Here is a 72,089-nt window from a genome sequence, read left to right as displayed (position 1 = left end):
AATAGATTTTTACTTCTTTTTTTTTTTTTTTCCTCCTGGTGTCACCAAAATACTGGTTTGGACAAAGACAACTGCCTTAGGACAAAAGCAAATATATTCAAAACTATCTACATGCTTTCTCCAACCCCACAACCCAAGGATAGCTCCATCACTACCTGCAAGAAGATGGCCACATTTTGGTGTTCAGCAGTTCTTTTCAGTGCAAATAAGCACCAAGGCAGTGTTTCCCTTTATAGCAGCTCAATTTAAAACAAGAAACTGCTGCAATAAGCTACCTTTTTGATCCATGCAGCACAGCTGTAATTTACATTTTGTTCTGTTTTTCCTCCTTATCACCAGCGCTGTCAGAAGTTTCTTGATTCATTATTGTGGCAATGGAAACGCTGGAACCCCGAGGCAGCGGCGTGGGTAAATGTGGAAGAGGCAGCGTTAGGGAGTGACCCGCTATTCCAGGACACCGCGGCTGTCCCAGGAGTGCACGGCTGCAGGGAAACACAGCCCTGCTGATGGGCAGCTTGAGGCCCACAGAAGTTTGTGACCAGGCCCCAGGAATTATTTAATAGGGAGTGAGTGAAGAGAGCAGCGCACAGGGGAGCCTGTTTTGTGGGAAAGCAAGCAGATGCAACTTTTTTAGCAATCTGATTTTTGAAACAACCTCAGATTACCCCGTGCAAGCAGGTCCTAACCAGTGCTGGTGAATCTGTACATGTAACTCAACAGATTTTAGGGAAGTTCAAAGTTGCCTCTAAACATTTATCCCCTTCTTAGGAAGGCAGATTCTGAAAACGTCCTCTCTACGTAACCCTGGGAATGACAGAGCAGCAGTGAGACCCAGGGTCAAAGCCTGTGACAAAGCCAGCTGCGTGCCATGGCTAAGCAGTGGAGATCCAGTGGGATTAGAGATCTGTGTCAGATACTTGTCCACAGCCTCAACCCTAACCCACTCAGCTTGCTACCATGCAAATCTGACTCTGAAACTCAAAATGCAAACGAGTCCAGAGGCTCGATAAGCAACACGAGTTTCCATGGCAGTTTTGCCAGCCTCTCCAGTGCCTCCCCAGCTCCTCAGGTCCTTGCAGAAGGCTGTCCCTGTGGCCCTGCTTGCCACACACTCATGCCCTGAGCGTGCTGCCCAACAGCCAGCAGGGACCAAAGGTGGATTTGGAGCACCTGGCTCAGCCCTGCAGCCAGCCCACAACGCTGCAGTCCTGCAAAGCTCAAGGAATCACTTCAAAAAGAGGCTGAGAAGAGGATCCTGCAGGAACTGTGCCCTGTCTCGTTACTGGAAATCTATTTGATGTAGTGAGCAAACATGGAGACTTTTCCAGGAAAAGTGTTTCTTTATTTAAATAAAATTAGTGTCGGTAGAAACAATAAACTTTAAATACATGAGACAATTATATACAACTCGATGTTAGGAATTATATACATCAGTTTTTTACAGATACAAATACACTTATACCAAAAGTAAAGGACGAAGGAGAAAGCAATGGAAAATGTGACAACTTGCACATGTCAGTCTCATTTGGAAAGTTTCAGGATTCAAGTGATTCCAGGCAAAGTGCCAAACTTAATTTGGCTCCTTTCAAACTTAAAACACCCCCTTTTAGAGTAAATCTACCAAAAAGCTTTATATGGTCTGATCCAATGTTCAGTGAAGTCGATGGAAAAACTCCCGCTGCCTTCAGTCTGCCCCAGTCAGGCCCTTTTGGAGCACAATGGAGCCCTTGTTCTGCCGTGCTTCCAGAGACAGCCATGCCTCATCCCTGCATCACATTAACCCTCTGAGCCCTTCCCAGCAGCACAGCACACTCTGCTCTTCAGCATTCATGTTTTTCGAGCTGTCTCTCAAGCTCTAATGCCAGTGGATAAGTCACAGAGCTATTTTAGTGCAGGAAATACGTGGAGACATTTTGCTGTGCAATGCTTTAGATTCAGGCTCTTCAGCCCTCATCAAAACACTGTAATAAGTTATTATAAAATATAAGGTATGACTGAAATATTAATTTTCTTCTTTGTATTAAATTTTACTTCTTTTAAAAGTACAATAATTTAGCAAAAAAAAATTAATGATCATTTGAAAAATGTCACAGTACCATTAAATTAAGGGAGGGGGAAGTCTGTGGTGGTTTTAAAAACTAGTTACTAATAGCTTTATAGAAATGCATGTGTCACATGCAAGCTGTTTAAATAAATGATGTAACATAATGCTTACCTACACTGGCTTAAATGGAGCAGAAAGTCTAGATTCTTTAATGATGTAAAATGGGTACAATTTTACTGACTTCAAACAGAGAATGTAACTCCAACAGAGAAGCACAAAATCTTGTGCTGGGCCCTGACTCAGCTGATGATTTCAGTGGGGCCAGGAATTCACCCTTGCTAGGTGAAATTCCATTCAGAATTCCACCTACTTTTCAAGGGGGTGTAACAGAGCAGCATCTCTTTGAGCCTTTCTACGTCTTACAGCCTGTAACAAAGATCTTTTAACATCTCCTTTAACTTACAGATCTTTGCCTTTAGTGACCAAATGTACACAACTTTACAAAATACTAAAGCAAAACACTAGACCACCTTTCCTGTCAGTAACTCAGTCACAGGCTGGATTGCAGCAGAAGGTGGTGAACCTGACCCAGGCAGTACAGGTATAACTTAAGCAAAGACACAGCTAAGTGTCATGGGTCTGGACCCAGGCTTTACAAACTGCACAGAAACTCAGTGCCTCTTTTTTCTGCCTTGTCTTTCGTCCTTTCTGTACCTAAAGTCAGTCTCCAGCCATGCTGCAATCTCCCTTCAAGTACAGAATCAACAAATTTTCAGCTTTCAGAGCCTCATTGAGCAAATGTGCTGTTGGCTGTGGTTTGTCATAAGAAAAACACGGTAAGAGTATTTCTAGTCTATCACAGCTTTGTGTGTATGAGCACTACCCATCATCTTTAAGAACCAGGCACTTGCATGAGGGTAATTTCCCCAGACATTTCCCAGATATTTACAGATTTCTGAAATATGCAGAGACATGCCAACAATAATTACCTCGTTACAAAATACATATATATTCACTGTGTTCATAGCTTTCATAGTAAGAAATAATAATGGAAAAATTAAAATTAAGCAACCCAATTGTGTGCAAGTTACATTTCCAAGTTGGGTACCACTGCTTCCTTGTCCTGCCAGCTCTCAGGAACACCTTGGGCCCAGGAGCACAGATACCTGTTCAGAGTTCATTGGAGAGCAGAAAAGCAGAGCCACAAGTTCTCAGTGGGAGCTCCACTCACGCTTTGGCAGCTGATCAGGGGAGCCCTGCAAGTGCTAGGTGTTCTTGTGGATGTTTTCCACAGAACCCTCGCTGCTCTCGTTGAGGGGCGTTCCTGACACTTCCCCGAGTTCAGTATCCAGCACTTCCTCCTGGATGGTGAAATGCACATCTGGGGAGGAGGAGTCGGAGCTCACGCTGCTGCCTTCCATGGAGCAGATGGCGCAGGACAGGGACGGCACCATGCTCTCCTGCAGCATGTTCAGCATCATGGGGATCTGCACGGATTTCAGCCCTGCTACGGTCGGTAGAGGTTTTTCAGCTTCCCCCCATTCTCTCTCCTCATCTTTGTAGAGCAGAAGCAAATGGGATGACTTCTCTTTTCTTTTGGATTTCATGTAGCCAAGCATTATTCCTATCAGGAAGATCCCGTAGAAAGACATGACAATCAGAATGTAAAAATACTCATTGCTGTTCTTTTCTGTGCCGGGGGATTCAGCATCAAGCATAGCTTGGGTCACATTTTCATGGTCCATCTTCAGCATGGAAAGTGCTTTACCACAGCTAAAGCCTAGAGGAGAATGTAAATGGATATGTAAGACTGTGTAAAGTGCAGAGCAAAGGTGTAAAAGAAACACCTGGAAAAAGGCTACCCCAAACTCTTCCTAATTCCTTGCAATTGTAAGCTTGCAAACCCCACACTGATTGAAGCTCCCAGCCTGTTATACCTCTGCATTACTATTGTAAATGAATGAACTCTTATTCAGATACATAAAACGTTAAAGGAAAGAAACACATAATATTAAATTATCTTGGGTTCAGTGCTGAATTATAAAACCCCCAATCCATATGATTAAAGTAAGAAAACTATATACAAATTCTCTGCTAGGCACTTAAACATACTTTTGCACTACTTGATCATGTTTCCATGGTGGGGGAAACTTAGAAGTATTATTTTGTTCAGTGATGCAGGAAAAAAAATAATCAAAAAGCAACTTACTCTGGTATGCAAATAATTCCTCCTTTTGCAAAGCTCAAGAGACCTTTCCTCTACCAAATGCCGGGTGTTCTGAAAACTTTCCTCTGCTGCAGTTGGAATAAATAGCTCTCAAGAAATGTTTCATCACGTGTTTTAGAGGCACAGTTTATAATAGTTTTGTGTTGGAGTCAACAGATGAACTTGAAGGATTGCAGTTCAACCCACTGAACTCTTAACAGCTGTGAAAAGAAAAAGAGTTGGGAATTCAGATTTTACTCTTTCCTAACCAGTTCCACACTGGCTCTTTCAGCTTGTGAATTTGCTCTTTTAACATCCCAGTTGCTAAATCTGACCTCTTTCCCTGAGAGCTGCTACACAAAATGGAAAACCTGCAGATCATTATTCTGTGTCTGTCATAACATATAGAAAAAGGTACACGTGAATTTTATATTCAACACTACCAAGATATGTACATGCCTGCTACACACAGCCTTCCCTAGAGAGACAGAGGAGGAAACAAGTCCTTTCTTTGGTCAGGACTAGTGACAAAGCTTTAGAAAGTGTGTGCAGAACAAAGTGGTGACTTTCAACTCATGCTGCAGCTCCACCTTGCCACAAGGTGAGGGGCTGGGCTCTTGAGTGAGTTTTGGATGGATGGATGCTGGTGCTGCCTAACTTTGGGCATCAAGGCAGCAACTGTGGGATCCAGGTTCTTCACATAATCAGTGGAAGGGTGCAGACTCCTCCAGGGAGCAATTTGGAGCTCCTGAAGTTTGCAGCCACCTTCTGCCTCCACAGAAGAGGCTAAGAGCTAATGCTGTGTACATGATATTATGCCTAAATAGAGGCCAGGGCCACCGAGTTAATGAGGATTTAAGTACACAGGGACATTACCAGATGCTGGGCAGAGGGATGGTCTCTGAGACACTGCTGCAGCCAAGCAGAACACCCTGCAGCCCACCAGGGAGGGCAGCTCGGATGCAGCCTGGGTTGCAGGGCCCACAGAATTCCCAGTCATCAGCTCAGAGGTACAGGCGGCTCTGAGACCCCTTTCCAACACGTAAGCAACAGTCCAGGCCATGGGAAAAAGGAGGCCCAGCTTGCACCTTAGGGATTTCATTTCCTTATCCTCTCCATCCCCATTCTTCACACACAAAGCCCAATTAGTCAGGGCCCACATGTGAATGTCACCCCTTCTGCAAAGCTTCAAGGATGTTTATGTAACAGAACACTCCACTTCCAGAAAGCAGTAGACTGGTGCTGGAGTTTCCCAACGGTAGGTCTGGGGTTTTTTTCCCTGCAATCACTTGTGGATTCTTTGCATAGACAGCAAATTCTTTTCCAAACTCTGCCCTTACAATCCCTCTGAGGTAAAGGCAGATAGGATTAACTTCTCTTCACGTAGGAAAAGGCAAGAGAGAGAAGTTAGGCAACTTTAGATGTAGTAGAGCATTCGAGAAAAGACAGAATTATATCTGTGTTTGGAACCAGCATTTTCCATCACTTCTCTGAACGATTACAGGAAGAAAGGAAAAAATTACATTAGCCAGATTGCCCTCTCTGCACCTTAAAATAGAGAATCCTCCCTTTAGGATGTTGGTTTTATCTCCCTGTGCATTCCCATGTGATAGCTCAGGAGCTGTTGATGTTGGGCTAACGTCTACTGGGATTTCATCTGACAAAATCTGTCTGCAGCACCGGCTTGCCAAGTCTGAATTCTTCTTCCCTGCTCCCGACAAATTACCGAGCAGGCAACAAGAGCATATCAACTGTAGGCAAAAGCAGAGCCCAGAGCAAGCCTTTGGATTTTCTAGTTAACTTCAGGGAATATTTACTTCACAACTTTCTCAGCTCCATGTGATATCTGCCCTCCCCATTCAGCTCTGGAAGTCTGGGGGTTGAAAAATTAAAGACGACATGTCAGATTTTAGCACCACCTCACGCAAGAGTTTCACAGACTCGTGAGGAAGTGCCTTGCATTGTCGGGTCAATGAAAATTGGCTCAGCACAAGGAAAAATCCTTTCTCTCTGCCCATGAAACGCTCTTAGAAGTTGCTTGATCCTGGGAATGAGACCAGCTAAAGCCTGTCATCAGTGTCACCACTCACCTGGACACAAAGGTGCATCCAGAGGCTCGGACACCCCAAGGCTCCCTGCAGGGAGCCAGCAGAGCAGGGCCAGACCTGCTCTTCTCTAGGCACCTGCAGATGCAAATAGAATCCTTTATTTGCTCCCAACCCTCGTTTTCTTCATGTGATGAAGCTCCATACAAAATTATCAAGAACTGGAGCACCCAACAGGAGCAGAGGAAGACTGCTCAGGTACATCCATAGATTTATGCAATTCCCCAAAAGTTTAACTGAAAGATGACTGGATTGCATAATTCTGCAGAGTTATTGATGAAAACTCTTTGCAACTGTGTTTACTTTGGCTAGCTGATGACATCTCTTCTCCATCTGTTAGCCCATGGTTCTTAAAAATGGTTTAGTTTTAAAAAGGCCTGCAAGGAATTCCTGAACCTTCTATAGACATCCAGAGGAGGGATAGCAAGACACTGAGGAATAACCACCTGAAAATCATATGCCACTTGCTTACTGGTGCCATCAGTTAGCTTTCTCAAGATGTACTCCATAGAAACTATATTTTTGTCTGAAAACAAGACATAAAAAAATTTAAAATGGGAGTTTTAGATTTCTGTTTCAAAACTATAATTGCAGCAGTTATATTGTAAAGCCATTGATCACAGCAAAGAGCTTGCCTAATTTGAAATAACTTATTTTTTAAGTTAAGCTTACTAGCTACTTCTTTTTTGATGTCTCTTTCTTCCTTTCAGATCAATTCTTTTCCCCAAACTTCAGAGAATTTTCCCTGAAATTTCACTCACACATCTATGCTTTCAGCAATTGCCTCTCACGTGCTCTTCCTCACCTTCTTTGCACCCATGCCAAACAAGGCTATAATGTTTAAGAATAATCCTCATGCTGTTGCTACCACCTTCCATATTCCCCCTCTGGAAAACATTCAGGCCAATAAAACAGACCAACAGCCAGGGACTCCAACAATGAAAAGGTCACAACATAGTCATTGATGCCAGATTTCTTTTCTCAAGGTCCCTGTCTCTTAGAGAGCCCTTTGTGGCAGCAACCTCCGTCACCAAAGGACGCAAACGTTGAGGCTTGAGCCGTCCCACGGGGCAGGAATTCACAACATGGCTTAAGGGATCATATAATGTGAGCCCTTTCTCCAAATAAAAATTAGAGGACAGTCACAAAACTGAACAAAGACAGAATCTATTATGAAGACAACATGAAACCTCCTTAGAGACCCAGATGACTCTGCAGGCTGCCATGGAAAATATATGCCTAACCCTTCATTACGGGCATAATCCATGGTCTGATGCTGCATTTATCCTTCTTGCCCCAGTTAGTGAGTTAATAAGACTAAAGACACCAAACAATTGTTAAAGGGGCAGCTCCTATGGGAAGCTGAGGCTGTTTGATGAGAGTTTGCTGACAGAACCACTCTGAAGAGTACCCGAGTATGCACTTTTTTAGAGTTATCATCTGAAAAAAAAAAAGAAAAGAGAAACAGAAAGGACAGAGGAATTGGTTTTTTTTCTTCCTGCAAATGCACATTTAATGGTAGTAATGTTTGGTAATTTACAAGAAAGGGAGGGAGAGTTTTGCCATGCAAGTATGAACTTATTTTTGATTTAGACTTTCCAGACACTACAACTAGCAAAGGACAATCAAGGTATTTCACTCACATATATTATTTCAATTAAAATAAAGCTGGAGCTGCTTTTGACACCATAAAGGAAGACATGTTAAAATAGATGTTTGTGGTCCTGATCTGGTCTTGCATTTAAGCACCTGCCACACTGAGAGGTACACACTGACTTTCAGTCCTGCTGCAAATCACACACCTCACTGAGGAGCCCCTAAAGTTACTGGCAATGCCTCTCATAAAACAAACATCAGCACCTGCTCCTTTCAAGTTCTGTGCAACTCAGTGAAGCCTGTGAGTGTGTTGGAATAAAAGCTAGTTCAAAAGCAGCAATACACTCATTCCCAGAGTAGACAATGAGGTGCAGAAGTAGCAGAAGCCACATTCTTCCTCACAATGAAGTGTACCAACAGTATGAAATTTATGAGCTTTACTATGTGCTCTTAATGCTTCTACACCTCATCAGTTCAGCCACTTAAGTGAAATTAATCTAATAATACCTACAAATTTCTTGTGCTGGGAGGCACAGCATGGTAACAGGCTGGCAGATCACCACCCTAAAAGGCAACAACCACTGTGCCCATAAGCACAAGGCCTGAGTTGGCATTTGAGCCACTCGCACATGGCTCTAGGTTCAGTGTCATTCTCCATCACTCTCCCTTATTTTTCATGCTGCAGAAATAGATGACATTCTTCATAAAATTGACACAAGCAATTTCCAGAGGAAGATGGCAATTTCCTCAGTGTCATCCATAATATACTGTGTTGCCATCTGGATGCCAAATGGGAGTGATGGTCTGATCTGTTATTAACTGTAAAAAACTTAGTAAAATTCTACAGGTCTGCCTTGGTACCTTGCACCCTTCCCTGGGGAAAACATGCAAATATAACTCCAGAAGAGGCATGCTTCAGCCTTCTCTCCAACTTCAGAGTTTAGTTTGCTTTAATTCAAATTTTATTTAACCTTCATAGCAGATCCATATTCATGATATTTGAAATTTCTCAGGCCTTCTCTGCACACAGAGCAGCAAAAAAAAATATTTTAATGAATAGAAGCAAATACAGAGTTTAGCAGCATCTCACAGCCAAGGTGACCATCTGCACTCAGAGTCTCAGCTCTAGCAGAGGCAAGAGATTTCTCAGAAGCCACGTCTGGAGTGTGCAATTGCTCTCCAAGCACACAACAAAGATCTGTAAAGGCAAATTGGTTTCAGATCCTGAGAGATGACAAGCAACAGAAAACCTCAATGATATCTATAACAACAGTTCAGACTAAATTTGGCATTTACTGTAAGGCATGCGCTGTGAGAGTCTTGGAGTTTTGCAGACATTCCTTTTCAACCTCTAAAGTGAATTTGAGAAAGCGAGGAGTGACAGGAAACAGAGTGGGAACAGGTAACTCTCATGATAGCAATAAAAAGAAATTACATTAAAAAAATACAAACTTTTCAGTGGTTAATATGAGAGTCTGAGTTCAAAGTCATCACATCCTCAATTCTGTTTTCTGTAGCTAAGACAGGTTACAAAGTTATTTTATTAACATACATTTCCATGCAATAAAATGAAACCTATACTTCACATTACCTGACCCTTTTCCTTTAATGTGACACAGTGAATGTAGTGATGCTTGATTTGAAAATACTTTTTTTTCTTTTTCCTTAACTTTTTCTTCCCCAGATATAATTATCTGTTGGATGCACTACCTTTAAACACAAAATAAACTCAAAGCTTACATTGCTTTTAGAGTCAAATAGTAGATTCAGCTGCTCTGTACTAAGGTGTACTTCATATCAAGTTCTAACACTGCTCTTGAAAACACAGCATTCAAAAGAGGTTGGAAACAGAGAGGGAGATCATCATGGCATTTACTACAAAAACAATTCTACCCCTTTAGGAGCTCACAGCATACAGTAAAGACTACAACCTGAGTGTCACAGTGATCTTCCATCCTCCTGAGGACAGAAAACATGTGCAGGGGGAGATTCGCTCTCCTCTCCCAGAAACAGGTGTAGGGCAGAGATGAGAGGAACAGAGAGTGCTATAACAGTAGTACACATCCAGCCCAGCCAAAGTGAAAGCACTTGGAAGGCCTTAGAGGAACAACCCATGTTTTTTTCATTGGTATTTCTTCCAATCCCACAAAATCAGTTCACAAAGAAAGAAGCAGCCCATGGTTGTTTCACAGCCATGTCAGTATAACATCCCAGGTCACTGTGACCTTCAGTGCTTGTGAGATTTCCATTTTCACATGAATACCAGATGGTGAGCCCTCTCCCTCTGATACTCACTCTTCTGCAGCATCAGGCACTCCGCATGTGTGCGTTTGTAGCACTCCCTCTGAGTTTTGGTTGTGAAACCTCCACATTTAACTGTAGCTGTTACAGCAAATATCCATTAATTTTGGCTCTCAACCCCATTGACCTGAATCTTCATGGGATTTCAAACACAGCTTAGATTACATCACTGCTGTTCTCTGCAGCAATCCCCTTTCAAGCTGAAGCAACTAAGATAACACTTCAGTTTGATCTATTACATCTTGGCATCTGTTGACTGTATTCACTTTTTAGAGCATTCACTTTTTAGAATACTCAGAAGAGCTGTTTGCATTCTTATTCCAAAAGTCTGGTTTGGAAACACAACAAAAGGCACAAAATAGCAGTCTGGGGTGTAAAGAGCATCAATAGGATGAACCCCAGGTGTACAGCAAAGAGGACAGAAAGTATACAAAGAGGCAGCAACAGCACGTGCTTCCTCTCCAAAGGGAGGGATTCTGCAAGGCAGAGGAGGGAGAGCAGTAAGCTGTGATTTCTGAAACCTGAGGCTAAGATTTGTTCCTGTGTTTCAGTATTTTGGTATCAGTTCTCATAGCCACAGCTGTGAGTGTGCAGGGAAAGGGTCCCTAAACACATAATGTAGAGAATGCAGGATCATGCCAGCTCTAATAGGACAGGATTTCTTTCTTCTTAACTGTTAGGAAAACTTTATTTCCTTCAGCTAACACAAGCACTCCTGATCCAGCCTTGTGTGGACAACTGATGGAGTTTGAGTAATCTAATCCTCCACTACCAGGACCTTGGCTAATGTAACAGCCCCCTGAACCCTCCCATAGCTCCTGTGTGAAAACATTTGGAAAGAGCTCCAAGAGACCTGGAAAAGCCCAAGGAGAAGCCCTCATGACATCTCCCTCATCACTGGTGTGAGTGGCCACCCTTCAGATCAGGTACATCCAACTGGACACAGAGTGCAGCCCTGGGAATCACTGCCACGTTCCATGCTGGGTCTGTGCCCACTCCACCCATGGCAAACTGCCCCTGGGCCATGTGGGGAGCAGGAACAGGGGAGAGAGCACACATCAGCAGGGCAACAAGGCTGATTGAAGGAGTCCAAACTAAATTCCCAAATGGATTATTAAAAAAGAATACCAAAGAAAAGAAATTTAGCAACATAAAAATGCCTACTCTAGGCAGGGGTGGTTTACTTGCAAATGATAAAAAAAAACCAGAGGAGATGTATTTTTCAAATGGAATCCTTTATATCTCAGTGGGTAGACATGAAAAAATTTTGTTAAAGCAAAGATAACCACTGTTTTGATGGAATTGTGCTTTTAGAACTTAGGGGAAAACACTGTCTTCCTCTCTTGGCTGCTTGTAACATGTGAATAATCAGCCCAAAGTAAACAACATGGGGTCTTGTGTGGTCTTTTCTCTTCATATGATGTTGGTATTTCACTTGAAACTAGGAAGTGACAGGAAGTGGAGAGTTCTGTGTAGATACAGGAGACCTTGTGCTTTCCCAATGAGCTCTGGAAATGCAGTGTTTGAAGAAAAAAATCATTCCTGTTGCAGACAGGAAATGAAAAAAAAAAAGCATCTAAACACATAGAATGAATAAATATTCCTTTGAGTCATATAACTAAAGAATTTTGTGTAGCCTTATTTACAACATTTCCTGACTCTCCCACGAGCATTTCAATGCTCCAACGTCACTGAGTACCAATCAATTCTTAAACTGAAATGTTAAAGGAGTTCCTGAAAGCAACATAACTGCTGCATTATTTGCAATATGATACTATTATAATATCATGCAATATGTTATTAATATAATACCTTGATCTGTGGTGGTTGCTCACATAAATCATCCACTTAGGGAAGAGAAAGAATGCTCTGGCAGAGAGAAAGGCTCAGCACAGCAGGCTCTGAGCTCCCCTTGCTGTTGCACTGCTGGCAAGGAGTCCATTAGCTGCTTTCTTCAGCAAGGCTCCTGAAAGAATGATGAGTGTTTAACATGCTGCTACCTATTTTCACATCACTGTGGGGTGTGGAACGTTTGTGCTGGTTTTTCTGAACCGCTGCTTGCTCACCCAGCCCCAGCGTGCCCCGGCTCCTCCTGCCATGGGAGGGGATGCGCACAAAGCAGCAGCTCAGAGAGTTCTCCAACTGCCCCACTCCCTTTCCCTGCCCCAAAACCTCTCTCCCACATGACCTATCCATATCCCAATCAGTCCAGCTCTCCCTCTGGATGGCTGTGTCCCTCACACTGCCCAGCCATTCAATCCAGCTCAGCCAAAGCCCAGCAGAGGTTTGCTTCCTCCAGGCACCTCACAGGACTTGGGTCCCTGTGTCCCACGGGCTCAGCTTTGTGCTCTGTGGAGTTCTAAGGCCAGAGGACACAGCCTACTCTCATATACAAAATCCTTCCACTGTGAACTGAAAACACAAAGTGGAATCCATTGCTTTCAATACTGGAACTCATGGTCCTTGCCTTCATTTCTGGGCTTACCACATCCTGAGTTGAACATCCCACCACTTTCTTCCTCTGTTACTCTTGTCCCTCACCTTTGATTTCTCCCAAGTTATTTCATTTTCACCATTTTCACCTTAAAAAAACAGGTTGCCAAAGCATCTCCTTAAAACCCCTCCAAAATCAACCTACTATCTTATAGTAGTAGGGTGGGAAGTGAGATAGAAAAAAGATTTTAAATAACACTAAAATACTATCAAAAATACTGATGTGCACTCAGTACCACATCTTTATACTTGTCCATAACTTCTGTGTCTTTTGTCTGAGATTACTGGTTATAAACACAATGTGTCATATCAAACCAAATTGTTGTGTTTGTGGTGGAGCAAGATACCTTGCATTTTTCTGAGCCCTGCAATAGCAATCACAGCCCATAGGTTTGTGAAGCACTCTCAGCTGGGACAGCTCTGCAGGGTTTCAAGTGCTTTCCCAATACCTTCCTTCAAGAAAGAGCTGCCCAAACCAGTTCCTTCCTTCTCCTCAAAGATAAACTCTCTTTGCCAGGTTTCCCTGGGGGTGCAGCTCTGCATCTTGCTCCTCACACCACCAGAGCTGGGGCTGGTGCAAGGCAGACTCCAGGAGTGCTTCCAGTTCCTAACTCTCCTCCTTTTCCCCAAAGTTCAGCCATGCTTTAGTCAGACTCTTTTATTTTAAACAGTTGCTCATTGGAAAGCAGAGAGGGGTGCCTCTATTCTGGAAGGTTCCCTGCCCAGGTCCTCATTGCCTGGTATGTCCTATTGGGATAGGAGCACAGGCCAAGAAAATATTAATCTGAATTCATTTGCATTTGTAAATAACAGATTTAAATGAAAGAGTGAATGCAGATTGAACAGCATTAGGATTAGCTAGCAGCATAAGCAAAAAAAGAACTGTGGCAAAAAAATTCACAAAAAATAATTTGGAAAGTCAGTTCTTTGGGATTGAGGAGTTTTGACAATTAAGCATTATGATTTCCTGCTGAACCAACCAACAAGTCAAAATATATCATTATTTTTTCCTAAACCCAAGAACTAACAAGAAAAACAAAATAAACTCCAATCGATAAAGACTTTTTGGTTGTTTTTTTTTTTAATATCAAGGTCTGAAAATTACTCCAGGACATAACTAAAATGTAAACAACACAAGATTGCCAGTGATGAGCTGTTCCAGGGTGCAAGATTGAGATGACAGGGGCAGAACCAACTTGTTCTGGACTCCTTCATGATGTGAGGGTGAATAAAACAAAATTAATCTCTTCCAGTTATGTGAAGGACAAAAAGCAGCTGCAGTCACTCAAACAGGCACAGGTCAGAAATCCCTAAGGATAGCACACCACTCACCTCCAGGATCAGCAGGCTCTGCCTGCCTCTGCTGCAGCCCCACTGGCTCCTGCAGCTCTCTCAGAAGGCAGGGCTGAGCTGACAGGAATTACAGGATCTCAAAAGTTCCCCAGAGGAAGCTCACAGCCCCTTGTGCAGCCAGAGGGCTGCCCCTTCACAGACACCCACTACACTTCATTTTAAGGAAAGAATCTCTTTTATTCCAGGCACTGAACCAGCACAGGGCACAGCAAACCCACACAGAGATCATTCCCTGCTGAAGTTGCTGGGTTAGTTTGTTTTTTCTGAAAGGTGAATCATATTCTGCCCTTTGGGTTTAATACCTAAATCATTTTCTAGAAAAGATTCCTACCAACTCAGCTCTATAAATTGGCTCATAACCTCGTACCCCACTGATGCCAATAGCAACAAGGGCTGGTCACCCCTTCACTGTGCCCCAGAGCACCACGTTTGTGCTGCTACAAATCTGCTCCTTTGCAGCCACCTCTGGCTGTCAGGGTTTGATGTTTGCTGCTCTCTGGTACATGCCTGCCATTGGCTCCCTCTCAAACACAACTCACATCACCTCTCTTTGGTATTCAACAAACCACCAGGTTTCCTAAGGGTGGGAATTGTGATAGATCCACCTCATGGCTGGAAATCTCAGCATGGGGAAGTTCAGGTCATCACTAAAACACCAAGCTGTCTTTTTAGGTTTTTTGGTGTTTGGCTCTTGTCTTTTTACCCAGCCCCACCATGACTGGTTTCAGGGTCTGATTAAACTCAAAAGGGAAATAAAAGAAGATAAAACACAGACATTAATTTGGGTACCCAGTGCTCAGATACTTCCAATAAATTGCCCCGTGCCTTGCTGTAATTTAGCTTAGGAAAGCAGCCATTTTGCTAAATTAAAGATATTAGAAGTCTTATGAGTAAAGTGAGCCTAGGCTCTGCCTCCTAATTTATTAGCATTTTCTTTTAATTTCTCTTATTTTACTCGACCCTTCATTTCAGAAGTGGTCAAGTTACAACCACATAGGTTCATTATCACATGGAAAATCCACGAGCCAGGCCAGCGCCACTGCAGCAGCACCTAAAGAGCAGTGACTCCAGCAGAGTGAGCTGCACATCCCCAGCACAGCCTTCCCCTCAGCCCGAGTTGCCATGGCTACAAGCGATGCTCAGGAGATGAGATTGCCATGGCACCGAGGCAGGAGAGGCTACTCGGGGCAGGGGACACACCCCCGATTCTATGTGCCATCGTTTTAATTAATAAGGAAACAAAGTAGCCAGTTATACACAGGGAATGCAGATTTCTGGAGCCATTTCTATCGGACTAAACTTAGGAGAGGTTCAAATACAGCTTTAGAAACAAGTGGCAAAACCAAACGAGCTTGTTAACAAAATAAACCACAGACAAAGCATATTTGATTTCTATTGTTATAACAATAAAGTGGGGGCAATTAATATGGACTAAACATAAGTAAAAACCAAGTGAGGATCCCTCACACCTACATGAACTCCATACCACTTTCTCAAGATGAAAGGTGGAGGCTTCCTTCTCAGGAGTGTGAGGAAAACTGATCAAGCAGCAATCTCCTCTATACCTATACAGGATTTTTAATACTGGAAATTTGTCCACACTGGAGGTGTTCAAAACTCAGTCTGTGATACTCACAGGCAGGCTTAAGCAGGACCTTGTTATCAACTCCCCCCATTTAATCAGATACCTTGCAGCACTGAGATACTCATCTCACACTATTGAGCTGTTGCCAAGACACCATTCACGCTTCTGACTCCCCATTAACATCAGCTAATAATCTTCTGCCCTTGGCTTTCAAAGCACTTCTGAAGGATCTAAGGCTGCTGTAAGAAAACAGGGTGAGAGAAAAAGCTTCTTGCTCTTGCAAGCAGTCAAATTAAGTTTAGCCCTTGGCTTTTGCCTGCCTCAGATAACCAGGAAACCAGAAAATCTTAAATCCATTACTTTAATCATTTGGGGATCTGAGTTGTGAATTTTGAATTACAACTTGCTAGGAGTTGGCAGGAGCAATTAAACTTTAAAAAGCAGACATGACCACGGGTTCCCCTGCTCCTACCCATTTCTCCCTCGAGTGCTATCAGGCTCTCTCTGCTTACATCCACTGGGTTCCTCTTCCTTCCCTGGAAGGCCACAGCACAACCCCTACACTTCTCAGCTGCTTTCCCATTTTGTTCAAACACAGATGACTTGAGCAGAGGTCCAGACAGGGGCACAGAAACTGTTCATCCTGAACAAAGCTTTTGGGATCAGCATCCCAGGGCTGGAGCTGGGAAAGCCCTGCTGCAGAGGCTGGCCAGCACTGCTGCTCTTCAGCATGGACAAGGTCAGGGAAAGGGAAAAATTCCAGCCAGCCTCATCTCAGCCCATTATTTTACTGTGACTGAAACAAACTGACTTTGAGCCTACTCTCCTAGGATGCAATCACAGCACTTGTGAAATGCTGCTGCTTCTGCAACACTAAATCCACAGTGGGGAAATCAGGCCGGGAGATGTGAGTCTGAGCAAGAGCTGGAGGTGTTCAGTAACCACCAGGTTCCCAGGGCTGTGTGTCCTGGGCTTGCATCGGTAACAATCCGTGTCTTTAGCCCTCACAGGAGGGAACAGTGGCACAGGAACATGAATGCCAAGGCAGAGTAACAAATGTCCAACCTCCACTGCAGCAACCAGGCTATTCTTACCCTCAGGTAGGTTTGTGTCAGGTCTTTTTTCAGCTGAACTTGATGTTAGTCCTCAAAACAGGTAAAATAAAGAAATCCTTACATCTATGAAAAAAATACTGCAGGCAAATAAAAGAGGGATAAGAACCCCAAAGCAACACATTCTGTTTGGGTTGGTGTGACGAATGCTGGGTGTGAGAAGTGGAGATTTCTGACTTGTGCCCTTCATTCTGTCGCTGCACACGTCACTTGCTCCAGGACTGAGAGGAAAACACGGCTGGGTCACTGCCCAGAAGGAAGATGACCTCCAGAGAGGTCAGAGGCTCTCCCCTACAGCAGGAAAACTACAAAGGATGAGTTCAGAAGAGATAAAGACTTTTTTTATTTTGCTTTGCTATTGTGAAACAGACAGTCAAAATCTTTTCAAAATAAATAAACTAGTACTGGGAAGATAATTTCTTACAATAATCAAAGGTATTGCTTTTTTCTTGATCCAAAATGTGAGAGAATCAGGTCAGAACTGTGGGTCTTCGCTCTTGTGGGAGATTCCCAAATTTACAGGAAAACAAATGTCACTGCTGCTCACCAAGTCATCTATTGCACGCAACTGCTACTGTAACCGAGTCACTGAAAAGCTACAAACATTTCTCACAATTTCCCTGTAATTCCTGTAAGGTTGTGGCTTTTTTTTTCGTTTAGTGACTGAAAGCAAAAAACCAAGTCAGCTCCAGTAGAAAAATCCTGAGTTAAATTTTAAATATTACTTAAATTGTATTTAAATAGTATAAATGTCTATTGCCATCCTTCACACCTACTGTCAGCTGAGTTTTCTTACACTGCAGTTTCAGGGAATGAACACACTCAGTCTATGCCCCAGGATATTCACACAGCTGCCTTTTAAGACTATCACATGGACCAGCAGAGAAACACCAGTAGAGATTTTTTTTTCGCTTTGAAACTACCAATACCAACATTTCAGTTCATTAGCCGAGGAAATAAAAAAAAAGTTCAAAGTCAATTATCCAGCCTCACACGGTCTGATTCCCTCAGTGCTGCAGGGGCATTCACCCCCAGAGTGGCTGCAGTGACAAGGGGCTCTGTGACACTTGCTGATGTCCCCAGCTCCCCACGCTGGCTGGGGACCCATGGCTAAGGTGGGTGCCCTGTGCAGTCGCAGAGGAGCCAGGCTGCTCCAGCTCCCACCTCTGTAAACACCTCCAGAAGTGATGCCTGCTCACACCAAAAAGCTCCTTGAGGCAGAGACAGCTTGAAGGATAAACTCCAGAATAAAACAAATTAAGAGAAGGGATAATGAAGAGGATTAAAGTTTCAATATATTTTAGAAAAAAAATTGACAAGACTTCTGTCAACTCAGTTAATACAGAAAGTCTTTTGCTGCAGCTGACACACGCTTCTGACTTTAAAAATTATTTATAAATTAGGAGTAAGATACCAGATGTGGAAATGATGCAAGCATTTGAGATGCATCAATCTTTAAAGCTATTTCTCTCTGAAAACTATGAGAAAGGTCTTGGCAGCAAAATCAAAAAGTTTAAAAAAGGGAAAAAACTTAAAGGGAGCTGGGGAGAAAACCAAAGCAGGACTGTGGAACAGCGGCAGCTGGGTATCATTTTCTGCAGCCCCTGCTACGGGTTACCACAGCAGTGTCCTTTGCTGTCTGCAGTCAGTGTTTACGAGGAGTGAGCTCAATTCTGAGGCTGCTGTCAGGAGGAAAAGCTCCCTTAGCCCGGCTGGGTTTGTGCGAGCGCAGACTCAGCACAGGAAGTGATGCTGATGGGTGCAGCCCTGTCTTGGGGGGGCACAGCCTGGCCCCCCACACCAGCTGCTCCCACAGGGGACAGACTCCCGGAAAACACTGGAGCAGAGCTGTGCTCCCCATGGCACTGCTGTGCTCAGATACAGGGAGAAGAGAGCATGGAAGAGAAAGAACCAAACAGCTCCTAAAAGAGGTCTTAAAAAGTTGAAAGAAGCCAGGGAGCTGGCTGTAATCTCAGCCCTAAGAGGGAAAGAAAATGTGAAATGGTGTCAGCAAGTGTTCCTAAAGAGACTTTCTAAGGCTCTGTTGCACTCAATCAACACAGGACTCTTCAAGTCACAATGGGCTAGAAATTTCTATCACAATAAAGCTGTTCTGAGTACTACTGGAGCTTTCTTGAAAAAGTAAATAAACAAAGACAAACAGATGGAAATAATTGTAATTCAAATACTTGGAATTGTTGGAGTGCAGTTTTCAACTATCCCAGATTGGTCTGGGCCCTAAAACCCTTCCAATCTTTTTCTAGCCAGCAACACTGGCTTTTCACAAATCCTCAAGCCAGTGACTGAAGACAGCAAATCTTTGCTTTCATGGCAGGCATTTCTCAAATGGAGTTCTTTCACTCCACCAAACTAGCTCACCCTTCCACAAGGACCACAAAGACAGGGTGACTACACACCTGCTCAGTGCCCTGAGCACAGGCTGCTGCAGGTGACACTTGGCAGCCACAGCCTCACTGTTCCAGCATTTCAGAAAAAAAAAATCCTGTCTAGAAATCTCTGCCAGTCAAGACCTACAGAGAGCATCATGCCTCCTGTGGAAGCAATCCATTTTATCTACATCTGTTTGTAAATTCTATAAAACAATTTAAAAAGACAAAACATCAGTTGTGGAAAAAAAGCACACCAGAAAGTTCTGATCAGCCCATGGTGTAATGAAAAGTTACTGGTAGAAAATAAAACTGATGGAAGGAAATGGAAAAATGGTTTTAAAACAAGTACCCCTTATTAGCACTGGAAAAAATTCCAGGGAAAGTCCCAAATCTCATCTATTTATGAAAACTTTAGGAAAATTACTGCAAAACACAAGGTGGCATGGTCCCCATCAGCAACACACCTCCCCCAACCAGATCTGTCACCTTCCTGAGAGGCAGATCATCAGATAATGTCATGAGGTAAAATCTCAGATAATCCATTACAAAGCCCATGGAGGAATAACTATATGGGAGATACTTTCAAAGAAATATTTCAGAACTTTATCAAGACTGCAAATAAAAATGGAAGAAATTTCTGAGAGAAACTTTAGCACATTTTATTTATAACATCCTTGGAGAGACATCAAACAATTCAGCAGGAACCACCACCCCCTGAAGCTCCATGGTGGTCTGCACCAGGAAGGGACAACCTAAACCCTTCTGGCCCTGAATTTGCCCTGTTGTAGGTCCTCTCCACAATGTTTGCCTGTTCCTGTCAGCCCCCCCAGGGAGTGCAGAGGCACGGGCAGATATCCCACTGGAGCTGCACTCAATCAGTAACTTATCAACCTATTCTGATACAGAAATTACTCTTGAAAAGTCTCCCTTTTTTTTATTCTCCTGTTGTTTTACAGCTCTTACACAGCTTTGGCAAGAAGGGGAGGAAAGAGGATGTGATGTTGTATGGGCCAGACTGCTCATTGGCATTCTCAGCCTTCCTGCTCATTATGTTATGCTGCTTTAGCTGGAACAGACCAGGACCTGAATTGCAACAAAATTAAGCAAAATCCCTTCATTTCCAAGAAACCTGGCAGAAATACCCAGTAAATGTGTGTGAGTTCCAGAGAACTGATGAAACATAAAATGCTTAATGAGCTTCAGTAAATAGCTTCCTTACAGCTTGTTAAACATCCACAATCTATCTTCCAACTATGCTACATAACAGGAACAACGCTTTCCAAAGCATTCTTCAGTCTTGTAAGCCATATGCTTAAGATTTAAAAACAACTATACAAGTATGGTACTAGGAAATGTACCAAAACCAGAGAGGTTGCTGAAAAATTTCTCATATAAGTGGTGTTTCAAAAAAACTGAACTGTATCTGACCAGCATTATTAAGAAAAAGCTCTAACTCAAAGCCTGTATTAATAATTAAGCATCCAGGATGTCTTGCCAGGTTGGGATACAATGAATTTTATGGGAATTAGATAGACAGTTTCTTTAGTTATTAATAATTTAGTATTTCAAAATTATGCTTCTTTCTCCCTTAACCTCTCTAGGAGCCTAACGTGGCAGAAACTCAATGGAAATTTACTTGATGTAAGGAAATTTACTCAACGTAAGGATTTACGTCAAAATCTCACCATTTCAGAATAAAGGCCAGCAGCCACTAGGCTCGTTGCCAAACACTACTGTGATTGCACATCAGTGGGAAGCCATATAAACTTTTCCATTAGAGTTTAACTCTTACATTCATAAAGTTGTCTCTCAATTATCTGCAAATAATTAACAAAACAAAAACCAAACAACCTACCCAACCTTGCTACCAACAGAAGGCATTACAGCTCCTGGGAAAGAAATAAACACACACTTGTAATAAAGTGGGAAAGGGTACAGTGAAATACATGGAAATTCAGGGGCTAGGGATTCAAATATGATACGTGCTTTTTCCTGCTGTTACTTGGCAATGCTGAGTTCCCCTGAAGTCTGATATAAAATATCTTTTTGACATTTCACGGCTGCACTATCCTTTTGGGTTCGTGCGCTCCAGGGAACTGAACCCACCCAACTCCCAGCAGGAAAAGTGCTTGCTTTCCTACCAACCTTGTCCTGGGGACCAGGGAGCAGTTTGGGGATGCCCATCCAGGACCACGTGGAGATGGAAGTGCCCTGATGGCCAGCCCTGTGCCAGGTCTCTGCTGGGCAGGGAGGCAGCTAAAGCCAAGCGCTGGTTTGACGTAAAGCAGGAACGAAACGCTGAAGCCAGTCTATATCATGAAATGTGGGATTTAAATCATAGAGACATTACTTGCTAAAAGCCACAGGTATCTATTTTAATCATAGCTAGAGTAGAGAAAATACTTGCCAACACTCTGAAACTTTCAGCCACCCACAGCTGCTGTCCCACCCTCCAGCCACGGGCAGACACAGACCCACTGCAACAGCTCTGCCCGCAGCTCCAGCTGCCCTGCCTGGGAACATTCCCTAATTCCCATTTATCACTGGCACCTTACATCCCAAGTAGAAACTTTTCTCCCACTGGCTGTCCAGCAGAAAGAAAAGGCACAACTGTCATCTGTTCCCTGGCTTGCTGAGGGCAAACAAACCATTTTTATATCAATTCTAAGGAAAGGCAGAGTTACCTTTGCACACCACTCGCCTTTGATCTGCAGGACATTGAGAGGGGAGGGCAGGTGCCAGCCCCATGATCAGCACAGCCATCCCCAGCACTTCCTTTAACCTCCAGTGCCAAGACAGAACTTACACACACACAGGAATAACAACAGGTTTTTAAAAATACTATTCCCAAGTATTACAACTGTTTTAAAAAATATTACTCACCTTTTCAAATCCAACTGTTTGGGCGCTCCCTCTCCCTGCTGCCACTCCTGGATGCTTTTGTAGACAATAATAGCAACTCAGGTCTACAATGTTTTTATTTGTATTTTTACTTTATCTATTTTGGATCCCATGACTAATCACTACATTACCATTTTCTGATACATTTATCCTTCCTGAAATCAGTTGCTATAATAAAATCCTATTTTAATAGTTCCAAACTTGTTTATTTCTCTTTACTAAAGAGACCCCTAACAGTATTTTATTAGCTACAAATGTCTAACAAAAAAAAAGAACAAAAAAACAGTTAAAGTGAATCATTTTAAATTATTTGAATTAAGTTTTAAGTCTTAAAAAACCCCAGTATTTCTGAAAGAAAAAATTAACAACTACTTTGAATATAACTGAATCTAGAGGAAACTGGAGCCTTCTCATGGCTGGTTAAAGGGATAAACAAAAATATCAGCTATACAGCAAGGAAGGTTTGACATTTTGTCAGCCCTACGACCCTGGGCAGTTGGGGAACCTGTAAATAGAGACAAAAAGTGTTGAGATGCCTCCAGGCTGGACTGTTACCAGCAATGGCTTGTGAGCTCGTAATTAAAACTTGAAATTTAAGTGCTTAAGATCTCTTAAGAAGTCCAATTGCAAGCACCTAATATCTGACCCTTCAACACACAAACTTAAGGAAAATTACACACTAAATACAAGCCCTAGCACACTTGGATAGGAAAAAAAAGTGTCATAAGCCTACAGCTTTACAAGAGGTATTACCCAAAGCCAGTGCTTTTAAAACCAGGTAAATGGCAGATCATATGCAAATAAAAATTAACCAAACATCATTAATTTTCCCTGCAGTGAAAATCCAGGCTAACCTGGTAATTCCTGCTCATGCATTCGGTTCAAAATGGTCACACATATTTGAAACATCTGACAATAATAAACATATTTCTATATTATCAACTCTGTACCACGGAAAACACTGGATGTACAGGTCCCAAATTGTGAAATTAATTTTATTTTTGAAACATGATATCCAATTACAAATAAATAATTCATACAATATAACTCAATTAGGATATACAATGTTCAGGCAGTTCATAGTAACAACCAAGATCACATTGAAAATGAGTTTACATTAAATAACCCATTACAACAATATACAGTTGGTCATTCAATTAATGTTTCAGCCTGGTCCAAGGTGTAGGCAAGTTGAAAATCGTTCCTCTTGCCAGTAAAGAAACAGATGTACACAATTTTATACCCAGTCCAAAGTAGTTAATACACCATAGTAATAAAAATTACAAATGCTGCATTGCGTCACCTAAACGTAGGTTTAGCAGAGAATAAAAAGTTTGTGAACTTTAGCAGGACAAAGGTTATTGCAAAGGAGTTTTGTCCTATAGCAATTTCTGCATAAACTTACAAGCTTTACAGGGTGTTCCTAATGTAGGGTTTTGATTCCACACCCTTCTCTGCATCCTGCCTGTAAAGCAGTGGGATGCTGGTACCTGTTATGTCCTTAGCTCCAGTCACACATTGCTTTTCACTCCCTTTTCAGCAGAACCTTTCCCTGCTCAGCTACAGCTCCCCTCTGAGGTGTGCTCCTGCCTCTGTGAGACCTGCAGCAGCAGCAAACTCACACAGCCTTTTGACACGCAACTTTTGAATTTGTCATCTACCCCAGAAATGCTATGCTCTGTAAAGAACACTTACATCTAGATTGAATGATAGCCTAAAGTCCTGGAATATTTTTAAAGAGTTGTGAAACTTAAAGGATATTCACAGCATCCCTGGAATTTCTTAGTCATCCATTTTAATAATGAAATGCATAAGATTTTCACAAGAGAGTAAGTAGTTACAATTTTCGATGATTCAGAGACCTGGTAAGATTTTATTTACAAAAGTTTTGTTAAAAATCCCCCCTCTTCTGGGGGCCCTTTAGGTGAGGTATATGCCCTTTGCTCTTAGTTTGAACTCAGATTGTTTCAAGTTACAGCTCTTTCCATTACAAAATTCCCCTCCTGACAGAGTCCACTCCTCCCAAACACATTTCTCAGCTCCTGCAGAGCCTTTGGGACAGTGCAGTGCATTCCAGCAGGTACTTTTGTTCTTGTTACACAAGGCATGGGAAGAAACACACACACAAAAAAATTAAAAAATAACTATGATGGGGAATTCTCAGAGGGCAAGGGTTGGACCAATCCCTCCAAAGCTTTCCTTGTGCTCAGCAGTGCAGGAGCATAGGGGACAGGCAGAAGGAGCTGGCAGCCCACAGGAGCAGGGGAGGAGGGAGCCTCACAGCTGAACATCCCATCACAGCCCCCAGCACTTCCCAGCACAGGTGGCCTCAGTGGGAAGGACTCACAACCCAGCGGCAGTGGAGTCTGTCTTTTGCTATAAATCAAAAGAAAAAAACCCCATACTCATCACAAAGATTTATAAAAGTCTTTCTATCTCCAGACTATCTTACTGAGAATAAACTTAATGAACTGCTTTGTTTTCACATTCTGTAGAAGAAATAAATGTCCACATGAATCTGATGCCTAATGAAAGAGGAACTATATATATCACATCCATTTTAAACATAAAAAACCTGAACTGTACCATCAAATGCACAGTTAGACTGCAACCCCATCTTGTGACTGGATTAGAAAAAAGAAAATGAAACTACCATTTCCAAACCATTTTAAAAATTTCGTTTACACAGTTTCTCAAAAGGGGATTTAAATGCTTAGCAGAACAAAATACTAACTTCAGATTTTTTTAACCAAAAGCAGATTTATTTTCTTAAATCTGCTGCACAATGCACCAAGTGATATACATAGTACTTCAGCAATTTATTAATTTTCTCTAAAAATCACAAAAATATTTTAACAATGTACAGTCTGTGCTGAGTTCTATTTAAGAACCTGTTGATGGAGCACAGATACCAATTTAAGTGTCAGTGTGTCTAATACATGGTGTGACACTTCCCTACAGCCTTGGCAATTTTTCCACATTTGGATTCTTCAGTCATTTTTCAACACTTGTCTTATCTCTATTCACCATAAGGTTTTCATTTATGATCTGGATATCTAAAATCAGTAATCTCAAAAATATGGTTCTGATTTCTTTTTGTTGCTTCTATTTCCATTTGATTACTTACACCAAAATTTACCATTTGTTAACAGTTTTTCATGGACAGCAGCAGAGGAAATCCATAATTAGCACAAACCATTTCATCAGGGAACCTGCTTGATAACCTTCAACTCCTATGAATCTGCTTTCTATAATCAATGGAGAGCATTAATTAAAAAAAAGTATTTCAGAGGTTTATAAAATAAAAATCTGCACATCAAATACCTCCCAAAACCTCATGCCACAAACAGCAGGAACTCCCTCTCCCAAATTAAGCTTCTGGCCTTCAGCATTGCTGTGTGCTACCATAGCAGGGCACTCAGTGAGCATCAGGACCTTGAGTTTTAGTGCTACAAGTAAATGATGCACATGAGAGTAATCTCCAAATTAAAGCCACTTCAGTTGCTTCATCACAAAGTTGGCTGATGTATGCCTTTTCACATTCTCATGTAACCCTGAATATTCTTTCCAGAAATATTTTGAAAATAAAATTTACATCTGAAACAAATTTGAAGACTCTCACTGAAGATGAAAAGAGCCCCCATATTTTTCCAAACAATATCCATGAATCTCTGCTGAAACAGAAATTGAGATTCCTTCCCAAAGTAAGATCTAGGTGTAACAAACCAAGCAATATAAATAACTCTGGCTGACAAATGCTTCAAATATCTGTTTTTAAAGCAAAAAGTACTACACAAAAGAACAGAGAATCAAAGGGAGATTTTTAATGGCACAAAGGGCAGCTAGGCACTGTGTGAGCTGAGAACATAACTGTCATTATGACTTTAAAAATCCCCCCCAGGAAGATTTGGGTTGCAGCTAGGCCAGAGCAAGGGTCTTGCCAAACAACAAAAGAGCAAACCCACTCTAATGTCCAAACGTAATGAGAAAAGACAAAAGTTGTTACAGTCCCTCTGCTAAAAGAACACAGTCAAGCTTGTAAAGTGTCAGGTGAAATTAATGATGAGAGCTCATATTAGCACTACACAATTCAGCTCTGGATGAAATGGTCACAAGCTATTTAAAAAAGGAGTTTCTGTATCTGAGAGATTATTCTTAGGTTTAACTTCTGCTGTGTTAATAGCATCTTCTGTATTAAAGAAGCTTTAACTAACACCTGCAAGAGTACCTGCCCTGAGGCAGAGCTGTGCCATGACCATCCTTTCATTTTCAGATCAAAATAAAAGTAACCATTAGGCACATATTGAAGGTGTATTACACAAGCTGGAATGTCAAACATTTTCTCCCTCAGATTTACACAGAAAAATAGCACAGCAGCAAATAACCTGGTCCTCTGTTCAACAATTACCTTGTAACAAGCATTTTCAATGTAGATAATGTCACAACATCAATACCTTCTTATCTTTAAATAATTAGGTAAAAAAAGGCCCCCAGTATAACCATTTCTTATATAGCCAAGTCTCTCTATATACATCCAAATTTTAAAGATACAAATAAAACATTATACAGGATTTATAAATGTTTAAAAATTTGAGGCTTCAGAATCATGGTTTCCCAAAAAGACCTGGGAAAATCCACAGACTGACAAGGTAGCAGAGAAAACTGGAAAAAAGGAGACAGACACAAGTTTGCTGCCATAACATTTTACTAAACTTGCCAGTCATCATGGTGATGTCATTAGAAAGAACAGTTTAAGCTGGAAATGAGGAATGGTGGTTTTGTGTGTTGATCTCAAGTGTTGAGTTGAGACAGGCAATTCAAGTATTTCCTATTTGATCCAAGCTCATTGTAGCAAAGTGGTGCAGAGGAGGATTATTTTACATTTTTTCCATACATTCGATCAATGTCCGTTTGATAGAACGCCGTGAGCTCTTTGCGTTTTAGTTTGAACGCGTCTGTCACCAGACCAGTCTCTGGGGTCCAAGGATCAGGGCTCAAACGGATCTTTACTGGTATTTCAAACTTCTCCAGATTTGCTGTAAAAAAGGAATATTTTTTAATGCAGAAATGTCTTAAAATGAACCTAAATGGAACCATTTTCCTAAAGTTAAGCACAAAAGTAGGAATCATATTCTCACACGGAAAAGCACGTGGCCCAAATGAAGAAGTGCTCCTCCAAGCCACCATGGTTGGTTTGACAACCTGTGGGGTCACAAGCAGAGCAACAGGATCCTCTAGTACCTGCTGTTGGTTTCCACAGAAATACTGGAATAAAGCCCAGCTGTTCAGGTGTCTGTGCAGCTCCCTAACTTCAAAAAAAGCCTCAGTGTATGGAAATTATATCCTCAGAACAGACTCTGCACAAGGTACTCATCATCTGGAGAGAAAAATCTTAAAATCCATACTACTTAGGTTAGAAAAAATGGGGGAGTTTGTTTTTTCCTGATAGTTCTAAATTGGTCAAGGGAATTAAGTTCATATGGGAGCTCTTCACTGTACCGAAAGAGAGCAGTGCTCTCCATGTTACACCTTCAGCACAAAACACTATCATTTGCAACAATTTCTGCTGTGGTTTCAGATATGAGAAAAGAAAAATAGCTAAGAAAAGTAGCCAACAGATAGCAATAAGAAAAAAACCCTCTCTTTTCAAGTTGAATTTCAAAAATATACACAAATGTATACTTATCATGTGCAACCTGACATTTTTAGATTTTCCTGTCCCTTTTTTTCCCTTTGGCATTAGATTACTGGGATTGGGTTTTTGGGGTTTTTTTGCAATTTACCACTAAAACCCATAGTATTTAAAAGTAAAGCCTGTGATACCGAAGTGAAAACCAAAACTAATCATAAAATAACATCAAAATCATTGAATCAAACACTACTTTTCATCCATTTTTAAAAAGTATTAAATTCTCCTTAGAATAGTGTTGCACAAAAAATGAAATTAACTTTGTACATGCTCTCTCCAGCACAGCAGCTGCTGAGAATGATTTTGTTCATGTGCTCCAGACAGTGAAGAAAACCAGACAAGAGAGGTGGGGCAAGGAAAGAGCAGCTGCAGTGTTGAGACTTCACTCATGGCAGGAGGGTGCTCCTGGGACAGGAGCTGGCAAATATCAGTTTAATATATTCACAAGCAATATGGAGAAGAGATGAATATTAACAAGCAAGAGATTTCTGGAAGCATGTAGTTATCCAGGGTAGAAAGGATGAGGACAAAGGTCAAAGAGGGACAGGAGGATGTCATGGTGATACTGAACAACTGCAAAACATCCATTGCAGGGAAGTATCAAGAAATGAGGATAGGAAATTTTACACTCCTGATGATCATTTCAAAAAATCATTCTGTGGCCATAACTGATAGCCTTATGAAAACAGCTCAGTGCTCAGAAACAGCCAAAAGCAAAAGTAAGGCAGAAATTATTACAAAAAACAAACAAAATATCCCTGTGCCACTGCTTCATTCTGCACCAGAACAGCCTGACAGACCATGGCCAATTAGCATGAAAAAGATACTGAGGGGGAAGAATAATCCACACCGGCAGAACCACAACCACCACTGGGACTGTTCTCTGCCCCTCCCAGACCAGAGCTCAGCAGAGTCAACCTGAACTGGCAGATGGAAGGCCTGGGACAAACAAGGCATTTCTTCACACAAACAGGCCAAGCTACAAACTCATTAGGAGATACTATGGACACTGATACAGAATATCTGAGTAATCTACAAATGTGGCTAGAAGAGTTAATGTAAGGAAAGTCTTCTGAAAATTACTAACTACATAGATGCTGCTTTGGTTTTGGAAATATTTCAGATGCAAGTGGAAGCCAGGAGAGTCCCTGTCACCATGGGTTTATTTCACCTCTGCACTGGTATGTAGCATGTGAGACTGATACCTAACGCATATTATGGTTGTGGATCTACAGATGGCCCACACTGGTTTAGGACCAGCAGCAAAGCCAAAAAAAATACTAAAGGACACCTTAAAGAACACCACACATACACACATTATATATATACTGTATATATATATACAGAGAACTGTACTTGTGAAGCTTCCCTGTTTTAATGTTCTTTCCTCAGCTATTTGCCACAGTAAAAGAAGCTGCATGAAACAAAAGGACTGACTCAACTCATGTTTTGTTGTTGGGGGTTTTTATATGAAAATCTCATTTCATACAGGTTCAATTAAATATACACATGCAAGGATATATTTTAGGGCCTATGCTTATCTGTTTCACAGACATTGCAGTCACAGGATTGGTAACATCGACCCAGCCACTCACCTGCCATGGCAGCCTCAGCTAGCACCTTCAGAACCTCTTTTTCCATCTCAGGACTGTTACAGATCTCTTCCCAGGTTCCTTTAAATCCTTTTTTTCGGGCTAGTTCTGCGAGCTCCTTTTGATTTGGCACAACAAATCCAATGACATAAGAATGGAAACTGAGAAGCACAATGTACTTTAGTATGAATTTCACAAAGTAAACAACTCTTCAAAAATAACATTTCAAATTGGGGGAGTTTATAATACAGAGATACTGCTCTTAACAGCTGGCCTTTGTTCACCTGATAACCTTCCTGAAATAGCACACAAGTTACCTCTGCCTGCTTAAAAATAAGTAGAAAGAGAAGCTACTTACCTTACAGTAACTGGATTGCTTCAAGGTGTGCTGTCCATATGCATATTCCACTGTGTCTCATGCCCAAAGCTTTGGGAAGCAGTACCCATATGATGTGCCCTGCCTCTCCTCATGTTTTGCAGCCCGGAATGCAGACGGGTGTGTGGCTTCCCTACCTCAGTTTCCTCTCAACTGCAGAATCCAGTTACTGTAGAGGAGTAGAGGACTGCAGTGAAGAGGGGTTGGAGAGCAGGCTGTGGAATGAGCATATGCACAACACATCTCAAAGGATGCCTGCTTCTGTAAGGGAAGTGACTTCTCTTTCTCTTTCAAATGATAGTCCATACACTCACTCTGCTGTTGGCACTCTTTGCTCCTGACACATAGTGCTCAGAACATAGGAAGCTGTGATCTCAAAGTCTTTGGGCCCTAAAGCACAATTCACTCTGGAACAGGTATTCAAAGTTTTCAGATGGTGTCAAGTTTAAGAAAAACGTGCACAGAAGCTCACACATTCCATCAAAACAGACCAGGGCCAGAGTTGAAAGTATCTCAGAAGAGCTCCTAATCAATTCACCTGCCCTGAAGCAGGGTCAGATACATCTAACAGATGTTTGTCTACATCTTTCTTAAACATCAGCAAGCACTAATGCCAACACTTTGTCACTTGTAGCATGGATAAGCTGCTGCTGCAACTCACGATTCTTCGTCTTTGCAGTTTCCCTCAAAATAGTCAGATGTCCCTTTCTTTTAAACAGAAGCTGTTTACTCATTCAGATTTTCCTTGTCACCTTCTTAGCCTTGCTTCCTTTCTCAAGTTTATTTAGACATATCAGTAATTACTCCTAATTCATGCCATCACAGGTGTCTGCCCAGACATTGCCATGTTTTTCCTGAACTCTTTCCATGAGGTCCATCTCTTCAGATGTGTGGAACTCGGACCCTTTAAAACTTGTTAGAATGATTTCAGAGTAGCCTCACTATCACTACTGCTTGCATCTCACCTTCTGCCTTTGCCTCTGTCCCATTTTTCTCCATGCACACTCATGCTGTGCTCTGTACTGAACCCTTGTAACTTTGCTCCCTACTGTGTAGGTATTGTGTGTGAAGGCACCTGGGACACAAAGGACTCTGGCACTTTCATCCCTGGTTCCTGTAGTCTTTTGACATGCTCAAGGTCATGTCCAGCAGCATCACCAGTGTCTCCAGGGAGAAAGAGCATGTAGGAGTAATCAGTTGGCTGGGTAAGCATCAAACTATCCGTTCATCTAAAATTCAGCCCCTTCAGTAGAAGTGCACTTCTGGACAAACAGGTTCATCGAGCTATTTTTTTCTTGGGAAGAACACCTTGCAGCTCACAGCTCCTGGTACGTGTAGTTTTTCATTATGGGTCACAAAGTTAAATCTTCACTTGTTGCAGTTCAGATGTGAAAGCACTTTTGTCCTGAGAGGTTTCCTGAAGGTACATCTTCCCTCTTGAGTAGTTGCTTTCCTCTCGCTGCTCCTTATGCCAATCTTTTGTATTTGGTAGCTTTGTCTTGGAAATGATTTTCAGTGGAAATTTTCAGGCTTTGATCCTCAAGACCTCCTGAGCCATCTCTCTTCCATGAAAAATGTCTGTCCTACACCAGGCAGCCTCATTTCCTTGCTAACTCATGTCCTTGGTAACTTTAGTTGCTTTAGTCACAAGCCAGTTGCTGGGCCACTGGTGTTTTTCTCCTCTACCTTCCTCCTCTGAAGTACCACAGTACTTCCTCTGAAGGACAAATCACAACTAAACACAGCAAGGAACAAGGTGCTCTAGGGCTTCTAAAGGTAACAATCTCCAAAGTGCTTGAGTGATGCCTGTAATTAATGCAATAGAGCTCAGCTGCTTTTCAGATTGGGGAAGGGAGAATGTAAGACTCATCACTGGTATTTTCCAATAAATGATGACAACAAATGAGAAAGGACAAATAAAAATGGGCTTCAGCTCTTTTAGTTTTGATCGAGACTTATTCCATTGTATTGTAAGTAAAATCTTTTTTTTAACTGATTAAAAAAATTCCACACATTGAGTGGCAAAAAATTTTGCTTATGGCTTCAAGAGGACAGAGAACTGAGCACTATCAAAGCTTCAGCTGCTCTTACCTGCTTGCATATGCACAAATATTATCCACCAGTGGGAGATTCTTCAGAGCTGCTTCTACTTTGCCAAGAGAAACATATTCTCCTGCCTGCAGTTTTACAAGATCCTTTTTGCGATCTGGCAAGGAAGAGAGGAATTAAGTATTAACAACAGAACAAAAAACTTCAAACATTTGGTGTCATTATTTATTTCAGGCTAAATCCATATTTAAAGAGCAACTGTTCACCTTTTACTTGAAAAACAACAGGAACCAAAAATTATGCCCAAATTACTTGAAATTATTGTACACAAACTTACAAAATTATACAATATAAGGCAGCTTATCTACTCAATTAGCTAATATTTAACTCTCTAATTACTACCCAGTCTCAGTAACTTAGGGAGTCAATGTTAAGATTGTTTCCAAATGAACCAAAAATCACCTTCTAAAACACACAAACAAGTTTACATTAACATACCAGAACTTCCCTGGGATACATGGGAAGCCTTTAGATTGCATGACAAGATATGGATGTTGTTCTCATAACTCTATTTCACAGCCCTGAAAATGTGTGTCTGTTTGAATATCCATACATGTACATGTTTTGTACTGAATTTATTAACTCACCAATAATTTTTAGACATCCATCATGATGAAACTCTCCAATGTCTCCAGTGTGGAGCCACCTCTGCCCATTCTCATCAACAGTGAAATCTTTTCTGGTTCGTGCTTCATTTTTGTAATAGCCCACAGTCACATTCTGCCCTCCAATAAGGATCTCACCTCTAGGATATGGTTTGTCAGTGTTGTAATATCCACCTAAAAGGATGAGGAGCTTTATTAAGTTTATGAGAATGAAAACATGTTCCAAAACAAAAATTTGTGCCATCCTTCTGGCAGTAGTAAGTAATGTGCTTTATCAGTTTCACACAGGCTCACATAAAACCAAATAATTTTGCCTCACAGTTTAGAAAAGAAAAATCCCTAAGATTCTGCATTAGTCCAAAACACACTTATGTATTATATATTTCTACTCTACAGTACATAAAAGCCTACAGTGAAAGGAAATACCCAAATGCACTTCAAAATTTATTATATGTATTTTTTAAAGAATCCATTAAGCTTCTATTCTACATGCCAATTTTTAATGAATTTAAGAATACCATTATGAAGATTATTTTAAAATAGTTTCTTAACAGCAACTAGGTATCATGCATACTACCTAGTCAAAATGCCACTTTATTTATAGCTTCTTTATTTATTTTAGCACTTTATTAACAGCTTTTGTCTGGGCATTTCCCTGTTTTGAAACTCCTGAGAAATTTATTTTACCTTTCTTCTCCCCAAGAACAAACTTTTATAGGCAAAAGCAGCATTTAAAATACAAACAGCCAAGAAATAGTCTTCTAATTACTGCTACTGAGCAAAGCCCAATAGAAAAACACATTTCTTACAAAAGCATTGCAATTTAATCATAGGCAGGAAATCTCACCTTCTTCCCAGTTCATTAACTTGATTTCACAACAGACCAAAGGTGCTCCCACTCTTCCTGTAGTGTAGTCCCAAACTAGAATTTAAACAAGTGCATTTTCAGAAAAACAAAAAACAAAGCTGGTTAGAAAAAAAAAAAACCATTTCGTTGTCATGCATCCTCAGTGAAACTTAACTGCTATTTATTTCTGAACTTTAATTCACGGAACCAAACTTCCATAGAAAACCCAACAGATTTATCAAGAGAACACAGATAAAAATTTTATCACGCCAAGAGAGTAGATGGCTGTATTAACAGATACCCTCAGTTACTAAAAGGCAACTGAAACCATTAGGTTCTGTCATATGAAACTAAAATCTGGCGCAGGAAGGTTTTAATTCCTGATATCTCAATTTACTCAACAATACTTGAAAAAAATGATTCCGTTCACGTGGTAAGTGCAGCAATGCCAAGACCCCACTCACGCTAGAATGCGCTGCCCTACCACAAACGAGAACGTTCATTTTCCACGGAGGTCACCTGCTCCAGCACATCCAAATCAGCCCTGCCCCCGTTTGATGGTTTTTGGGAGCAGCTGACTCCAGGACTCCCCGATGAGGTTTGGCGGCAGCACCAAGGGACGGGCAGGTGGAGCTGAGCCCCGCCGGGCCCGGTGCCGGTGCCGGGGGGACGCACCCACCTTCGGTGATGGTGCCGGCCCCGGCGGACTCGGTGAGGCCGTAGCCCTGCCCCACGGGGCAGCAGAAGCAGATGTTCATGAAGCGCTGCGTGGCTGCCGAGAGTGGCGCGCCGCCGCACAGCAGGATGCGGATCTTCCCGCCCAGCAGCATCCGCACCTTGCGGAAGATAAGGCTGAAACGCAAAGGGAAAAGGACACTTTGGAGCTTAAAGCGAGAGAGCACCTCGTTTGGGATCTGAACTGAAAGGTTCCACTGTCTGCAAATACACTTCTACGACATCCAAGGAAAACCTCGGAGGAGAACACTCAAGTTTTCAGAAATACAGGCACAGATTTCTAAGATAATTTCTGTGTTCTAGTTGGAAGGAAGATGGGCTAAATGTTTGAAAGCACACATTTAAGGAGGCAGTAAAGTTGCATGATTTTCTCCCAAAAATATGCTAAGCTGTATAAATTTTGCAAACACATTATCCTTTACTCTCATGGAAGCCCAGAATTAGATTCAATAATCCTGTGGGTTCTTTCCAATTTGAGGTATACCACTGCTCCCTTCTGTGAAAATGTCTGCAATTTTCTGTAGGAATAAATTTCTCATCTCACCCAAAAATTGCATGAATCTATTATTAAATTCCTGATGAAAATGCAAGAAATGTAAATTTTCAATCAGTGTCAAGTTAAACGACACTCACATTCTATCAGTATTTAAATCCCTCACACAAACTGCTGATTTGTTGTTTCAATTTACACTCCAGTACAGATTTGTTCATGTTCGAAGTGTCAACAATAAAATGAAGGAAAGCGCAGAAAGAAGAAAAGCAGATATTGCTCCTGTGGTAAGACTTTGATTTTTTGGTGCCATTTAAAATGAAGCTAACCTTACCTGTCGCAGAGTGGGGTAGTGTAACCTTTGGAAATCTGTTCCATTTTGTAGTTGTAGGCCAATATAAATAGATTCCTCTGGAAACTGGTCATTTCATTCACTTTATTCATGACATTTTTGTAGATTCGATCCATAATTTCCTAGTTACATAAAAAGATGAACTTTAACTCAAAGAAACAGAAATCCTGAATTCAGTACAGCAAAAAGAAAACACAATCTAGAAATTCAAGTCAGCTTCAGGTGACAACCCACTCCCAGGTTCCCTCCTCCTCCCTTGCTAAGAAACAGCAAGATGTTCATGGAAAGGAGGAAAGCAAAATCTGGGCAGGAGCAGTACTTAACCCCCAGCTGCCTGCTGCTAACTCTCTTTATTCCACTCTTTTACTGTAACAAACAAGAAGTGACTAATTAAAATGGGAATCAAACCTTTATTGTTATCTTTTTTGATACCCATATCATGATTGTTTATCCCCAACATACAAATAAGTACCAAAATTATTATTTTAAGGAAGCTTAACATCAAAGATCCTACCTTTTCTACTTAAATTTTCTATTTAAATGGTATTAATTTTGTTGCTAAAAATTGAATTATAAATTATATTTTAAAAAAGGTCTTAAAAATTATTCATCCTTCAGTTACTTACCGGAACAGCTGCCATTAGAGTTGGCTTAAGTGTAGTAACGTCCCCTTTGCTTCCTTTCTTTATTTTAGAAGACTAAAGTGAAGAACAAGTTTACTAGCAGACACATTCAAGATCTTTAACATCAGAAACAAAATTTTTACTGTTTTTAAAGAAATATTATAAAGATCTGATGCAACTAAATTTTTTTTTAAATTTCTTTTATTTTTTTCCCCCGTAAGGACTTGCATCTACAACATACCTGGTCAGCCAGTGTCTGAGGGGAAGAGTAACCGATGCAGCACCCATGAGACAGACACACAAGCTCAGCACTCAGCTCCAGAACATGGGCAAGGGGCAGGTACCCAATATAAATGTCTTTTTCCCTGCCAAGAATTTTTAAAAGACAGGTTTATGCTGTATCACTAGAGTCCTCAGATGCATCATTAAGCACAATTAATTCTAAGTTTACTGCAGAAATGGAGAAAGTAGAAAATGCCTTTGAGCTTGAGAGCACATTTCTATTCACATGGGTTTTGTTTCTATAGCTGCATACTACATACTGTAGGTTTAAGGCATGAAAAAAGGGTGATGGTTACTCTCAGTGGATGAGATGAAAAACTGCACCAAACAAAGAAGCCACAGAATTTAAACATTAACCAAGGGAAGCACTGCTCAGGGAGGCTTTCAACACTCTAGGGAAAGGTGGCCACACAGGTTTTTGTGTCCTGGTCTTGCCCACACACCAAAGAGGAGAGAACAAAGAGTACAAGAAGCAGTCATGTAAGTTAGTGCAGTGCTGGAAGATGCTCAGATGTCAGTGCATAGTGTGATGTGTCACAGCCTTAGGAATATAAAAGAGTTCATATTTTACACAGTAGTTAATCTAAAATTAAATGCAACTAGATGACTTCTTTATCTGCTGGTAAGTAACGGTTGGTACGCACCCCAGATTTGGGATCCTCTCAGCCATTCCAGTTATGCCAGCAATTATGTTGCAATGGGAGATCATAACTCCTTTGGGAATTCCTGTGGATCCACTTGTGTACATGATCACTGCGATATCTGAGGGCACAGGCCTGGATGGCTGCTTGTTTCCTGCAAGTTGTTAAACAAATAGGGTGTGTGGTGGGCTGGGAGATCTGACACATCTCAGCAGTCACTGCAATACAGCACCACAGGACTCCTGCTATTACGTTCTGCTTTTGCTTAAAAAGATTGTGGTCAAGCTTAAGTGCCTTCAAAAAGAGTAGGAACTTCGCATTAGCTGAGCAATACTTTAACTGATTGTTCCTTATCTACCACAACAACGGTTTTCCTATTATTTTTCCCCTACTCCTGCAGTGGAGAAAAAAAACAGGCAGAGCTTTGGCTTGCCCAAAGCCCCACTGAGCATCCCTGCCTCGGGGCAGGTTCACTGCCCTGATGCCACGCTGCCACAGGGTTCATCCTTCTGTGCCAAGGAAGCCTCATGTGCTCCCTGGCAGGGAACAACACACTGCCTTATTGCAACACCTGCAGCAAAGCACTGCTGAGCCAACCTGAGGTCCAATCTCCATAAATATTTAAAAGAAGTTCAACAGCTTTAATTGGATTAAAGTGCTTTTTAAATACTTGTGCTGAGAGCAAGAAAATACAAAACTACTGTGCTTACTCAGAGGAAACTGCATCTCACACAGTGCATGTGGCACAGTATACACACTGAATGAGATGCATGAAAGAAACATTTAATCATTTTCCACTCACTGAATCCTACCTATCCTGCACAATGAACAACACAGAGGAAAAAAACCCATAAGCAGTAGCTCATCTACTTAATATTAATTGGACATGCTCAACCATAAACAATTCATGATAGCATTTCACAGTTTATGACTGGTTAACTTGACAAAGATAATGTTCCTTTATTGTTGTGCAGAGTATGTGAAATTTAAAAGACTGAAGAAAGATTAAATACCTTATTACATAGCACACAGATTAATAAACGTCAAGGAGTTAATGAATTACAGCCAAAATTTTTCTGCTGGTGTTGTATTAAACTGTTTTAGAAGTACATAAAACTGGTATATCAAATAGAGAAAAGCATCTTTTAAAGAAATTGAGAAGTCATGATGTTTGGAGCAAATCTGCCATTCCCCTGAACACCAAAATCAGATGGATTGCCCACCCCCCCACACTCCTAAAATACAATCCAACGTTCCTTTGCCTGCAGCAGTTAAGAGATTCTAAAAACAAAAAGGATAAGAACAAAAGAAAGCAACTACTGAATATATAGAAATCTTAAAATACTAGGATGGGCAGCTCTTCAGAGCCAAGAATAAAATTTTTTTAACATTACAATTAAAATAAGTTCTAAAATTCTTAATTATAGTTCTAAAAATGTTACATAGACCAGAAATAGATTTCAATTAATTTACACAGATGATGCTTTCAGAAATGTAGTAAGTGACCAAGTTCTATCAGATTCAAATGACTATTTTACATTTTGCTATCTGTGAATTTTACAGAACTTATTGGTACAAATTACTGATTTCTTTTATTATAAAACACACCATGACTTTCCTTTTGTGTCCTGAATAACCTGGTCTTAATATCTCAGATCATAAGAATGCTTTCTAAGTTTCTATCCTGAAGTAATTGCTTATCCTAAAAACTATCCTTCAACCTGTAACACTTGATTGTGAAGTGTTTTCACTCTGTTGAAAAACAGAACAAACACCCCAAAATCCAACCACTCACAACAAAAACAAAACAAAAATCACGCAGACTTTATTTAAAGGAAAAGGAGATAAGAAAAGGTTAATTCTGCAGTTTTTCTTCAAGCTTACTCAAGGGGGTCAAATTAGGGCACCAAAAGAGATGATCAGAACAGGAAGAACCTACCAGTATCTGCCTTGGCCCCCATGGCTTGCACAGATGCCATCGTGTGAACAATGACACCCTTGGGGAACTCTGACCACGTTGTGGGTTTGCCATCCACTGTGATTATGTGTCGCAGTAGTGGAACTTGAGAAACAATTTCCTGTGGAAATGAAAAATGGGTTCAGAAATTAAAACTTAGTTTTATGCCAAGAAGTAAAAAGGAAAAAAAAAACCCAAAAAAACCACAAGAACAAAAACCTCCAAGCTATCTGCTGTGTACTTTTTTAAAAGCACTAATATAAAACATCTCAGAATTTTAAAGGATAATCCTGCCAAGCTCAAACAGCTGCAAAGCTTGAAGCTTTCCAATTTTAAGTCCAAAATCTTTTCCAACCATTTACTGATTTGTATTTTATTTCATGAAAACCCCACAAATAAGACTGTAATGATTTGTAGACATAACTGACTTTCCCTTCCCATAGAACATGTGGAGAAACTGGTGATACTGAGCTCATAACAATTCTTAGGTTACTCCTTGGTTATTATGCTATTTAAAACAAGCAACAGCTAGCAAAAATATTGAAAATTACTAGTTAAGCATTTCAAGCAAAACATGAGTTATGAGACATTTATTAGTGTTCTCATGGAAGAAGAGATCATCACCTACAGCAGAGCAAATACATTCTCTTCCTGCAAGCTGAAATAAATGCACATGGCATAGATACTGTCATTGTAGTAACTTCTTTTTAAAGTTTGGGAAATTCTCATTCAAAATTCCACAACAGCACAGTTTTTCATTAAAACAATTGCCTGATCTGAAAGGTACAGTTTCCCCAAAACACAAAATGATGAAACTCATGCAGATTAGTTGTTCCACTTGGGTATTCCATCAGGGTCAGTAAGTCAAAGAAGTTCTTTGACTGTTCTAATGTTTAGTGAGCTTCTTCTCCCCCTGCATGGAAAAAAAGCTCTAACTCTTTAAACACCCATCTTTAGATGTAAAAACCATTCTCTGCTGGAAAAACATCTGACAATAAGCCAGAAGCATGATCATAGTTAGCTCTTTACACATTTTTCTGTTCTTCCCATTGTTACATTTATAGGCACTAAATCCACCCAGAAACCACAGCAGTTTCTTGTAAAGGTGTTTTTCCAGGCAGCACTCCAGCTCTGCAATACTGCAAATTGCTCATTCTCCAGTCACTGAGCAGCCTACAACCCACTGAAAGCAAACTACCACTTTCTGTACATGAAGACAGATATATAAATCTTCCAAAAGCATCTGCCTTGTGGAAAGGCAATAAATCCTTGTTCTGTACAATGGAACCAGGCCATTTAACAATGGTGAACAGACACACTAGAAAGAGATAGACAAAGAACAGTTTTCTGACCTTCAATTTTGTTTGCATCAATTCTTTACTAGTAATGATGGTGGTCACCTCTGTTTCATTCAGCCCATGGACTATTGCTGGGCCTCCCAGCGTGGCATACAGAGTAACAACTGAAACACAAAGCAGGGGAAATGGTCAGTCTCTGGGTTACATTTTCAAGTTTACAAAAAAGAACTGAGATAAATCTATTCCAACTTAGGCAGTGCAATAAAAATATTTGTCAACTCAAAGATGGTACAGTTTTTTATTTAAAAAGCCTCTTAACATCTGACTTTAAATACAGTGTGATTTTCAGTTACTCCCAGAAGGAATAATAAACAACCATTCTCTATGTGACTGTTTACTCTTTTCCAAGGTCTAATTAGAGGCCCCAAAACCACATCACCTCATGCAATTCTCCTGGATCTACTCTCATACTTTCATTGCTCTTACCATCTGAAAAGCCGGCAAAGCTTCTCAGTTTAATCACTGTGTAACATTCCTCTTGCATATAGGAAAGAAACAGCTTTCATTTATGTGACTTCTCTTTCCAGAATTCACATACTCTGTTACTAACCTTTTACAATTGACTGCTAATAACAAATTACAGCATGGCAATATATGTCATCAGCAGAGAATTCTCACTCAGGAATAAATCTGTAGCTATTCTGTTCTGCATCTATTTTAGAAAAATGTAATAAAGGTTTAACCATCACAGTCATTGGACCCCAAACTGACATCATGAGAATAATATGGAATAGCATGAAAGAAAATATTTGGAAAATTGACTATAAGAAAAATTGTTTCCTGTTTGTAAGGTCAGCTCATTAGTGTGTTAAACAATGATTTCATATTAATACCTTTAAAATAATATTTTATTTCCTATCATTTTCAATAGAACTGAATGAAAAGAGACTGGAAGAGACTAGGGAAGAAAAAGGCAACTAAAAATTGAAAAGAAGTATTGCTAAAAAAAAAATTTCTAAGCAGAACACTAAACAGGGACATCTCAAAAAAGCTCTGAGATCAATCAACACAATCAGTAATTACAACATCCTTGCTGGGAGTTTTGTCATATCAGGTATCTGAATATCATCTGCTTTTTAGTCTGTAAATAGCTGAATATTTAAAGAGCGCAATTATGAAAATAAGATAACCCATTGTACATTAGGACTGTAATCACTGCAGCAAAGACTAAAAATTAAAATTAAATAAAGTCCCATTGTATTCTAAGATTTTTATTTTAATACTTTAAATCCAAGGAGTTACAAACCCAAAACAACTCAAAAGCAGTTTTCTTACTGAAAAAGTAAATAGTTGACCTCTACTTATTTTTTTTCTTGTTAAAACAGTCCATCATAGTTCAGAACTGTTGCAGGGCAAATGCACATGCACTGTGTTTTCTTTAATTTGGTGGGAGCAAAGTCCAGAAGAGTGCCTCTCCTCGTTCCCACGAGCTCTCTCTGCTTACTGCACTGACCCCTGTTATATAAACATGTAGCAGAAATTCAGCTGCCCCGAGCCAACAAGCAGAACCAAGCTGACAACACTGCCCAGAAGGCAAAGCATCATCGCGGGAATAACACGGAGGTACTTAATTACTCATCCACAAATAAGTACATTAGGACACTCAGAGCTATATGACGGAGCCCAAGAGAAAGAGACCATTTACATGATGGTGCACTGATGTCATGGAGAGAGCAAAACTGAGCAATGACTCATCTCTGAAATTCTCCCTTCTCCACACTGGCACCTAAAACTTTTTCAGGCAAATCTGAAAGTTTTGATAATTTTTTTCTCTCCTCATTCTCCTGAAAACATACTGAGAAGGGATGATTTTGTATTCACCTTTATACATGCAATAGTATAAGTGAGCCTTTGTTAACTGACCAAAGGCCTGGCAGAAAGAAAATCCCCAACACCACTAAATTTGCCCCGATATAAAAAGATAAAACCTTGCCCTAAAGAAATAAATAGAACTTTTATTTCAAGAACAATTTATTTCAAGGTAACTGGAATGTTAAACTGAGTATTTCAGCATCCATTGTACATCAAGAATAAAAAGAAAAATGCATCTTTAGAGGCTTCAGCCAAATTTAATTCTGACAAAACCACTTCTGCTCAAGCATGATTGAAAAATGAAACCTAATCTCTCCTATTCCACCATTTGGCTATGCACTCGTCTTTTATCTTCCTGTCCTGGTAAAGAGCTGTTCACACACATGAAGAGGTACTTAGGAATAAAATCTGCTTTCACATTAGTACTACTTCTGTTTCTGAGCTAGCAATCCCACTCTACCTCCTGCAAATACAAAATTAAGAACTTCAGAAAAAGTAATATTTAAAATCAAGCAATATTTCCAACCATAAAATCATTTGTTTGTGCAAGTAACCCATAACAAACATCACTTTCCTTATTTTAGTTTAGTACTGCAAAAAAGGCATTCTCTCCAACACTGTGTACAAAGCAGATGAACCTGCTTTGTTGACATCAGTTCTGGGCCCAGAATGTCTGAATCCATCAGACTGAACACATTTCACATTTGGAAAGAATGTCCCAAAACCCCCACAGCAGTTAGCTGGTATTAAACCTGCACACTGAAAAATGCTAACATAAGCCATTTAGCGATGTCTTGCCACTACTACTGCTTCAACACCATCTGAATCTTCCAATTTCTCCTGCAAGCTGCCTGTGAACACTGCACAGCTCTCTCTTCATCTGCCAGCACAAGTCAGCCAAGTTCACAGAAGATGACATAGCTTAGATGCTGAACACCACGTCAGAGTGTGAGCTGAGGCACGTCGCAGTAAGGGGATTTAGAGCACTAATCCAACAAACCCAAAAACATGCACACCATCCTGCTCACAGCATCCAGCCCCTAGCTCAGATTTTCCCCCCTCAAATTGCAGATCTCCCTAGGATTTGTAAATGTGCTTCAGTTCCAAAGGAAAGAAAAATTATACAAGCTTTTACATTTTATTCCCAGGATAGCCACTAGGAATCTGAAAGATCCCAAAAGTGATAAAAGGGAACTGGCACAGAGACATGTGGTTTAAAGGCAGCATAGGCATCTAATCTGAGAATAGTCTGTGCAGTTCTCTGCTCTGGTAGGCAGGCCAGCAACATTTACTCATTGAAGAACCAACCAAAAGCATCACCAGTTTAGGTGGGAAGACACCTGGAAAGATCACAGCACACACCATCACTGCAGCAGAGTGCTCAGAGCCGTGGCCAGTCTGGGTTTTACAGGTCTCCACGGATGAAGATTTCACAACCATTCTTTGCTCCTGTTATGATATCAAATCACCCTCACAATGAAGATGTTTGTCCTAATATGCAATCAAATTTTCCTGCCATTGAGCTTGTGACTGTGGCCTGCAGAGGTCAAAGCACACCTTTGTGGGCAGAGCCTAGCTCCATCTCCTCTGTATACTGCTCTGGGTAGTGTCAGACAGCAGCAAGATCTGAAGTCATCTTAATGCTGAACAGACCCCTCTGTCAGCCTCTCCTCAGATGTCACGTTCTCCAACTCCCCCAGCATCTTGGCAGCCCTCCACCAGACTTGCTCCAGGATGTCAGCATCTTTTTTCCTACTAGGAAGCCCCAGTGCAGACACAGCAGTCCAGATGTGGTTCTACCAGTGTCCAAAAGGAGGAGAAGGATCATTTCCCTGGACCTACCTACACTCATGCTACCACCATCAAGGATGCTGCTGGCCTTCACTGCAAGAAAGTGCTGCAAAATTCTGGGGAACCCATGGCCCACCAGAACCCTCAGGTCCTCCCCTGCAAAGCTGCTCTCTCCAGCTCTCCCCCAGCCTATACTGGTGCATGAGGTGCACACAGAGGAAATTTTAAGTGTCCTTACTGAATTCCTTGAGGTTCCAGACAACCCACTTCTCCAGCTGAGAGTCTCCTCTCTGCACAGCAGCCCCACCCTCGGGTGCACTGGCTGCTGCCCCCAACACGCCACCAGCTGAGACCCCCTGTGTTTGCACTCTGTCCCATCACCCAGGCCTTCAATAAAGAAATCAAGCAGTACTGGAGTCACTGTCAGCCACTGAAGGCTGGCAACTAACCCTGTTCTGTGGCTTACAATCCTTGCAAGCCAATGGTCCATCTCACCCACCTTTATCTGAACAGTTTGGCTGTACAGGTACTACAGGAGGCCATGCCCAAAGCATTGCTACAGTCCCTACACAGCATCCTGTCCCTCCCTGTCACAGAGCCAGCTGTCACACAAGGCAAGCAGGCTGACTTCGAAATGCTAAGGGCCAGAGTGGTGCACCTTGCCACCAGCTCCTTCCTTAACACTGAGGGACCAACACAGCAAAAGGAACATGCAAAATAACCAGAGTCAGGAGTAAAAACATACCTAAATGAAAACTGCTACATACTCAGAGGGACCATTTAAATATAAATCTTATTAGACTTGCTTCCAAAATCTGAAAGAAGTACAACTGATAGATATCTTTACTGTATCTAGGTAGGAAATCAGGAATTTCTGCACATCTGGCTTTTACAGTCCACCTCTTATTGAAGTAGGTTAAATGTGGCACAGGAGGGAAAAGGCTGCTCCTGTGAGGAAAGCAGTCTGTGGCATGCCCTGAGGGACAAGATGTGTCCCCCTGAGAGCATCACAGAACCCAGCCAGGCTAGGCTTAGTTAGGTGAAGGACATATTAAGGAGCAATGATGAAACAGACATTTAAACAACTACAGCACACTGAGACCAGCACTCAGTACATTCTTGAGCAAGAAAAATAGGCCTAACCAAAATCAAAATTAAAGAACTGACAAAATATCCAGATAAAACAAAACTTGCAGGCACAGATGAAGGTTTGACGTCAACTCCTGAAACCAAGTCAATGAATTAATGTGTGATTTTTGTTTGTTTGTTTTCAGAAACCTGGGAATCTGTACTGATTCAAGATGAAAAGAAAATAAACCTCTCACAAATTCATTGAGCACACTATACTTCCCAAAACCATTCTCCCCATCTGCCAACAGATACAGTTTTCTCTATTCACTTAAGCAAAAGGCTACACAGAGCACAGTTTCTACCTTATGCAGTATTTTTTAATTTGAAAACTTTAATGTTCTACATAAAATCTAGATAAAGTTTTCTTAGTACATAAAGCAAAGCAAGAAAATTTTGTTTTGAGATTGTGAGATAAAAAACCATAAAAACTTCAGGGAAGACAGGTACTCACGCTGGTAGTTGCACATAAAGCAGGCCTGGGCTGCAATCATCCACTCAGCTCTGGTCTCACAGAAGATAGCAATGTTAGTCTTTGGCTGCTGACCCAAGACTGCTAAGCCATTTCCAAAATTAACAGCTTTAATGTATACATCTTCATAAGAAAGCCAGGTGTACTTGCCAAGGATGACCTAATAAGAATAATAAAATCAATTAAGAAAATTAAAATCCTTAACACATGTCCTACTACGTCTTCACCCATGTGAAGAATCCACAGATGTTTGAGTGAAATGTGCTTAAATTGTAACAGCAGTTTACTCAAGATGATACTTTTTCTTGACAAAAGCTACAGGGCCTGTGGAAGTTCCAACATAAATACCATATCACAATGCAAAATCTCCTTGCATGTTACCACCTCAATTTCTGTTTTCACAGAAGGGAAAGCACATGATTCCCACCACCTTTTGTAGCTTCAGAAGTCCTCTGAAAGACTGTGTTTGGTTTTCTGGCCCACATACCTCTACTTTTTAAAAGGGTTTGGTTTATGTAAAGGATGAAAAGCACTAGTTAGCACAGTACATTCTCTATATTTGCTTTCTTGGATATTTAGGCTACAATTATACACAAATATGACATTCAGATGTTCATTAAAATAACTGGAAACCAGAAAGCAGTATATCCATGGGACCTTAGTCAGAAATTGTGAAATCCCTTTCCCCTTGTTCTGAAACAAATGTCAAGGGGATGAGTAGTAATAATTTCGCCTTTTTTTACTGTTAAACAAAAGCAGGACAGAAGACAGGATAGAAAATTACTGGGAAGCCTCAGTTCTGAGAAGTCATGTAGTCAAGTCAAATTGTTACACAATCTCACTTTTCCATATGGGAAAGCTGGTGCACAGTAAAACTGGATTTGAATTTACAGGTCACTACCCAAATTTCTGTATGCACTTGCACATTGCAGTACCATTTCCTTACTGAGTGACAGGCTATTTCTTTGAGACCAACCTAGACATTTCCATATGTAGATATAGTATGAAGATGTTTTACACTGAAAATCTATACTCTAAAATATTATATCCTACCCATCTGCTTATATAAGCACACTTACAATTTTGAAAAACAATTTTTAATCAACTATTTCAGACATGTTCTTTACAAAGCATTAGTAATAAATGCAAACAAACACTAAAAAAAACAGAACTAGAAAAGCTCCTTCATTCTTTTTTCCATATTCCATTCATCAATGTGAACTAAATTTCAGACTTTGGTCTGTCAAATCTAACAACTTTTTGACATGTAACTACATTTCTAATGAGTCTGTATTTCCACATCCACTTCTTTAATAAAACGTATTCCAAAATCTCACTCAAACTCAAAAATAGAAAATCTAGTAGATTACTTTTGTCAAGACAATTTTCCAAACTGTTTAAGTTACAATTAGTTGTAACAATGAGTTGTACCTACTACAGCTTCACTGCATATTGCTCATTAATCTACATGTTTAGCAGGACAAACAGGTACACATGCAGCTGCTTGGAAATTTCACTGATGTCTTTATGGAAAAATATCATTTATCAAGTCCAAAAAACATTTGTCAACAACAGCAATATATAGCAATTCCACCAGAAAATACACATCTCTCACACAATATCTGCTCAGGTTTTCCTGATTTATTTCCAGAAGCTCTGTTTCAGTGGCAAACAGGCTGCTTCCAATGCCAAAACCTTTCTGGAGCAGAAAGCTCAGGTTGAAATGGCAGTATGTGGGGCAGGGCTGGTGCTCACTGCCACAGCCCCCTGAGGAAGAGGAGGGACCTGGGAGTCCCTTTTTGTTTCAACACACCAAGATATTTCTGGTGTGGAAAACTCTCACTGCTTCCAAAACAAATATTGCACCTCTTCCTGTCCATCCAAATTTCAGTCATTTGGAATTTAAATTCCAGTTTGGGAAATGTTTTTCCCCAAAGGCAGTATTTTTGGCAGATGTGGAAGTTCTTGACAAGCTGATCAGTTGAAAACAATTTATAGCAGTGACTTGGGTGACACCCTTTCCCCATTATACCCTGCCTACAGTGTAGCCTCAGGAAAACTGCTCACAAATAATTAGGCCAAGAAATACAAGCAGATTCTTGTTACTGTTTCTGGTAAGCTTGCCAATCCTTAACAGGTTTTAGTAATTTCCACCATTCTGTAACTGAACTGGGGAAAATAAATCATTAAATGGCAAAAAAAATTAATCTCTCCAAATAATACTTGTGATTCTGCTTTTTTTCCCTTTTTTTTTCTCTTAAGTAATTCATCCTCATTGCTCAAGCAAGTTTGATATGTATTGAAAGCTCACCTCATTGGTGCTTTCTTTTCTTAAAAAGGAAAAGCCCCTTTTAAGGATGTAAAGCACTGTTGGCTGTACCTATCTATATAAAAATACATTTCTGAAGAACACTGATGTGAGAAAAGGTAACATCTTTTTCAATGCAGCAATTCTGACTTTTACTTTCCTACTGCCTTCCAATTCAAATTCCAGTGTTCCTTCTCCACAGCCAGTGTTGCTTCTCTATTCCATCCCTATGACATTTATATTATATACACATTAGTGAATGACAGATATTAATATATATATATACTAAACTGCCTCTCTAAGTCCCTTTCTCCTGCACTTTTCCATCAGCTTCTTCTGCAGGACACTCCTTATGCTGGAGTATGTCTCCAAATCCATCTCCCTTCCTGGCCTTGCCCTCAGCAGCTTTTGCTAACATTTTCCAAAGAACAGTGCAAGAAAGACAAGGAGCTACTGGACAGAGTCCAGTGGGTGCCACAAAAGATGAGGGGTCTGGAGCATCTCTCTTGCCTGGAGAAGAGAAGGCTGAGGAGATCTCATTAATGCATACAAATATCAAAGGGCTGTCAAGGGGATGGTGCCAGGATCTTTCTAAGGGTTCCCAGTGATGGGACAAGGAGCAACGGCCATGAACTAAAACATAACAAGTTCCATTTCAACAGGAGGAAGAGCTTCTTTACACTGAGGGTGGCAGAGCACTGGAAGAGCTGCCCAGGGAAGGTGTGGAGTCTCCTCCTCTGGAGACATTCCAAACCCACCTGGACATGTTCCTGTGCCACCCTGCTCTGGGTGACCCTGCCTGGGCAGGTGGATGATCTCCAGAGACCCCTTCCAATCCCAACAATTCTGTGATTCAGCTTCTGCTGCAAGCAGGTGATAAGACTGGCATTAGGTGCCATAATCCTTTAAACATTCACACACATTTAACAACTTTCAGAGGTTACTCCTACTTGATAACTAATGGAAAGAAAATAACTGTCCAAGAGTTGGTAAAAGTCCTCAAGAAGTGAATTTCAGCACAGACTTTATAAGGAGTCCCACAAAGAGCACCCAGCAGGGACTGCAGCTCTGAGGTTTCACCTGGAAACACGGCATTCCATGGAAAACGCTGCCCTCTCGTGCTCCAGGTTTAAACTGCAGGCTGAGTCACATCTGTCACACAGCACAAAATAACTTGGAAGTATCCAGACTCTACTCTGGAAATCCAGAAAAGCAGAGACTAAACACACTGCTAACATTTCTTTTACTTGAATTTTAGAAACATATTAAAAATTTTAGTGCAAAGGTGCAATAAATGGTCTTGATAAAGCTGCAGGCTCATGTAGAGTCATTAAATTACCTGATCTCAGTTACCTTTGAAGGTCATCCTTGTAAGTGCCTTATAAGGTTTAAAGAACCCTGACTATGATTTAGAAACCAGTGATCATGAATTAAATACATTTTCTTGTAAAAGTATATTAAAAATAATACAAAGGAAGTTATCTGAAACATCCACTTTTGGTCTTTTTCACATGAACACATGGACTGCAGTTGAATATATCTGATCCGCCCCCCCAACATACCATTTACATAGCAATCTCTGGTTTTCAACATCATAAGTGACTCTAGTACTGCTCAGTGACTTGGCATGGCAAGAACTTTCTGGACCTTCACTTTAAGTTTCAGTATTGTCAATAATAAGCGAAGTTCTGAATTCCCTACTGCTTGCCCATGTGTTTGCTGTTGCACACAAGTCTCTCAGGTTTTAGATGCATCACCTTCCCCAGCAATGCTGTTTTCTTCTCCCCGCCATGTCTTATTTATTATGCTCCCAGTAATCCTGTTCCTGGTCACCAACCCTTTTTACAGCTGAGCAAGCTCTCAAAACAAACAGACATCTCCCTCAAAAAATAAACCAATGAAAGAAGATACACACAAAGCCAAATCCACATACCAACACAGACCAAAGCAAGCACCTGATGATATAAGCAAGACAACACAAAATAATGAAGCTCATCTTTTGGGCATCATAAAACTTCAGCTCTGGTTAAATTAAGTCCCTTTTCCAATTAATTACATCTTAATCTCAGAGGTACTTTCAACATTATTTTATCTTGACTTAAATACATGGCTTATGAAATTAATATTAGGTATGCAGGATTTTGGAGAAGGAAATTGGAGAAGTACACTAGAGAAGGAAATAGAAGAACTAACCACATTTGAATTACTATGAAATGCAACTAGTGCATAAGCAAGTATTTGTATTTCATTCACACCCATGAATTTCGGCTACTTTGGAATCTGCAAAGAAACAAATATTTTTGTAACAATACACTACCATAAAAATTTAAGAAATTACAGATTATCTGAGACATCATTTCTCTCACAATAAATTAATGGATGATATGATCTTAAAGATGTTAAGAAGCTCTAAATAATTTTAGCTACAAGTGTGAGGACACTCAATTTTCCCCATAATCAAAATTTGAATATTTTACTTTTTTTTGAGATATATAAAAATATATTGCAGATCCTGCAAGGTATAGAAATTACATGCATTATCCCTAAGAATTAAACTTGTTGTGCACCTTTTTGAAGAATTGCCCCAAACCTCAGCAAGCTGGTTTTGCTAAAGGGAACCAGGCAATAAAAAGGTGCCTGGAATTAAAGACAGAAATCAAAGAGAACCCTGACATTTAGAATTAACACGCTATCTTATGAAATGTTCTGATTTTTCCTCACTTGCTAACACATGCTATGAAGTCCTAAGAAACATTGTATTCCCTAATGGAAAAAAACAATTTAAAGTGGACTTGTGCGATAATGCCACAACTTGGAACAAAGTAACACGGGAGCAAGTACGGCAATCGACTACAATGAACCCTTGTGTCAAGCTTAGACAAAATTACCTAACTTGGGTCATTCCTAAGTCTAAATACTCACAAACAAGTCATTGAAGTGGATCAACACAAACATTCCTCAGCTTTCCAATACTCACAACGCTTTGCTTACATAATGGAAAAGGCTAAAACTCCTAAGTTCTTGAGTCTTGCATCCACAATTATGATTAAAAAACACGGCACATGTCACAGGCAGCCAAAATTCTCATCTGTGCTCAGAAGCCACTCTCTGTACAACATGAACTTTGTTTCTTTATAGGGTAATGAGGTAGCAAAATGTACATCAAGCAAGAATACATGTAACCATTCACCCCAGCATTTCCATCACACTACAAAACTAACTCCACAGCTAGGGGGAAATTTCACTAACAATAAAGTTGGTATAAAGATTTAGACAGAACTAAACTTTGTTATATATTGGGATATTAACCAAATTCAATTTTAAGCATACTCCTCTATCAGAATTAAAACTAGCAGCACAAAGAGACATTTTTTTCATCGGCATGGAAATGAATCTTAACCAAAAATTACCTGCTGTGGATTTAACAACTTCTAATAGAGAAATGCAGACCTTTAACACCAGAGATGCACAAATATGCATATTCTGTTGCAGTATTCTGCCTTGCTGCTTCAGGCAAAAGTGCATTTTTCAATGTGTCTGAACAAATACAAAGCAGCAAATGACAATAGAGGCTTGAACATTATAAAAAGTCAGTCCCTTGAAACAACAGAGCTGTTGTCAGGTACTGAAATCACATCTCCCACACACACCAGGATTACAGATTAGCAGAGTAGTTCACCTTAAAGGAAACTCAAAGAAAAAAAAAGACTCTTCCAATATGTCTGTGCAATCCTTTTACAAACAAAGATTCATTTAAGCCCTGAATTCCCAGGACAGAACAGCAAATCCTTAAATATCAACTAAGTCTGCTGGAAAGGCATATCTGAGTACTGGCATCTAGGAATTTTTATATATTTATCTGATTAGTTCAAAATAACACAAAGGGAGACATTTTAAAATTCATTTTAAAAAGAAACCTTTAAAGCCACTTACATCACCAGATGAGTATTAAAAACAAATACCTAAAACATACTTGTGTTTTTTCTTTGACTGAAACCATAAACAGGATATCTATTCAAGACTGCAAAAAGGCTGAGATTTGGTTTAAATGCCAAGTATTGAAAGATTGGGAATTAGATAATTCTTTTCACACCTACAGAATCTACGCAGAGAAATTTATATTTTCCCCAGCTTTGCTCTACTGGACTAGAAGTGCTGTATAAGAAAGTAAACATACTTTGGAAAAAAAAATCTTGAAGGCAGAAAATACTTACCTTTTTAAAAACTTTTCCTGATGGCTGGATTTCATCTTCCTCTTTCAGAATTTCACGTGTTCCCAAGAGTTTTTTGTCCTTATATTTAGTTTTAGCGTATTTAAAAACTTTGTCGAGTGTATCACACCCAGGATATAAAACTGAAGCTAAGCAATGCAGACTGTTAACAGATCTGTATGCACCCCCAGGCTTGTTATTCACAGGTCTGGCTTTAACCTGCTTGGCTTTTGCTATAGCCTGCTTTGATCCTGAAAGTATGTACCATGGAATGTATGTTACAAGGGAGTACAACAGCACTATGAAGTTTATCAACTGTAGAAGAACAGGGTTGATGTTATGCTTCAACTTCATTTTGGCTGCTTGAGAATGTCACGAGAGAGAATTTGGTAACATTGATCAGCTAGACAGGGATCCAAAAAGATCTGAAAAGAGAAAAGAAAAGGTTAGTAGTAAACTATCACTGCTGGCAGGGGGGTATTTTTAAACATGATATTACAATCCATACCCCAGTAGGTTTCTTTATGCAGGAGTTAGAATCTGAAGCCATACACAAATGAAACCAGACACTGACACACGAGGTGGAACTGTTCCACCACCCTTCAGCAGACTGCAGTACAACCACATGTGTATCCCAGGTATTTATCTGAAAAGGTTTTGTGATTATACAATTTAAAAGATCCTCTTCAACATCAGAGCACCTCCGTGTGCACCTCCACTAGAATCTCCACGACCTCTAACTGTGAATCATCAGCCTCCAAACAAGCCCTAGGAACACAAGCAATGTCACCACTCTGCACATGGGAAGGAACCTCCAGCATTAGGGATGTTGAAATGTTTCCCAAGCATTGGACACACTACCTAAGGAGACACCCACTTAAGAGAAGGAAAGCTGTGTATGTGACAGAACTGGTTTATCCCTAGGGATTTCCTATGATTTCAGTCTCAGAACCAGCATTCAGTGGGCCCACTTGTAACTTTTTCCAGAGTACCTAATGATGCCGGGATATTCACTTTGTCTGCTTTAAAAGCATGATTTACCATATGCAGTGACCACAATGATAATGCAACTTTCTAATGTATTCTACTGTTGAGTCAAGAAATTATTCAATCTAAAATATTAAAAAGATAAATCAACAAAATAATTGAAATCCTTATGGAAATGAGGGATGGTTGCCATAATGCCTAAAGATGGATTTCTGCAACAGTCAATGAGTCACTAGCTAAAAATCAGTGTTTTGTATATAATAAACTACAGATGCACTTCACTCAGTTAACCTTTCAAATGTATTGATACAACTTATTAAAAGCAGTATCATAAATCAAACTAATAATGATATATATATAAGATGCACAGCTTTTGACAATTCTAAATTAAGTAATTTTTCATCCATAAGATGTATTATTTTGTGCTGATGTCTTATACTCTTTGACTTTTCCTTCATTAGCTCTCTGAAAACCCTAATGAAAAGAAATTAGAGTTGAAAAAAAATTTGAAAGTTGATTATGATTAAATCATATACAATTCCTCAGTAGTAACGGAAAGAAACCTTGCTTCATTAATCCTGGATCTGCAGTCCTTTTGGGGACAGATCAATCCAGCATCCTTCCTTAGTAGGATGAGATTAATTCCGTCTTTCCCTGAAACATAAAACTTCCTAAAATTCCAAGCAAAAATATTCCATGATCATTTTTCCTTAACAAGCTGCTGTAATCTCACTGTTAACACTGCATCATTACAGGCAGTTTGAAGGAACCAAACAACATCAAAGTCTCTTCTGCAGAGCAGCCTGAGACACAAACAAATAAACCACAGGAGCTCTTCACAGTAGGGACTCACTGCAACAAGCAGCAGTGGGGGAAAGAGATTTAAAATATATTTTAAAAAATTAACTAGAAGTGCATGTATTTTAATTTTCAGATGAAAGGCAAAAAGCAATGACAAATAAAAAACAAACTTAAATAGGCTAAAGGGCAAATTCAGTAATCGCTTGAAGAGACTTATGTTCTTAGGCTGTCACTGAAGGATACTTAATGAAAATAATCATGAGCCGGCCAATCAGCTACTGCAGGCCAGAAAAATTATACTGTTGTTGATAGCAGCACAGAACAAGATGTTCTAAAGCTGAACCCAGAGTTCACACAACAAGAGTTTACCCATTTTTTAAAAAGTACTATGTTGTACTATTATTTTGCCTGGCCCAGTTCAGGAGGTGAACATCTTTTTTCTCCTTATAAAGCTGGAGACCTCTCTGCCTAAAAAGTAGAAGCAGAGTTTAACCTAACACTGCTAGATATGAAAATTAAAGCAACTCATTTAATACCTTTAGGCAAATTGATCTCCAAAGAAATTCTGTGTATGACAAACCGTCAAGGCTATTCAAATAATATTCTCTCTAGGTTTCATAACTTTCCTTGATTAGAGAGGCACTGAGCCTTTCCAGAACAGCAGTCTCCCATTTCATTTTGCAGTTAGTTATCCCAACAGCTTTATCCTCTCCTCAGAAGGAGAGAGGAACCTTTCCCGCTATTTCTATAACCATGCCACTGTGCAATGTCAAGCTCTCTCTTCTGCCTCACCCTTGCGTAATAACCCCCAAACCTGGAAATCTTTGCTTTGAATTGCAAACATAAATTGTGCTTTTTCCACCATTTCATAAAAGGCTGCATTGCAAGAAAAGGTCTAGGGAACACTCCAACAGGACAAACTAAAGGGAAAAATCTTGGACTGTACCCCTGGCTCAGAAAAGCAAGCATCCTGCTCTAGAACTCTGTGCTGATGTACATCTCTTACCCTAAATAAATTGCTAATTATTTCAGTTCACTTCACAAAAGTGAGGCTATTACAAGTCATCTATTGGAAGGAGTTTATTTTAAAAATTAAGTCAATTTTTTATTCACTCAAAATGTAATGTTTTTGAGATAAAAAAATTGTTTTTTGCAAATGAAGTTTCTTGTCTTACAGGCCAAGTAAGACTCCATTTTTTTCCTTCAAAATCTTATAATCAGGAGATAGCAAACTTTAGCAAGAGAGAGCAAGCTCCAGTGCCAATGTCTAAAGAATCTGAAATAGATTTGAGACTGTGATATTTACAGAGCATCTATGCTTGTAACTAATTGCAATTACCATTGTAAATGGCCACTGGAAAAGTGCAACGCCTTTTGGAACAAGAAAGAAAAATATTTGAGTTGTTTCATTAGAAGAATAAGCTCCAGTATCTTTGTAGGGTGATGGTTCTAAGGAGAGCTGAGCCATGACACAAAGGAATTTGGCAATATAAAGGCTCCCCCTCTTTCCTTGTGTAACTGAAGAACAGAACTTGCATTTTAACTCATCATTTTGTTTCTTTGGTTGCTGTTGTTGAAGAGGAAAATACCAGGCAAGCAAAGGAGATGCAGTTTAAAATACCTTTGTGCCCAACAGATTTATCACTGCCATTCCCAGGGGAACATCAAAGTCAGCTAAATGGATCACTAAACATGCAATAAAAAAATCATTGTGATGACAATGTAGAAGCAAAAACAGTACCCTGCCTTGAGGCTAGAGTGCTAGCTGCAAGGCAATTAAGTTTTACAGCAAGCAAAACCAATGCAGCTGAACATCACAACCCATTTTGTATTGGGTTTTTTTCCTATACAAAAACCCCCATTAAGATAACCACTTTTAATGACAAAGCAAAAGAATAAGATTGTTTTCATTAAGATATAATGCTTGCTCATGCATTCTTCTCTGCAACAATTACTATTTCAAACCTTTAATGTATGCTATTTTAAAAACTCAAAATGAAAATACATTATTAAAAATCAAGCTGCAGAACTAATCTAAAAATCAGAAATTTTAGTGAAATTTTCAAGGTTAAATCAGATCTGGAAGGCCTAAAAGGGAAGCAGTGTTTGCTGTTTAATATTCTGCCTTTAAAAAAAAAACCAAAATTTTGAAAGGTTTAGTGAAATACTATGAAGTTTTTTAAAATTTCATTGAAGTACAGTATGTTGTCACCTTATTAATTTTGGAAGTATACGACTGCTTCTGACCATAAAAAGAGTGTAAGCAAACCCATCATTTTGGAGCAGGGAACAGAAAGCAGAGGACATGATCCTAAGCAGTTTTTGCAAGTATAAGACTATGGCACAGTGAGAAAGTTCACTGCATTTTCAACACTGGCATTTTGTTCTTAGCTCCTGCTTAATCACTGACAAATAAAAACACATGACATGTGGTAATATCCTAACCTAGTGGTTTGGTCTGCAGATTAGCTGCAAACACTCAGGTTCTTACAGAACATGCAACCATCCTGGTTTCACATAATCCTGCTGGGGTTTTTGAGGAATCAGTGTTCAAACTTTGACCAGTGATGCAGGAAAGGTTGAGAGGTGAAATCCTGGATGAAAGAGCTGCTAATTTAGACAAGAATACAACTTATAGAAAATTTGCCCAAGCAAAGAGTTCTGGACATGCATGAGAACTGTTCAGTTACATGTAATTCACATTCACTCTGGCAGTCACCAAATGGAGAAAAAGCAAGACCACAAATTAAGTCTGACACACTTTTTCAACAGCAAAAAAGAAGCAGTAACCAGCACACTCATTCATCAGTCTGGAGAAATAAACCAGTACTTTTCAGGACTGATCCATCTTAATACATAATCAGTGATTTGGCCTGATATACTACTTATACTAATACTGTTATACCCTTTAGTTTTAGAAGAAAACTTCTGTCAGATGAGAAAGAAAAAAATCCTTAAAGGAATGTGTTTACTAATTGACCTGCTTATAACAATTACATTACAATAAAAGCATGAATTAACAAGAAAAAAGGAACCTTATGCAACTTCTCATTGTGGCAGGTACAGGTACAAGAGCTGATACAAGATGTTCCAGTCTCGGTTTATTCAACAGGAGCTGTCACAGGCAACTGCATGAAATCTAAAAATGGAAAATTCCCATTAAATATGGCAATTATAAAACACACCCTCCATTTTTCCCCTCGTATTTTGTAATAAATAAAACCTTTTTGTCATCTGATACTTCACTGTATCACCTCAGAGAGCCCAGGCCCACTGTATGCAAGTGATCACGAAGCCAGATGTAACACACAGCACAGCCACCGCTCAGACTTGAGCCCTGTACAATCAAGGTGGCTGCAACAGCTTCAGGCAAACTCAGCAGCTCATGGTACTCATCTCCCTGACAAATTCCAACTCCCCAGTGGCTTTCAGTGTACAATTCTACCATTTGGTAAGCTTCTAGCATTTGAGGTAGAAAAAATTGGACCTATCTTTGTGTATATATCCACACGAAGAATGCATTTCAGCCTGAGTAATAAAATATTCTTGAACACTTTGCAAAAAGACTTAATAAAATAGTAGTAATTGTATTTATTGATTCTGCGCCACTATACACTGAAATTTCATTTATTGTCCTTCGCAGAAAGAAGTCTTGAAAACCTGTGCCAGCAAATCACATGTAAAATATACAAATGTAAACATTTTGTACCTACTACCTTTCTGCAAACATTACTATTTACACAGCTATTCAGTTCTTAAAGATAATATTTTCCAGTTTCAGTGGATTAACTATTTACTGCTTGAGGTGAGCATCCAGGGTGATCACTGCCCCATTTTTTGACTTGCATGACTTCACACACACTAACCAAACTCCAACCCAGAGACTCCAAGATACCCTTGCCAAAAAAACATTTTGGTCAACGATTTATAGTTGTTAAATTTATTACTGAATCTTGCAAAACTCCCCATAATTTATTAACATTCACTGAAAGGATAAAAACGTTATTCACTCAATTAGGCTTTAAAGGACAAAATAACCAGGTATCTTCATGAACTGCCCAATCTCATTATAGAATATAACAATAGGAGTTCTTAAGACAATATAACAAAGCCCATAATACAGACTTCTAACTGTACCAAAACCAGCCTCTATTAGTTTACATCTGGACTTAAAAAGTAACATTAACAGCCATGAAGAGGTAGGTTTTTACTACATCTGGAATTCATTCAAGAGTCGTCAGTATTTGCTAGCACTCAGCAAGTGAGCCTTTCTTTTACAAAGAGAAGAGACCAAAAAGAAAGAAAACCCTGTTACTGATTTATAAATACTCATGTAGTCATCTATTTAAAAATAAAAAAAGCAAACCAAATGCACACAGATGCAACAGCCTATGCTTCACAAGCAAACTCCCTGGACCGTGAAGCAAGGAGGGCCTGAGGTGATGAACGGTGCAGAGGAGAATCTCAAACATGTACCTATCTAAGTGGAAGGTCTCTTTTGCAATATGGATTTAAGGGACAGTTATATTTGAAAACAGATGTTCTTCACAGGTAAAGTACAAGTTTTCACATATTTCTTGAAACAGAGATGATAAAAACCCCAGCAAGCCCTACTGAATGCTGGAAATGGATGCTTTGTGTTTGTGGAGAAGAGCTGGTGCTCAGCACATCCTCCCGAATTGGAAGCAACAGCAGAGTGGGCACAAGGACTCGCCTCTCCTCCCCAGCTCACCCTTCACTGCTCCCCACAAGCCTCTCCTCCCACCACCTCCTGCATTCCCTGAGCACTGCTGCCCTGGCAGGGCCCCCTCCCACAGGCCCTGTGGTTTCCACACAAGTGCACACACTGTCCTTGTCCCCTGCTCACCAATTTTCCAGCCTCCGACCCCTCCAAGTCACCCTTTTCCAGGCTGCTGCCTGGGTCTCAGCATCACCTCTAGCACAAGGGAGACCTTCCACGAGCCTCTCAAACATCCACAAAACCCTTCTCCAGGAAGACTCTTACAAGGGGCAGGCACAAGAGTGCCTCTGCAGTCATGCTGGGAACAGGTCCATGGCTCTGTCCCAAAGGACATCTGCTTTCAACAGAGAGGAAAAGCGATGCTCAGCACACCGACCCCCAGGAATCAGCACCCATTGGGAACAAACCCAGCGGGACCTTCCCCAACAGCTCCACATGGCAGGGCTTGGCACAGGCATTGAACTAAATCTGATACAGCACGATCCAGAAGAGGATTGCATGGCTGTAACACAGGCACACACTCAGCCAGAGGTTCTTCTGAAACTCTTTCAAGCAAGCACACAAGAATGAAACTAATTCGCACATCAACTCCAGTCCTTGATGCCTCACTGCCAGTCCTGAACCAGAGATAACCTGTCTCTCCCAGGATTTTACCCCTCCTGCTGATCCACATTCTGTGAACTGCTGAGATCTTATACAGAAAGAGGGATGGTAGGAGACCAGAATTGCTATTGATTACGTCTCTGCTCTCAAAAGGAGGCAGAGCTTCAGGACACAGAGAATAACCTCTCTCTGAAAGGACACTGGAGTAATTCTGAGCTACCTTATTCAGATCATCTGTAGCCTCCAGCTGTGGCCCACCTCTAGCACAGCCCTGGATGAATCCTAAGGCTCTTTAAATGCTTCCCCTTGCTCTGCCAGGGAACACAACGCTGGCAGATGGCCAGAGCCAACGCAGCACTCCCGCTCCTGCCTTCACAACTCAGCCCACTCAACGCTTCAGCAGAAGCAAATCTACAACTCAGCTCCAGTCCCAAGGGAAACTCGGGCACTTCTGTGCATGAGCGTGTTTCTGAAAAGCACAGGAGGGCACACACACCGTCAGGGAAGAGGCATCATGACCTGGAACAAACCAGTTTCCGAGGTAGGAGCTTACCAGACCGCTGGGGCAGCAAAGGTTGCTCATGAACTGCACAGCCTGAGGGAGTGATTTCAGTTTGGCTCAAGCAGATTTAACGCAGGGCTGCTAATAAAAACAGACATCTCCAAAAGGTAATTCCACTCTTGCCCTCCATTGTACCAACACACGAGTTCCTGTGTGGCCAGGAATGAGTCAGATTAGCTTGTTGATCCAGTTTAAACCCTCACCTTCTCAGGGCAGAACGGTGGATTTTCCTTTGTATCAACTTTGGTACTCATTTGAGCCTACCATGAGTCACTGCAACCACCTAAATCAACAGAAAATTAGCACTACAAAAGATGTTATTCTTCTGCTATGCCAAAGTGAGTAACCATGAATTGACAGGAGTTACTGACAAGGCAAGACCTGAGGAGGAAAGGGAAGGAGCCTGGCAGTGGAGCTGCAAATGAAACCCCATCGGGCTGTGGGAGAACTGGGCTCAGCTCAGTGCCAGCCTTGTGACCCGGGTGTCACAGCACACTGCAGGATTAGGGCAGAGCTGGGACTGGGGATTAACCTGCTGCTCTCCTATGATCTCACTACTTACTTTTTTAGGAGCTCAGCCTTGGGGGTTTCAAGTGCTGCAAGCTTAAATACCTTTAAACTTCATGTATAGGCTAATACACATCCTATAAATACAAAGGGGTTTAATTTGTGTCCTTCACATGTCAATGCTACGTTTAAAAAATTATACTCTTATTTCCTTAGGAGGCAGCCAGATGGCATTTTATTAGGATAAATTATTATGTCCTTGTTAAACACCAAGATACTACAAAGGTAAGAATTACATGAACCAAAGAAGTCCTTTTACCCTAGAGAGACACTCTCTACAGTATTAACTAAACTTTGATACAAAGGAAAAAGCGTTATCTAGAAAAGATTCCTTTTCCTCTTAGTAGGTTCATTTACATCAAGTGGAAAAAAAAATCACACCTAGTGTTGGCAGACGACAGGGAGACAAATGCGGTAGCACAGAACTAAACTAGATAGAAGGAACTGACATTTTTCCAGGGCACAGAACTGTGCTTTCTCTAAAACAGATCCTTAGTATATCCAGTTATTCTAAAAATGTAATGGTAAGTGGGTATTACAAACTTCTATTTGACATAAACCTCTTTTAGGTGCACCCAAGCTGCAGTGAAATATCACTGCACACTGCAGGACAGCGAGGGCTCAGGTCTGTACACCTCTCCTCTGCTTCCTAACAAAACAGAGAGACACTTATGAGAAACTGAAAGCTAAAGTGATATCACAAAGCAGACAAACTGATCTATTTCCCCCACAAAGAAGCTACACAACTCCAATGCACAGTCTGGCTCCACGGGCTACAAACTTAAGTTTAAACCTTTGATCCAGGGGAAAAATAAAACTAAATCAAAGTGAGTTCAACACTAATGAGCTCTAGGAAAAATAAAACACTCCTAAAGCTACCTTCACCCACAACATGAGCACCCTTCCAATAAAATCAACTAAAAACGCAAACCTCATTGCAACTCTGCATCTTAGATTTTTTCTAAAAACATTTTAAAAATTATTTTCCTTAAGTAAGGGTTTTAGTTTTTTGGTTTTTTTTTACTTATCCAAGACAGTTTGGATATTTAATGGATTGATTCATCTTCTCTTAATAAGAGCAATAAAACACAGCTCTAAGGTGACAACTTTGTCAGCAAACCTGAAAGTACTTCCCAAAAAGAAGGCAGTGCGCTAAAAACACTTATTTAAAATCATGTAACAAAGTAACAGCTATGCCAGAACATCATCCAGTGCTGCTCCATCTTTCATCTCCTTCCCCTCCCACTACACACATCACACTTCATGGCACACAAATGTCTTGTTTCAGGCACTTCACCAGATATCGTCAATACACTGCTTCCATTCCTTTTTCACAAGCAGTTATTAGAGCATTTAAGAAATGCACTTAATGCCAAACTAAGTTAAATGTTTTCAAGTTTGTGACAGAAAAAAAAGGAAACTAATGGGTAAAGTACCTTGTTACTGGAGAAGGCCTCAGAGGAACTTTGGTATCTGCCAATTCCCTGTTATAGAGAGAGAGGAAACCACCAATTTCCCCAGCACACTGCTGGATTTTTAAACCACAGATACAAATTAAACATGGAAGAGTATTTAAACAAGAACATCAACACCACAGCACATACAGTATGAAAAAAATCTGCATAAAAATAAGCCAGAAGCTTCACCAGCAAGCTTTGCCTACTGAAGAAGTGGTGGAACAGCCGAGTTATCACTGCCAGTTTATCACTCCAAATTCCTACAGTCATTTTCCGCTCGATTAAGTCAATCGCCCTAAGTACTTCCACTGGGAGGCAGACTCTGCTTCCCATCCCAACCCAAGGCACTCACCAGAATGGTTTCATGTGCTGTTTTCTACTACAAAACACAGCCTAAGATCAGCTCTCCAGTTTGTGGGAAATCTGAAATGCTAAGGCATGAACAGTTCTGGCTTGTTTGTTTCTTAGAAAGCAGAACAAAAATAGACAGTCTGCTGCCATACATTCAGTGTGGTTTGTACTGTATCCCAGTCATGTATTCAGTAGATCAGAACAACAAAAAAAAAAAACACTAACAAAACAATCCCACACATTTTTAACTGTAAAGGTGCTTCAGTATTTTTTTCTCCAGCAGAAGCTATACATGCAGAAAATTGTTCTTATTTCCTTTTAGATGAATTTTTGTTCATGCAGTGCCACAGTAAGAATTATTACCCATTATCCTATATTCACTTTTCAAAAAATACCAGGTGGTCAGGTCCAAAATCTGGTAAACCTGTATATTTATGTTGTCTTTGCCTTCTCTGTTTAACATTTCTTCTCTATTTGATGGGATTTTGCTATGGATAACCCTTGATCCTGATGCTGGCTCATTATCTGTTGTGCAATGTCAATTCACACCCCAAGATGAGCTATTTCATTTCTTTTTTCTAATTTGCACAAAGTAGGAATCTAGCTGTAACCCCACAAAGTCAGCAAAGCTTTACACTAGTTACACATTTTACCAAGGGCATCAGTGTTCCTTGGTTACAAACTAAAAACACAGCTTTTTCACTAATTAGTGCTCCAACCCCTATTCACTAGTTATCTCTCTCACTACTCCTGCTAATTAGTCCACATGCACAGCTCTTCTCTGCACTGGAGCCAGGGGTCTGCTTTGAGCAGGTAATCAATGTGTTGGTGGCTGTGAACACCCCTGCCAAAATCACCTTTCCCCAGTGACTGTTCAGTCCTGCTGACCTCACTCCTGGTGGCTCTTGTCCAGACAGCCCTTTCATCTTGGGATTTTGTGCTCCCCTTCCCTGAAAACAGATTAGCCAAGATTACAAGTCTCTATCAGGTTTCACAATGCAATTAATCATAGCTGCCTACCTATAGCTACTGATTAACATCAAAACAACTGCACAATTCAGTTCAAATCTTGAGGGACCCAATAACCTTACACCAGAAGCTCCTGAAGAACATACTCAGGTAACAAAACAAATCTAAGAGAACAAAATGAAGATAGACTTCACAAGAAAAGGAGTGAAAATTCCAAGTCTTTAGATGAATTTCTCACAAGAAAAATATCAGCCAGATGAACAATACATGTAAGAGGAATGTTATGATACATTTCAAAGCAAGAAAGATAGCCACAGCATGATCTAAGCTATCAAAGTGATAAAGTGGGATGTTTCACCATTTAATTTGAAAAGCTAAGCTGGTGGCATTTTCAATACACTTTCTCTTTTGAAGTATAAATACATTCTCAGGTTCCAATTACTTGGGGTTTTGCTAGGTTTGGTTTGTTGTTGTTGGCTTTTTTTAGACATCATCATTGTGTCCAGTAATCTACAGCAATTTACTACAAAAATAAATGTAGTTAAGGAGTTCCTACGAGAATATCTCCTTTTCTCATACCCCATGCTTTCCACTGTAGTGCCTCAAACTCCAGAATAGGAACAATCCCTCTCCTCTGGCCTACAATGGAAGTCACAAGTCCTTCAGAAAGGATCACTACCTTACTAAGGAAAGACTACTGTTTCCAAGCCACGTGCACGGTTCAGATTGTGCTATCCAACATTCACTCTCAGTACAAGGAAGAGATCCCCCGCAAGCCACACAGCAGAAAAACAACGGGAATGCAATTTATAGAAATCACAGCCCTAGCAAGTCTTGCCTCAAGCCAACACTCACACAGGATTCACTGAGAGTTTCAGAGTTCATAGACTGAACCTCTCTGTAAGGACTTAGCAAGACATCTCAAAAGCAGTGTCTCACTCCAGCAGCAATATAAATGCAGAAAATAACCTGTGGAGCTTTTCCTGAGCTCAAATACAAAGAGAAAAATGAAATTTACTCTAAGGTCTGGGTATATGTCATTTTCACTTTTGCTAACTTTACCTCTACCACAGGTTATAAGCCTAGTCTCAAAAACACAGTAATCTGCTTCTTAGATTGCTTACAGTGGTGTCTGTGAAACCCCATGTCCTAAACACCCAGCTCTACAGATGATTAAACTTGACTCTTAAGCTGGTTTAACAGAAATACTTTGCTTAAAATTTAAGGTGTATGTCCACACAACTTTTCTCCTACAATGGCCAGAAACTGCCTCCCTCCTAGTATTTTTTAGGACATGAAAAATTACTTCACTTAACTTCAGATTTCAAAAACTCCAACTAAACCAAACCAATTTATAAGACACCAAAAATGCAGCACACACAATCAGGAGAAATGGGACTTCAACAAATATTTCCTGAAGATACAAGAATAACACCTAAACTCCAAATTACCAAAAGTAACTGAAAAGCCTGGACACCACAGCAAAACCACTGACCAATCAAGCACTTGATGAAATCTGGAGAAGACTACCAGAGAAGATTTTGGCTGTTAATGCTTCGGCCTCACTCCTCCATGTATTTATGGAGAGACAGCACACTTTGCACTCAACAAGTTGTGGGGTGACTGATGGGAAGTCCCACAAAAGGCTGAGCTACAGAAAAACAAGCAGGCTATTTCTCTGCAAGCTGCTTTGTATGATATTTATTTCTCTTGGCTGCTCTAACATTCTAGACACAGTGGGGAATATGGTATTACAAAAGAAAGAAACAACCAAGGAGAAAGAAAATATTTCAAATTCAGTGTTTTCCTAAAAAGTTTTACATCTATACTGCTTGGGGAAAAATACTCTTTTGTTCAAAATCCAGCACTACAATTTATTTAAACATGGCATAAAGAAGTCTACCCTGCTCATTTGAGTCATCATTCTATTTTCTAGCTTTAGAAGTAACAGAATATCAGAACAACCTCTTTCCTCCATCACATTGGAACAAATATCCTTTTCTTTCCTTTTGTCACTCTTCCTTTTGTAAGCAAAGCAAAGCAGGATCAGTCATGAACATGCTCAACAATTGCATAACTCGAAGCAAACACAGAACAAGGTCTCATTAAATTAGAAGCCATTTTATTCCCTGAGAAGAGGCATTACACAAGCGTGGTTCTCAGCTCCAAGTCCTTATGTGTCACCCTTAAAAATAAAATTTACAAACACAGATGGTGATAATCAGAGGACAATATCTAGTGCCCACAGTTGTGTTCAGAATGAGATGAAGGTGAGGAAGTAACTACATCCTCCCAGGAGATCACTCAAGTCAGTAGCTCAGAATCAGTACACAAATATTACGTAGGTAGACGGAGGTTGTGGTAGAAGGGAATCCGGTTTTTCTCTTTGGGAAATCGAACACACCCTTAGACTCTGATTGTGTAAACATGACCAAAACTGAGGTATGTGTCTGGGTAGAGCATTCACTGCTCATCTGCAAGAACACTGACCTTTTTTTAAAAAGAAAGGTGCCACAGTATCAACAGCATTTGTAGAAGTTTTGTGAATACTCAGGCAAAATTATTTCGTCTGTCATATACAGATGTCAACATTAGATTAATACAATTTCACAATTTAGATGTCCAGAACAAGCTATTAAAAATTTCTAGAAGAATATAAATATCTCACCTGTTTCACGAGCTGCTAACATTTCAAACACCAAGGGAAATACATCTTGCTTTAAAAAAAACAAAACCCCAAAGAATCATGAAATATTAAGTTAATGACGTAATTAAAATATATGCAGTTTCAACCACTGTACTCTTAGAATCTGTTCTCTTAGATGTATATGCATTTACAGATGAACAAAAACGAAGTCAGGGTAGCAGATGTGTCAGTGCTTTCACAAGCTGGACCTGACCACAACTGCATTTGCGACTGTGTAACAAAGAAATTGGGTAGTAGACTATTTTTTCTTAACTATTACTGATTTTATCAGTAAATTACAGATTTAAATTTTTTTGGGTGTCTGTTTTACCTAGCTTTCCTGATCAAAAACCCTCACCCCACCTTCCAACACCCGCTAACAGCCTTGGCTTGGTGACCTGGACATTCCCACACGAGCCCACAGCCCTGCTACACCCGCTGGGAAGTGGATTTGTGCCTTGTTCTTGAAAGTATTGGATGTTACCAGGTTAAGCCTTTTGTGCAGATTGCAAGAAAAGCAGGTAAGAATCTCCATAAGCATCTTCCCCCCTCAAGAAAGGTGGAAAAATAAATCTACACAGTTTTCAATGCTGCAGAATTGGAAAATGTTTTCTATGCATCTCAAAGTTATCCATTAGGAAAAGCATTTCTATATTCACAGAACAACACAGTGCAGCAATACTTCATCAGGACAATTAAACTGCAGCTGTAAATGCCTGGAAAGTTCTGTTACCAGGGCTTTACAAGTCATTTGTGGACTTACTGCTGGGACAGACCAAACCCAGTTTACCACACATATAACCAAGCTCCCTGCCTGAGCACTCCTGGGACAGCTGTCTCCCCTGTGTGCCTGCTAGCTTTACCTCTCTTCAGCACTCAAACAAATATCCTAACAGAATCTGCAGACACAAAAAAGCAGATGTTTCTCTACACAACCATTTAAATTCTCCTGCAAGCTATCACCTCTTGCTTCTTCTGTTCCATTCTGTCTTTCTCCATACCCAAATACTTAAAACTAACTATACATACCACTTTAAGAAACACAAATTACCAACTCATCTAAATTAGGAAAGTTAACCACAGATGCTCCACTTTCCAGTTTTTCATAGGTTCTCACAGAACGAGCTCATAAACAATGATTTTAATAATGGTTTGGTGAAACAACTGCACCTCCAGCGTTTCACTATCTTCTCAGACTGTCTTAAAACTTTGGTTGGTAGTAATTTTTCTGTATGTCTGATCCATAGACCTCATGTCACCATCACACTGATGTATGACCCTGCACTAATTGCTCAAGAAGCACAGCACCCATGCAAACCTCTCCTGCGGATGGCCAAGATTTCTCACATGTCTGAGCAAACAGCCTGAACAAAGTGAGGCATGTTCCATACCCTGTCCTGGAGGGCAGTAAGGCAAAGGCAGATGCCTTTAAAGATGCAGCAAAAGTGTTTTTACTGAGTTTTCAGTTTGCAGTATCCTTATGTAGTTCTCTCAGGAGAGAATGTTCTACAGACAGAAATGTAACACAGCAAATAGATGGGGAGCCAAACCTGGCAGTACTGTACTAGTGCCATTCTGCTGCTTCAGTAAGTCTCTTCTAATCTTCATTATCTATTTTCACTTTCCAGGTCTCATACTGATTTCATCTAATAGATACAAGCATTCAAGGTAAGGATATTTACACAGCTCTAAAAACCAAAGCATTAGATTTACACTTTTATAGTCAATAGGAGATGGTTTGCAGTTTGTTCTTGCTGTTTTCACTATCAACAGTGAAAATCCTTAAGCCAGTAACTGCAATAATCTTATCTTCCCTGCTTTTCAGGAAACTCATTGGACTGAGAAGCCAGCTTGTCCCATTTCAGATATAATTAACTAGCACGTTTTTGTAATTAACAAGGCTTGTGAACACTGAGGGAAAGACAACTTCCCAATGCACAGGTAGTAACAAATTGCCACTTCCTCCTCTGGGATTACTGACACCTTAAGTCAGCACCTTGACTTCCCATGAGCTGCAGGCTCACTTAAGGAATGAGAGGACTCCTTCCCAAGGATCAGTAAAAGACTCTTGCAAGTTTTGAATCGAGTTGATTCAAATCTTTTTGAATTGTGAACAACTTTTCTCTAATTGGCTCAGAAGGTAATACAGGATTAGATTTGAGTTTCCTTCAGAGTTGCACTTCCCCCCCCCCCCCCCATATTTCAGAATAGCAGTTCAGGAGGTGTGTTTAGGATATGGCCTTGTCCGCATGATTTCCTTCAACAGACTCAAAACCATTAGATCCCAAACTGTATCTTGCAGCTGAGTACTGAATTTGAGAGTCCTTCAGGCTTTACTACATGGCAAGCCCTGATGTAGACCAGGCCCTCAGGATGAAGAGCAGGTTCTTCCAACTCTAACTGCATAATTAAACAAATAAAGTCCTGCCATTTGAGAGCTGCCTAAGACTGGCTTGAGTGCTTGCTATACTGCTCCAAGTCTGATGTGTAAACCTGCACTGCCAGACCACATGCAGCCCTAAATAAGCTGGCTCACAACCTTCCACTGCAACTGCTCTGTTGGCAGAAACTAGAGCCATGGGATAATTCAAGTGGAAATGGACATCAGGGGGACTCCGGTTCAACCTTAAGCTCAAAGCAGAGTCAGCTATGAAATCACATCTGCTTTCTCAGGGCTTTATCCAGCTGGATTTTGAAAATGTCCATAGAAGAAGTCTCCACGAGCTCTCTGGGCTACCAAGTCCCACTATTTGACACACCTCAGGGTGAAAAATGCCATATAAACATAGACCTCTGTGACTTCAATCCACACCTGCTGTCCCTTGTCTTCCCACTATGCACCACTGTGAAGAACTTGGCTTCACTCTTGTGAAAACCTTCACACAAGTGCTGGAAGGGCTCCCCAGGCCTTTTCTTCTCCAGGCTCAACAACAGGCAGAGCTCCTCTAGTTTTCACAAAGCAAAAGCTCACAACTCAAGGCAATCTTGGCAGCTGTCCACTGAACTCACTCCAGTTTATCGACATTTCCTTTGTCCCAGGGAAGGGAGCACAACTGGATGCCACACTCTGGACGTGGCCTAAGGAGAGCCAAATGGAATGGGATAATTGCCTCACTTGACCTACTGGCTGTGCCCCTGTTAATGCAGGGCACAGGCATACCGTGACCCCCAGAGCCTTCTTAGCTGAGCTGCCCCCCAGAACAGGCTGTCCTGCTGCAGGGGACCACTCCTGACAGGGAGACAGACAGGAAGCCCCCACCTTTTAAGGAGCTGCTTAAACGGTAAATTTGCTTAGTAATCGGCAGCAGATGAAACGGATAGAAATTGAAGCCAAGTCTTCTTAGTGTTAATACACCTTACTTAGTAGTACTAAGTCGCCTCTTAGGGCCATATTCAGATGGCCTAAATTCCACATAAATCCTTCTGCCTCCTATTTCTTATTAGCTGGCTTTCAGGCAGCTCCTCACTCAGTGCCTTATGTAAATTCTCTGAATTGCTTTTCAGAACCACCTAGAATTCTCCATTGACTGAGAAAAGGGGCTTCAGTGGAATTTAGGCCACCTGAAGGTAGCTTTTAAGGTCCAGTAACACTGCAACATCAGACTGCATTATTTTTTGGATTTGCCAGCATGGCAGTAAGTAGCAGTTGGCTGTCAGGACAGGTTTAGTTACTCTTCCACCGGAACAAGTATTTTAAAAGAAAATATAACTGCTAAACAATCCAGGACTCAGTTCTTCCTGCTACTTTCTGGAAATTTACTCCATAGCTGGATCTCCTTTAACAAGAGTGCTCTATCCATAGTTCTTTTGAATTTTGTCCTGAGCCACGTGCAATGTTTGTTCCAGAAGTCTTCAGGCAATCCATTGAAAAAAATTGGGTCTTTAGCATGACTCAATGGCTCAAACCATTCACTGGTCTACAGAAAGGAAGAATAAAAGCCCTACAATCAACACTGAATAGGGGCTGGGGAAATCAATGCCTTAAATGCTCACCAGTTCAGCAAAAGCACACCATGCTTTAAGTCAAACATGAAGACAATTCCCCTAGTTCCTCAGAGATTAAGTTTTCCAACAAATACTGCTCTGATTTTCTGAGGTTTCTGGTTAAACCATGTCTTGTGATTTGGGAAGTTACTTCTTACAGGCATTATTGTTTTGGATGTGTCATAAATGAGAAGTTACACCATTATAGTCAGCCCAATAGACCCTACTCAGTGTTCTTACATACTCAGGATCCTCCAAGCAAGAAAGATGGAACAGGGAAGATGGGATCACCCATAACCACTTCTGAAAAGTGGAACCAGATTCTACATACCACAGTCCTCACAACTCTTTTTAGGCCATCAGTAGTGCTTTTGTCAAAGCCCCACAGCACCCAGGTACACAGGTATGGAGAGTCTACCCCTTGTCCTCAGCTGTAAGAAAGTGCTCTCAAAACATCCCAGTTCTGTGAAACAGAAAGAATAAAACTCAGGCTGAAATTTATTACCTTCATCCTTGAGTGGAATAGGACACTTGAAGATAGCACAAACGTTCAGAACTGAGTGCAATCTTATTGCAGGTCAGACTACTGTAACATTCAATCAGTAAGTTTGCACCCCTCTGAGGGATTCTGTATCCATGAGCAAGCACCCTGCTTTCATGACCAGCCAAGTGGAACCAGATCCATACCAGACTGACTTCATTATGAATTTCAAAATTTTTCACCACACAGATCTCCATCAGACTGACTCAAGTTTGTCAGCCAGCCATCAATGCTGAACATACAAACGCTAAACGTGAACCTACCTCCCATTTCTAGGGACCAACAACAACAAACATGCTGAACAACTACAAAGAAAAATAGGTCTGTAAGTCATAATGCTTAGCTTCAGCCATGCCTGAGGTCAAGGAGGAATTATCAAGCTTAAAAACTTCTTTCCTTAACTTTCCAAAGTGCACAAAACAAATAGTATGAGAAGTGCTGCAGATGGTAAGAATATATATATAAAGTCTTATGAATGCACCCAAATGACTACCTTCTTCTTAGGATACAGTTAAGACTTGATAACACCTCTATTATTTCAAGCTTCTGCTTTTTAGACCCAGGAAATAAAAGTCATAAACCATAGTGAATTTTTGCACAATGAGATGGCAATACACTCTGGGGAAAGACTGTATCAAAAACAGAATGTAACCAGTCAAAAATCACATTAAAGCTTTTTGTTTCATTCTATGCTTTTTCTTTACACAATGCTTAAAACAGTAATAAGACAAAAAAAAAAAAACCTGAAAAATTTCACGTGAACTCAAATTTTTGTATTTTGAGTAAAAACGACTGCCCTTGCTCTTGACAGACTTTAAAATAACCAAAACATTTTGTCACTGGTATTATTCGTTTTCATTAATTCTGTATTAATAACAATACTCAAGAACTGAGGCTACTCAAATACAAGCATTTCACATCTGATGTTATCAAACCCATTTCACAAGCCAAAAAAAGTGCTTAACTATAGAGTCTGATACTCCTAGACAAAATGCAGTACTTATTGTAGAAGATTACATACCAGCTGTTGTACATAATAATTAAATGTTGGGGGGGGGAAGCTTGTTTCTTCAGTAAGGTAAAGAAAAAGTAGTGGTCCTAAACTACCTTACAAGTCTTTTTATTCTGTTACTGTCCAAATTTTTCTGGAGATTACTGTTTTCTCATTTCCCAGGGATTGTGTATGAGTCCCAAACACTGAACTTCATGTACTACTATCTGTAGTAGTATTTTAAGGCTTGCTGCTCTTCCTACGAGTGAAAGGTGTTCCAGTGCTCTCCTTCCCGGGCGAGTCCCGGAAGGGAACGCACCTCAGCCTGAAATCCCGCACCAACCCCCCGGAAAACAGATCGGCAATCCTGAACGAGACCGAAATCCCGCCCGCTCCTCCTCCGGCCCTGCCGGGTTCGCATCACCCGCGCACAGCGGCCGCGAGCCGCACGCCGACAGCGGGGAGCGCCGCTCGGTCCCGGAGCCGTGTCACCAGCCGCGGCACCGGCCACCCGACCCACGCCCCGCTCCCGCCGCCCCCTCGGACGCCGGAGCCCAAACACAAAGCAGACCAGAAGGAAAAATGCGCCTGTTACCGACTATTATCTCGCTAATTATCCGGAGCGCCGGTGCGCAGCCGCCGGCCCCGCCGGCAGCCGGGCCCGTGGCAGCCCCGCCGGACCGCTTCAGCACCCCCCCGCCCCCCATGGCCGCCGCACTCGCCCCCGCTGAGGCGGCGGGAGGCCCGGCGGGGCTCCGCAGCACCGCGCGGTCGGGGGGGCGCGCTCTTGGCGGCACAGAGCCCCGCAGCCCGCCCCGGCCCGCGGCCCCCCACTCACCGGCCCCGGCCTGCGGACGCCGCGGCGGCACCGCCCGCTCCGCGCACCGCCCGAGTGCGCGCCCGCGCCCACCCGCGGCCGGGCCGCCCGCCGCCGCCGCGCGCGCTCATTCCGTATGCGCCACGGCGCCTCCTGGTTGGACCGCGCCGGGTGGCGCGCGGGGCCGGGCTCCCGCGGAACGGGGTTACTACAGGTCACCGGCACCGGGGGGGTGGGGCCAGAGCCGCGGGCCAATCGCCGGCGAGGGGCGGGGCCGCGTCAGCAGCGCGCCCCTCCGCGCCCCGGCCCCGCCGCGCCTGCGCGCCCGCCGAGCGGCCCCGGCGCCTCCGCGCTTGGCGCTGGCCCGGCCCGTGCCGGTCCCTCCGTCACGGAGCCCCCTAAAGGCCCCGGGCCCAACACGGACGGCACTGGCCCACGAGGGTTCCCGCGGCCCCGGTACAGCGCGGGCGGGCTGTGCGCGTTAAAGAATGCTTTCTGCCAAGTGTCCCGGTCGGAGCGAGTGTCCGCGGCAGCGGCATGAACGCGGCCCAGAGCCGCCCGGCGCGGG

General features: G+C 41.0%; 2 protein-coding genes across 3 annotated transcripts; both read right to left on the bottom strand.

Annotated features, from left to right (window-relative positions):
* Positions 1 to 1,334: 1,334 nt before the first annotated feature.
* On the bottom strand, positions 1,335 to 4,320 carry KCNE4 (potassium voltage-gated channel subfamily E regulatory subunit 4). The gene is made up of 2 exons (XM_014256125.2): positions 4,254 to 4,320; positions 1,335 to 3,824 (listed from the first exon to the last, which is right to left on the bottom strand). The coding sequence occupies exon 2, from the start codon at positions 3,796 to 3,798 to the stop codon at positions 3,310 to 3,312; it is 489 nt and encodes a 162-aa protein (XP_014111600.1). The 5' UTR covers positions 3,799 to 3,824; positions 4,254 to 4,320; the 3' UTR covers positions 1,335 to 3,309.
* An 18,742-nt stretch (positions 4,321 to 23,062) lies between these two features.
* On the bottom strand, positions 23,063 to 71,629 carry ACSL3 (acyl-CoA synthetase long chain family member 3). 2 transcript variants are annotated; one of them, XM_005527028.3, is made up of 16 exons: positions 71,543 to 71,629; positions 56,288 to 56,391; positions 51,468 to 51,889; positions 44,928 to 45,105; positions 39,737 to 39,846; positions 38,367 to 38,505; positions 36,431 to 36,581; positions 35,746 to 35,869; positions 35,508 to 35,579; positions 34,864 to 35,003; positions 33,984 to 34,156; positions 33,305 to 33,379; positions 32,440 to 32,631; positions 31,835 to 31,949; positions 29,371 to 29,528; positions 23,063 to 27,122 (listed from the first exon to the last, which is right to left on the bottom strand). In XM_005527028.3, the coding sequence occupies exons 3-16, from the start codon at positions 51,816 to 51,818 to the stop codon at positions 26,959 to 26,961; spliced, it is 2,142 nt and encodes a 713-aa protein (XP_005527085.1). In that variant the 5' UTR covers positions 51,819 to 51,889; positions 56,288 to 56,391; positions 71,543 to 71,629; the 3' UTR covers positions 23,063 to 26,958. The 2 variants fall into 2 exon arrangements, 1 of the variants encoding a protein (XP_005527085.1); XR_015773447.1 differs by lacking the exon at positions 23,063 to 27,122 and adding an exon at positions 29,726 to 31,549 and having other exon boundaries at positions 29,426 to 29,528.
* Positions 71,630 to 72,089: the final 460 nt, after the last annotated feature.

Source organism: Pseudopodoces humilis, chromosome 11 (genome assembly GCF_049639895.1).
Source record: "Pseudopodoces humilis isolate 2021_Gansu_Grassland_sample_001 chromosome 11, ASM4963989v1, whole genome shotgun sequence".
Lineage (NCBI taxonomy): Eukaryota > Metazoa > Chordata > Aves > Passeriformes > Paridae > Pseudopodoces > Pseudopodoces humilis.
This window is presented reverse-complemented; position numbering and strand designations above follow the sequence as displayed.

Bases quoted from the DNA above. Each gene is read 5' to 3' on its own strand.
- KCNE4 (XM_014256125.2), bottom strand. From the start codon at position 3,798: ATGCTGAAGATGGACCATGAAAATGTGACCCAAGCTATGCTTGATGCT.
- ACSL3 (XM_005527028.3), bottom strand. From the start codon at position 51,818: ATGAAGTTGAAGCATAACATCAACCCTGTTCTTCTACAGTTGATAAAC. The intron at 38,506-39,736 runs GTCAGAAAACTG...TCATTTCCACAG, and splicing joins TGATGCAAACAAAATTGAAG to GAAATTGTTTCTCAAGTTCC. The intron at 33,380-33,983 runs GTGGGTGCGTCC...TTTAAATTCTAG, and splicing joins GGCCGGCACCATCACCGAAG to TTTGGGACTACACTACAGGA.